This window comes from Sorghum bicolor, chromosome 5 (genome assembly GCF_000003195.3).
Source record: "Sorghum bicolor cultivar BTx623 chromosome 5, Sorghum_bicolor_NCBIv3, whole genome shotgun sequence".
NCBI classification, from domain to species: domain Eukaryota; kingdom Viridiplantae; phylum Streptophyta; class Magnoliopsida; order Poales; family Poaceae; genus Sorghum; species Sorghum bicolor.
This window is the reverse complement of record NC_012874.2, coordinates 20,164,018-20,236,106: the sequence shown is the minus strand read 5'-3', so window position 1 is coordinate 20,236,106 and position 72,089 is coordinate 20,164,018. Positions and strand designations below refer to the sequence as shown.

Genomic DNA, 72,089 nt, shown 5'->3' with positions numbered 1-72,089 from the left:
AAGAGATGAGAAGGGGGCTAGCAAGCTCTGACTTCGGTCCTACAAACACCGATCCGAACGTGGTGGAATACCTCGACCGTTAGGGTTGTCACTACCCTAGGGCTACCACAACAATCCGTAGGATTGGGTGTAATTCCAGGTAATTGCAAGACTAAACACCATGTCTAATCCATTAATTACCATCCTAGCGTTTCAAAGACTACAGCACTTGATGCAAGCGGGAATCCAATAAATAACTTGAATGTAAATAAAATAATTAAAGAACTCAGGAATTATGAATTGAAGACCTTGGAGAACGATGAAGAACGAACCAGTTGCTGCAAAAGTACAATGTTGAGGAAGATCCGACAGATCCGGCTCCTCCTCCGCTCTCCTCTTCTCTCTCCCTATTTTCTAGATTACAACTAGAACTAACTAGAACTACAACTAGATGAACTAGAACTAGAACTAGAACTAGATGAACTAGAGGGATCCTCTCTACTTGGATGAATAATTGAAACTCTAGCTTTGATTCTGTAGAAGAGGTATGTTCTCCAGGGGCCAGGGGGCCTGCTTATATAGCCCTTGCAAATGAACGTGGACCGTCGTATCAAACCGACCTTAATCGCATGGTTTTCCTTAATCCTTTAGGTCGGTGGAGCATGATCCGCTAGGCGGAGCCTGATTGGCTCCTATAGCTGGGCGGGCGCCCTACCCCCGGGCCCGCTCGACCTCCCGTTCGTTCCCGTGGCTTCTGGAGTCTTATAGATGATAGAAAATTGGCGCACACGTTAATATCTGTATGTAAACCCGATGTATGGGCCTTTCCTCCATATTTCCTGATAACCCCCTGTAGAAATAGACAAACACCAAAACTCGTGGAATTCTATCAGATAAAACCCTAAGTCTGGGTGTTGGTTGCATTTAGATCCTTTTCCATGATTAGTTGACGTTTAAATGTGAGCATTAAGGACCGTCAACAGCAGGGCATTACATTAGATGAACAATATCTATGTGGCTCTAGCCATATTGTCATTATCATAACATGCAAGCCATGAATTTATTACATACATGCATCACATACACATAAGGGCTATACCAGTCATCAATCTCTCCAAAACAGAGTTAACCGATTCCGACGTCTAAACTTGCAGGGTCAAAAACTCTATTTTCCCAGCCTTTTTCACAATTCTAATTTCACTGAACATAATTTCACGGTGGAGAATTGAATGTAAATTTTTTTTACAATTTTCATTTAGAGATCATCTCAATCTGAGTTACGGATCAAAAGTTATGGTTGTTTTACCGAATAGCACTTTCCCTCCAACTTGACCTAGGGTTCAATTAGATCAATCTAATTGATCTCTATCTCACCATGATTGGATTTACATGTGTCACTTAACTCGGATGACAAAATTCCGACCGGTACGAGTAAATCGTTACAATACCAGCATAGCAAGACCATGAACCAAGATCAGAGACTCATCTAAAACTACACATATCTCTATATGTATCCAATCAAATCTATAACAACGCAGTAACGGCTCTGATACCACTGAAGGATTATGAGGATGCTATGCTAGCTAGAAAAAAATTCAACCTCATAAAATAGGATCAACTGCCAGTTATAGATCACGGGATTACCACTAGACGCGCAGGTGCAGCAGAAGCGACTCAGTGTAGTCGTGCGTGTAGTAGCAGTGCCGTGTAGTTGCGTGGTCGTCCACCACATCAATCCTTCTCGCACGGTTTGTCCTTCTGCTCCAGAAGCAGCACCTCCAAGGTATCCCACACATACGGGGAAGAAGCATTGCGGCTCCGGGCCTCTAGGTCCACGAGGAGCAATAGGTGCGAGCGTGGATGAGCAGCGGCGGCTGCCTAATGGCATGAGATAACCCTAGCCACGCCCACTTCCTCTCTTATATAGGCGTCCTCCAATCAGCCCCAACTTAGAGGCTCAATCAGAAAACCCCAAGCCATGTCTAATTCAGGTCCAACTCGAATTAGGCTTCTAGCCCCTTAAACGTGCGACCCTATGGGTTCACGTACATATAGACATGGGCCGATTACTCCTACTCACCCAATAGTTGACAGCGGCCTCTAGCAAAGCGTGACAACTCCTATACGCACGCAAAGATCATATCAGATTAACCACTACATACACATATACATGTTATTCCCTTGCCACACGATATTTGGTCTATCTCGTGGGTTAACACTTAACCCTAGCACGGCCATGCATTTGTTGATCCAATCACTTGAGTGATCCAGTGATATCTCTCTCACAAAGAGAGGGGCAAGTTCTATCTTGATCATCTATGTCTCACAGCATGTTTTCCGACAAACCCGAAGACCACCTTTATAACTACCTTGTTACATAGTAGCGTTTAATAGTCCCTAAGTAGGTCATTTCACATCTTGAGAACGCACGACAATCTCAGGTCTAAGGACATAATGTACATGATGTATAAAGAGATAATAAGAACATCTCGTGTTGGGTCGGTCCAGCCCCATGTCATACATGTGCCCACATTATTAGTTTGACATCTCTATGTCTATATGACTTGTGAAACATAGTCATCAACTAATACATGTGTTAATCTAATTGTTGATGCAAAACTGATCTGCAAACACAAAGGGTTTATACCTGATTCAAACGTTAAGGCGTGCCAGCCGATTTGACCTTACTATCGGCAAAGGTGATAACTCGAATACTTTAGTCCTGACAACAGCGATGCGCCCGGATGTCACGGCTAAGACGTACTCACGCGGAACTCGAGAACACGCCGAACTTAAGTCGTCGAATTCCTAAGAACTCGTAATAAAAGGGAAAAAGTAAGACGAAGTCATCGAAAAGTAGATGCTGGAATATGAGTAAAAACGTGTGTTTGATTGGTTGATAGATTGATCATTACAAGGCCCTAAGGTTCATATTTATACCCTGCTCAAAGAGCTACAACTAAACACGACTAGAATTCGAATTCCAAATCACACGGAATCCGTATACTAAACGACTTAAACAAATAAGGAAATAACAAAGCTATTTCCCGTGACGAACTAAAATTCTTCCATAAACCGATCAGCAGTTTCCAGGCCCCTCCTCCGTATCATCGGCAGACTCCTTGCCATAATCATCGGCAGACTCCCCCATTATAGCCATCGGCATAAACACATCACTTCCTACAGACTTAGTCACATCCGACCTCTCCTTCATCGGCAACCAATCTCATCGGCAATTCATCTTGTATACAGCATACTGCCACTTTATCCTGTCATCCTGGACACGTGCCCAGAAAACGGTGTCAACACATGCCCCCCAATTTCGGAGTATAAACCTATTAATGCTCCGAAATTCTCTGCAGTAATGATGCCTTCTTCCTGCAATTAATGCTCCTAATCTGGTAACCGACAACCTCAATCTGAACAACTTTGATCTTATTCTCCTGCAGATTCCTCGAAATCCCCAACTTCCTAAACGGGCATTTCTCTCTCAACCGTACATCGGCAATAATACCGTTACAAAGATCTGCCGATATGCTGACCAGGACGTTCGTACAAACGGCTACCTCCCCTTTATTCGCCCATCGGCAATATGACCGTTATAGAACGCTGCCGATGGACCGACCAGGAGATCTCGCACAGTAAAATATCTTCAGATAATGACCGCTTCCCGTCAAATCACCTGCGCAATCCCTTGATTACCGTGCGAACAGTTACCATATCTACCTGAGTACCCTCGGATTTCTCGGAGGCGGCAAAGAGATAAGTCAGATTTGCCCTTGCCCACTTTATCCTATAAATAGTTCCTTCTCGGGTACTCCTTCTCCATCACTTCATTCCACCATCCCAACTTTTACTTTTCCAGCGGCGGCGCCATCCAAAACCTCCAAGACCTCCGACAAGCACTCCTCCTCATCAACTCCGGTGCCCTCAAACGCTCCCTTCGCGGCAAGATGGCCATTAGCTTCGTCGTTCCTGAGGTCAGATCTCCATCCCGTCTCCTGTATATTTTTCCTCGTATCCCTGTTCATCCGTAATTCATTTTACTGAATATCTTCCTTTCTCCCCCTTTTTTTTGTATTTCTTTTACGCCCAAAATTACTAGGAGTTGTCCAATAAAATTGTCATCCCTACCGATCAACCACACCTTCAATGCCTCGGCCCTCTAGGGGACCCAGATCCAACTGACCTTATCAACGCAGAAACCAACAGGATCCCCTTTAGAGCCGAAAATTTCTCTTTGGATCTGTGGAAAGACACCTTCCGCTCCTGGCCCAGCCCTACCGTAGGGTGGAAAGACTGGTTCTTGAGGGTCAGCAACTCTAATGAGGTCCAATGGGGTGAGAGGAAGCTAGATCAATGTATCAGGTTATCCATTGCCGATATGCACAGGAATGAGACACTGTTGATAGCTGCATCTTACTTTTGGTCAGACACCCTCAATGCTTTTGTCTTTGGCCACGGTCCTGCTTCTCCTACTCTTGCCGATGTAGCCATGCTCACCGGTTTAGATGTATCTTCTGCCGATAGCACTCACTTTTTTGATACCGCTCCTAGTGCCAAAGTGGAGACTCGCTCTATCGGCGGCTGGTCAGGGTACATTCAGAAGTATCGTGGGAAGGGGCCTGTCACCATAAAGGAACAAACCACTTTTCTGAACATGTGGCTGGACAAGTTTGTATTCTGTGGTCGATCGGCAGGACCGACTTCTGTCTATCTATCGGCAGCAGAAAGACTGGCTAACGGTGGCCGATTCCCTCTCGGCCGATACTTGCTTGGTGCTGCCTACCACCTCCTTCATCAAGTAGCCCAGAAACTCCTGCTCGGTCAATCCACTGGCAACTTGGGAGGCCCCTGGTGGTTTATCAACATGTGGCTTAATCTCCATCTGCACAAGCGCCTCAACTTTAACTTGTTCACACAGTGTTTCCCAAGAGATATATGTGAAAATCATGTGTTGGGTGAAGAGGAATCGGCAACACGCGCTCCCTTGAACTTTGGCGAAGCTGTCATAGTTCTGCCTGGTTCAGGGGGTAATCCAGATCAGACCGGCCGATTCTTCCAGACTCTGTATGAGGGCTTGGCCAGAGATGAACGACCATGGTTGGCCTACGACGACCCAGACAGTATGCTCCCCCTGACCTTTAATCCATTTGATGAAGCTCTTGACAGGGATAATGAGATAATGATGGCAATTGTGACTCCTAGAGCCATACCAGTGAACTTCTTTGGTAGCACAACCCCCAAACTTATGAATTTTACAATCACTCTGTTATGCCGATGTGATAAAACCCAGGGAGCCCATCGCCAACTTCCTTGAGTGGATCCGAGTAGCCCAACTACCACCAAATGCCGATACAGATGCAGACTTGTCAGAGTGGGTTCCAGCCGCCTTCATTACTCAGGCATACAAACTATGGTGGGCAGAATGGAAGGAGCATCTGTTCTGCAAATCAGCCTCCTCGTATCGCGGCATGATTGATCCCGAGTACCAAGTCCCCGATGACGCTGTAAGTATTCCAAACTGATGTTCCATTTTTTTTATTCTCATCGGTAACTCACCTTTGTATCCCTTTTACAGGTTGACGACATCCCCCCATCGGTCAGCAGAAGTGGTAAGCCGATTGACCTGTTTCCATCAGGTCCAATTTCCTCAATCGGCCGCAACGCTCCCACTCTGGCTGCCATTGTGCACCGGGGTGTGCGCCTCAAGAAAGTTACCACCCAGAGGACTCAAAAATCATCAACGGTAGCCGCTTCCACTTTGGCACAAGCTTTCAAGGCAATTTGTCAGCCCCTTTTTTATTCATACCAATCACCTTTATATCGACTGCATTTATACTCATAAACTTTTTCTTGTCATTGCAGCAAACCAGTGCATCGGCAAAAGCCACACGCCAAGGTGCCGATGCCCCCCAGTCCAGCCAGCCAAAGAGGAAAGGCGCCAAGAGTACCAGGGCCGAAATGAAACGTCAAAAAGTGGCAACTCCCCCTCCTCCTCCGGTATCTCCAATTCCGGTGGAGTCTTCCCCTTCTTCTCCAGAAGTCCAGACACAGCAAGCACCATCTCCCCAACCAATGCAGGAAGCACCACAGATGGAAGAACCCCAGCAGGAAGAACCTCAAACAGAAGGTACATCAGCCGATGTGAGTGAACAAACAACTGGTCCGGTGGGTCCAATTATATCATCGGCGGTTCCCCCGATTCAGACAACTGTTGTTCCTCCTCCAGGTAACATACTTTAACAATACCGTTGCCGATGAACTTATTCTCATTTATTCTCATAACCCTTCTTGTCTTCTTTCAGTCGATATCGTTCCATCGGCAACCTTAGCCGATCAACCTATAGTTCCATCGGCACCTTTGGCCGCTCAGCCTGCAGCTCCGTCAGCACCTCTCAGTCAAAGGCAAGAGATCGCCTTGAAGCAAGTAAGTCACCGTTTACCGTCAGCATTATTTGCCGATTCTCTGAATATGAGCTAACCTTGCTCTCCCTCCCAGGAACAAGATTCTCCCGATAGCCTGTTCTCCTTCGCCATCGATCTCTCTGAAGAAGAAGGTGAAGAAGCAAGCTCTTCTCAGACAGTTGGCATTACATCGGCAGAGATCAGGGCCAGGCTGGAAGAATTGTCAGCTCTCCTTCACCAGGACACAGCGCAATTGGTTGACGACTCCGACCCTACCAAGACCCTGTTCAGAACTCTCAGAGGCCAAATCCCAGTCGACGTCGAAGAAATCCTGTTCCAAGCCGCTCATTTCGAGAGTCGCCAGCTGCAGTACCAGAGAGCTTCTCGGCGTCTTGCCGATAGAGCCGCTCAGACTCAACTCTCCGATGAAATGAGGAAAGAGAAGCTCTTGACCGATGAGAGGCACAAGAACATCGGCATCCTGAGATCTTCAGGAGATGCGCTGAAGCAGAAAATATCCGACCTATCGGCAAGAAGAGAATCCCTGTTGGCGGAACTCAAGGAAGTGGAGGATGCCTTATCCCAAGCCCAACAGGAAGAGAGCCAATTGCCAGAGACCATCAAGCTTCTTGAGCACGAGCGAAATGTTCATGGTCGCAAGGCACTTCAACTGAAGAAGAAGCTGAAGCCGATAGAAGGTTCTGCCGATGATGGCATTAAGGAGATAGAAGCAGCCAACCAAATCCGGTTGCGCGCTATATCGGCAATCCAGGCACTGCTTAACACATAAAGCTTTCATCGGCATCATATCTGTGCTTTCCTGCTTCCTCAGCTTTTAGTCTAGCCGATAGGACTGTTATCGGCATCTTTTGAAACACCAAGTCCTATCCCCAAACATTTGGATCCAGCCGATAGGAGTGTTATCGGCACCTAAACTTTTATGCATCGACCCATATGCTGGGGTAGTACCTCTTTAAATATTTTCCGTTTAATGCTCTGGGAAATTCAACTCCTTCGAGGGTTTCTAGAATGTAGGCATTACCAGGAGCCGATCGACTTATCCGATAAGGACCCTCCCAATTAGGAGACCACTTTCCAAACTTCGAACTTTTAGTCCCGATTGGTAAAATTAATTTCCATACCAAATCCCCATCGGCAAACTCCTTAGCCTTCAATTTCTTATCATACCATCTAGCAACTCTCTTCTTATTTTCTTCTATACTCATTAAAGCTTTTATCCGATGCCCTGCTAGATCATCCAATTCATCGGTCATCAAAGTGGCATAATCATCGGCAGTTAATTGATCTTGAAAAGATAATCGCCTAGATCCAGCCTTAATTTCCCAAGGCAACACCGCATCATGTCCATACACCAATTGATAGGGTGACACCTTGGTTGATCCATGACAAGCCATCCGATAAGACCACAATGCTTCATTTAATAATGTATGCCACCGCTTAGGATTTTCTTCAATCTTTCGTTTAATAAGCTTGATAATTCCTTTGTTAGATGCCTCGGCCTGCCCATTGGCTTGAGCATAATAAGGAGAAGAATTCAACACCTTAATCCCCATACCGATTGCGAATTCATCAAACTCCCCCGATGTGAACATAGTGCCCTGATCGGTAGTAATCGTTTGAGGGATCCCAAATCGGTAAATAATATGCTCCTTTACAAAATCAATCATATTGGCCGACGTGACTTTCTTCAAAGGAATAGCTTCAACCCACTTAGTGAAATAATCAGTGGCAACTAGAATAAACTTATGCCCTTTGCTAGATGGTGGATAAATCTGGCCGATCAGATCGATAGCCCATCCCCGGAACGGCCAAGGCTTTATGATAGGATTCATAGCCGATGCGGGTGCTCTTTGAATGTTTCCGAACTTTTGACAACCTTGACATCCCTTGAAATACTTAAAGCAATCCTCGAGTATGGTCGGCCAAAAATATCCATTCCTTCGAATCATCCATTTCATCTTAAAAGCTGACTGATGTGCTCCACACACTCCTTCATGGATTTCTCCCATCAAACTTCTAGCTTCATCATCACCTAAGCATTGGAGAAGAATTCCATCAATAGTTCGATAATACAATTCATTTTCGAGGAGCACATATTTGGTTGCTTGAAATCGAACTCGTCTTTCAACTTTTTTGGATGGATCTTTTAGATAATCAATAATTTCTTTCCTCCAATCATCGGCACCGATCGCCGATATTGCATTAATCATAGGCTGATATCCCGAGGCATGCTGAGCTAACCGATTGGCGTCTTCATTATGCAATCGGGGAACATACTCTAATCGGAAATCCTTGAATTCCTTTAACAGTTGCATGCTTTTCTCGAAATAAGTTATGAGAACTTCACTTCGGCATTCATAGCTCCCGGCCAATTGATTTATGACCAACATAGAATCCCCGAAGATCTTAACGGCATCAGCACGAACTTCTCTTAACAACTCCAATCCCTTGATCAGAGCTTGATATTCAGCCTGATTATTTGTTGACGTGGCAACAATCGGTAAGGAAAACTCATACTTCCTCCCCTTAGGGGAAACTAATACAATGCCGATTCCTGCCCCCGGTCACAGGTAGATCCGTCAAAGAAAAGCGTCCAGGGTACAATTTCCAAGGCTTCCACTACACCGCAATGCTGAGTTACAAAATCGGCCATAATCTGCCCTTTGACTGCCTTGGCCGATTTGTAACGTAGATCGAACTCCGACAGCGCTAAAATCCATTTACCGATCCTGCCACTCATAATCGGCATGGATAGCATGTACCGGACCACGTCGTCTTTGCAAACAACAGTGCATTCGGCCGATAGCAGGTAATGCCTTAGTTTGATACACGAAAAATACAAGCATAGGCATAGTTTCTCGATGGCCGAATACCTGGTTTCAGCATCAATCAACCTCCTACTCAAGTAGTAAATTACCCTCTCTTTCCCTTCAAATTCTTGGACCAAAGCTGAACCGATAACCGTCCCATCGGTAGATAAATACAATCTGAAGGGCTTTCCTTGTTGAGGTGGAACTAGAACTGGAGGATTCACTAGATATTTCTTGATTTCATCTAAAGCCAACTGCTGCTCTTTTCCCCAAACAAATTCTTGATCGGCTTTCAATTTAAGAAGAGGGCTGAAAGCACGAATCTTACCAGACAGATTGGATATAAATCTCCTAATAAAATTTACCTTGCCGATCAAGGACTGGAGCTCAGTCTTGTTGGTAGGGGCCACTATTTTATTGATAGCATCAATAGATCTTCGACTAATTTCAATCCCTCTTTGATGTACCATGAAACCAAGAAACTGCTCTGCCCATACACCAAATGCACACTTATTGGGATTCATCTTCAACCCATGCTTCCTTGTGCACTCTAACACCTTTTGTAAGTCGGCAAGATGCTTCGAGAAATCCCCAGACTTAACCACCACATCATCAATATAGATCTCCACCAGCTTGCCGATGAACTCATGAAATATAAAATTCATGGCCCTTTGATAAGTAGCACCAGCATTCTTCAATCCAAAGGTCATGACTATCCATTCAAATAATCCAACATGACCAGGACACCTAAATGCGGTTTTTGGAATATCTTCCTCTGCCATGAATATTTGATTGTATCCTGCATTGCCGTCCATAAAGCTGATGACCCGATGACCAGCCGCAGCGTCAACCAATAGATCGGCAACAGGCATTGGGTATCCATCCATCGGCGTAGCTTTATTGAGATTCCTGAAATCAATGCACACCCGAAGCTTCCCGTTTTTCTTGTAAACCGGAACAACATTGGAAATCCATTCGGCATACCGACATTGCCGAATAAACTTAGCTTCAATGAGTTTGGTGATTTCGGCCTTAATATCAGGTAGAATGTTAGGATTACATCGGCGAGCTGGTTGCTGATGTGGCCGAAATCCAGACTTGATGGGTAACCGATGTTCAACAATTGATCGGTCTAAACCAGGCATCTCGGTGTAATCCCAAGCAAAGCAATCTTTATATTCCTTTAACAAATCAGTTAATTGTTGCTTACACTCAGGATCTAATTTAGCGCTAATAAAAGTAGGTCTAGGCTTATCACCACTACCTATATCTACTTCTACCAAATCATCGGCCGATGTGAATCCCTGGCCCAATTTTCCATCATCGGCGAATCTATCCATTAAAAACCGTCGTCAGAACCGACTGCTTGGATCGGTGGAATCTCGTAATCGGCAACTTTGAGAAAATCTTTCTCCCAAACTTCTCCTGAAATGCACCTGGTCCTTTCATAGGTATCCGCCTCTGCCGATGCAATAACATAAGAAGAATCTCCTGGGACAATCTCAATCTTGTCACCTACCCACTGAACCAAGCATTGGTGCATTGTGGATGGGATGCAACAATTGGCATGAATCCAATCTCTTCCCAACAATAAGTTGTAAGCACCTTTTCCACTGATCATGAAGAAAGTTGTCGGCAAGGTTTTGCTGCCGATGGTCAAGTCCACACATATTGCCCCCTTGACTAGAGACACGTTTCCTTCAAAATCCTTGAGCATCATATCGGTCTTGGTCAAATCCTGATCCCCTTTCCCAAGCTTCCGATATACTGCATATGGCATAATATTAATAGCAGCTCCACCATCAACTAGGATCTTGGTCACTGGCTGCCCATCAACCCTCCCTTTGACGAACAGAGCCTTAAGATGCTGTCTCTCGTCATCGGCAGGTTTCTCAAAGATAGCCGTCATCGGATCCAGAGCCAGCTGAGCTATCTGATCAGAAAATTCCAACTCATCATCACTGGATGGTGCAAGAAACTCCATCGGCAACATAAAGACCATGTTAACTCCTGCCGATGGACCTTCCTTCCTAGTGTCCGATGGCTGCTGACTTCCAGAGTTCTCGCCCTTGCTTAGCTCCTCTTGCCTTTCACGTTGCAATCTCCTTTTCTATGTCTTGGTTAATCCTTCAGGACACCATGGAGGGAGTGGCTTTTGCCTTGCTGTCGGGCGTCGGTTCTCCCTTGACTCCATCCGATACGTGTTAGCATCCCTGCAAAATATGAACTCATCGGGAACTCGTGCATTAGCCATCTCCTCGAACTCTTCCTGGTTTCTGGGAAAATATTGGACACGATCACCAAGTCTATCGTGCACACTGAGCCTGCCCCCAAGCCGATCATGAACTGATGCTCTTCCTCTGATCGGCCCATTAAATCGCCGATTGTCGTCATGATAACGCCGATCCGTCCTGTCGTACCGATCATAACCATTGCACTCAGGGTAGTCTCTGACAGTAGGAAGCTTAATATTTTCCTCCCAACAATGGATGAAGAACGGGCAGTTCCAATGATCTCTATGCCGATTCCACTCCTGTCGGCGTCTTTCTTCCTCCCGTCGATAATCCTCTTGCTGGCGCCGATATCGATCTTCCCGTTGCTGCCAGTTCTCTCGAGGTCTCCTATGAGTTATAACAAAGCCAGACCGAGGAGACCTACCCGAATTAGTCCCTTCCTGGACTAAGCCTTTACTCTTTGCATCGGCAGTAGTAATCTGATGTTGAGGATCTACCGATGCACTTTTCTCAGCTGTTTCCGACGTTAAGACCTTGGCCTTCCCCTTTGCATCCAACATGTTTATCGGGAAAGGATGTTGGTCTATCTTCATCGGCTTCTGGGTCTTGGAACTGTCAAACTTGATTCTCCCAGACTCTATAGCCGATTGCAGCTGCTGTCTGAATACTTTGCACTCATTGGTGTCATGAGAAGTTGCATTATGCCACTTGCAATATTTCATCCTTTTTAACTCTTCAACCGATGGGATCACGTGATTAGGAGACAGCTTGATCTGACCTTCCTAAAGTAGAAAGTCAAATATCCTATCGGCCTTAGCGGTGTCAAAAGCAAACTTCTCTGGTTCCTTCTGCCCAAAAGGACAAGACATCGGCTTCTTGTTTTTTACCCATTCTGCCAAGCCGATGACTGGTTCCTCATCAGAATCTGAGCTTGTTGCTTCATCGACAAATGACACTTTCTTATTCCATGCTCTTTTGGGCTCGAAAGGCTTGATGTCTTGATCAGAAATCCTCTGCACCAAATGACTTAAACTTTCGAACTCCTGAGAGGCATACTTATCCCTGATATGTGGCAACAGACCCTGGAAAGCCAAATCGGCTAGCTGCCGATCATCCAGAACCAAGCTATAGCATTTATTCTTGACCTCCCGTATCCTCTGCACGAAACCCTCAACCGACTCATCATTACGTTGCCTCAACTTGACCAAGTCGGTGATTTTCTTCTCGTGAACTCCAGAAAAGAAGTACTTGTGGAATTGTTTCTCCAGATCGGCCCAAGTAATCACTGAATTTGGAGGTAATGATATGAACCAGGTAAAGGCCGATCCAGACAATGACGATGAAAATAAACGAACCCTCAATTCGTCCCTATTACCAGCTTCTCCGCATTGGATGATGAATCTGTTGACATGCTCCATGGTTGACGTGTCATCTTGTCCGGAAAACTTAGTGAAATCCGGAACCTTGTATCGATGCGGAAGCGGGATCAAATCGTATGCGGGAGGATACGGTGTCCGATAAGAGTAAGTATTGACCTTGGGTTTTATTCCAAATTGATCCCTCATTACTTCAGCGATCTTATCGGCCCAATATGCATCGGCATCCTGCCGATAAGGCGGCTGCGGGTCCGGCACTTGGTGGCGAGCCTCCACGTGTCTGTTTGGGGCATGATCCGCATGGAACATTGGATTGATCATCTGCCCTCCAATCTGCGGACCACCAAACTGCTGTCCACCGATTTGCTGTCCCCCGAGTTGTTGTCCCCCGAGTTGCTGTCCGAAATTCATCGGCTGGTTGGGAGTCCCCTGACCTTGGAACCCGGGATAGACCTGTCCTTGCTGGAACCCTGTGGTCTGGTAACTCTGCTGGGGCGATTGTGGAAAGACTTGCTGTCCAAGCCATCCATTATTAGCGTTCATCGGCATAGGCGCTGCCGATGATTGGTAATTGGGTACCATCATTGAATTGACATACCCCGACTGGGCCATAGACCTCTGTTGCATCAGCATTGAATCTGCCGATGCATTAGGCATCTGGAACATTGAATCTTGAGGATTCCCAGTGTGAGGCCTTGCAGTAGTGGTTGTAGTATACCGGGGACTCTGGTTCAACGGCGCATTGGGAGGTGCCGATGTCATAGGAGTCTTGCCCCTCATGTCGGTTATCTGCGATGTACCTGGCGTCAATTCTGGAGGCATACCATAACCCCACCAGTTAGGAGGAAGAGTCAACCCTGACATTGCCGATGCCAACATATCTGTAGTCAGCTTATTCTGCCCACCTGAAGTCTGCGGGTTAGTTGTCATCGGCACAGATAGTGCACCAGCAGCTCCCGATGTACTTGGAGGGACAGCAGATTGTGCACTTGCAGCCGTCAAAGCAGCCGATGGAGCCGTGACCTCTGGTGCCGTTGGCTGATGATGAGAGGGGCCCACATAATCTGGTGGGATTTGTCCTTCCTTGAAAGTTCTTGCCACGGCATTGAAAACCGTATTAGACAGTACACCAGCTTGGTTGATCAAAGCTCGGTTGATAGCGCTGTCAACCATATCTTGAAGCTTGCTAGGATTGGCTTCGAAGGTAACCTGCCGTGGTGTCGGCAGTGCATCTTTCTGGATCACCTCGCCGCTCCTGTTTATGCTGAAAGACCTCAGGCATTGCAGCTTGAACTCTTCCATGGCTTGGGCAATAGCTTGCTTCTGCTCATCCTTGAGATTGGCCTCCGTCACGGGGATGACGTTCTCCAGATCGAAGTCAGAGATCGACATGTTGATCTTGATCTTGAATCTAGTCCCACTGGGCGTGCCAAAAGATGTGTTGATGCAAAACTGATCTGCAAACACAAAGGGTTTATACCCGATTCAAACGTTAAGGCGTGCCAGCCGATTTGACCTTACTATCGTCAAAGGTGATAACTCAAATACTTTAGTCCTGACAACAGCGATGCGCCCGGATGTCACGGCTAAGAGGTACTCACGCGGAACTCGAGAACACGCCGAACTTAAGTCGACGAATTCCTAAGAATTCGTAATAAAAGGGAAAAAGTATGACGAAGTCGTCGAAAAGTAGATGCTGGAATATGAGTAAAAACGTGTGTTTGATTGGTTGATAGATTGATCATTACAAGGCCCTAAGGTTCATATTTATACCCTGCTCAAAGAGCTACAACTAAACACGACTAGAATTCGAATTCCAAATCACACGGAATCCGTATACTAAACGACTTAAACAAATAAGGAAATAACAAAGCTATTTCCCGTGACGAACTAAAATTCTTCCATAAACCGATCAGCAGTTTCCGGGCCCCTCCTCCGTATCATCGGCAGACTCCTTGCCATAATCATCGGCAGACTCCCCCATTATAGCCATCGGCATAAACACATCACTTCCTACAGACTTAGTCACATCCGACCTCTCCTTCATCGGCAACCAATCTCATCGGCAATTCATCTTGTATACAGCATACTGCCACTTTATCCTGTCATCCTGGACACGTGCCCAGAAAACGGTGTCAACACTAATATTCAAGTGTGTCCTCACACAAAAGCTGATCAGGGAGAACTTTAGAATAACCATCAAGTAAAAGAGTTTCACAAACAATTCATATAATTGTCAATTAATACAAGTTTATCTATAATGGATATTCATCGAACTCATAATATATGTCATGGATACAATCATAATATCATCATCTCTATGATTACCTCTAGGGCATATTCCTAACAGAGGAGGGTGGAGTCGGGTAACTATTAGCTTGGCCCCATTGCGCAGAGAGAGAAAGAAGTAAGAGGATAGGACAAGAGAAGAGTATTTTGGACATTTACACTAACGAGACCCACATGTGAGAGGTCCCAAATGGCGGAAAACTAATAGCGTATCGACGGAATGGCTCGGAGAGTAAAGAAGTTTAGCACAGAGGCATATGTGACCGCTTAAACTTTTTAATGGCTTGAAGGCAATTGCAACCTTTTGTAATGGCACTCATACAAAAAATCTCGTTCTTGATGCCTTGCTCTTGGTTAGTGTTCTATGCATCGTTGAACTTGTGTCAGATGGGGCCACTGGCTAGTGGCCAGCGAACAGCCGAAACGCCCAGCAGTGGATGAGCCAGTCGAGCCAAGAGGATACAATTTGCACGGACTGTAGACGTTGCGACGCCATGACAGACAAATGGCATAGGTACGCAAAGATGGGACTAGGTGGCTAGGGTCGCGCCACCATCGCGAGTGTCGGGCGATACTGGAGTCTCATGAACATGCACATGCGTGGTGTGAAGTTTGGTGCAGTGTCCAGCGTGGACATGGCTTGCTCTGCAGCCAACATGTTGTGCCGTGATCTGGTTGGCAAGGAATCTTATGGGGATTACGGGATTTTGGAGAAGAGATTATTGGGATTACGATGTTTAGGAGGAATTAATCTTAGTTTAGGAGTAGTCTTACATTTTACATGTAAAATCATGAATAATAGAGGGTTCATATAGAACGACGCCTAGATCGAATGGTTATTATCGAAGAAGGACCCTTTTAAAAAAGTTCGTTCTTTTATAGTGTGGTGTTGATAATGATATGGTACATACAAACAGGACAAATGATGGCCGTTGCCTCGTTGCACGGACGGAACACGAGCAAGCTCTCTCTAACAATTGCATACGGAAGGCCTCATTAAGAAGAGTAGTCAAAGACACAGTGTAGTAGGGTTTCGACGGGCTGAATGCTTTGATGTCTTGCCATAATAATGAAAGACACAAGCTAGTTTAAGTTTTCATCTTTGTTAATCAAACAGCACAGACTAGCTTCATTTGGACCTTCATCTGAGTTGACACTAAAAACTTGCACGAACTCTGAACTCTGAATATAATGGTAGCTATGCCTATGTATCACATCATCCGCAGCTCAAACGCAATTGACAAAAACAGCTCATGGCCGATCATATAAGAATCTTTCGACGCTGCCCTTATTGACTTATTTTGAGGTCCTTAGGCTTGAAACGTCTCAAGCTCGGAGTGGGCGTCCTGAGCCAATAATCGACGGTACGGTCCGGCTCAAGATGTGCTTGTATGCTGATGTCAGAATTGCCAGAAAAGTCCAACCATGCACTCTTTACATAGCAATTCGATCCGCTTCCAATTCCGCCTGTGGTTTTCATGACATATTTGTCATCTTCTTGTCGTAACAGGAAGTTTTTACTCAGATATTTCGTCAGCATGTTCATTTTTCTCACCTGCAGTATTTCCACTGTTTAGTCCAGCCTTGTTTAGTTCCTAAAAAATTTTGCAAAATTTTTCAGATTCTCCGTCACATCGAATCTTTAGACACATGCATGAAGTATTAAATATATATAAAAATAAAAACTAATTACACAGTTTGGTCGAAATTGACGAGACGAATCTTTTGAGCCTAGTTAGTCCATGATTGGATAATATTTGTCAAATACAAACGAAAGAGCTACAGTGTCGATTTTGCAAAATATTTTGGAACTAAACAAGGCCCTAATACTATTGGTCATGATACTACCTACCACTTTCTTGAAGCAACTCAGAAGGAAATGGAATGAAGATGGTCCTGGCAAGGACACTCATCGTGTCTCAGCCCTCTCTACTTACTTGCAAAACGTCCTATTCTCCGGGATGCATGCTTCCAACTAAGGAAATCATACATTGATCTCATACAGATACAGCACGCGATCGTCAATGACGTCGCTTTCGAGCCATATGTCATCGTCCGGCCACGTATTCTACTTGTCATAGCAGTGGACCCAAGACTGCATACTTTTCGACGCCGTTTGAGCTACCTGACAATTAGGTCCAAGCTTCCACGAAAACACCAACAAGGCAGCCTGGACATAAGTAGTGCCACCTGTGGCTGCGTATATTCTATTCAACCTTGGATGGCCAATTTAGGCCCCGTTTGGTTCCATCAACTAAATTTTAGCTAGCTAAACTTTAGTCACTTTAGTAGCTAAAGTTCCAAACACATTGACTAAAATGGGATAAAATAGTTTAGTTCTATTAGTCACCCAAGAGTAGCTAAAAAAATTTTAGCTAGCTAAAATTTAGTTGGTGGAACCAAACAGGGCCTAGTCTTAACCAAATGTCATTACATTGTTGTCCTCTGCCCTCTTGAGCAGGCGACCATGACCATTGCAGCTCTCCAAGCTTCATGCACAATTCTAAATGCACATCGACGCACTATGCATGTTTGTTTGTTTGTTTGGCCGCTTGTTAGTTTGCAAGGTCTATATCTCGCATCATCAAAGGCTCTGTTTGGTTCCACCAACTGAACTACTCTCTCCTAAAATAGAAGTTATTCTCGCTTCCCGAGAAGTCACCATTTTTTTACTTTGACCAATTATATATTAAAAATAATAGTATTTATAATATATAATTACTATTGTTAGATAGATCATTGAATATATTATCATAATAAATTTATTTGAAAATATAAATGTTACACGTACTTTTGATAAATCAATTTAAAGTTGAGAAAGTTTAATCAACACGTGTCTCATAATGCAATCTGTTGGAGTAGCAGCTTGTTTAGTTCCGAAAAGATTTCGGATTTCGATACTATAGCACTTTCGTTTGTTTGTGGCAAATATTATCTAATCATAGACTAACTAGGCTCAAAAGATTCATCTCGCAATTTATAGACAAACTGTGTAATTAGTTTTTGTTTTTATTTATATCTAATGCTTTATGCATGTACCCTAAGATTCGATGTGACGGAGAATCTTGAAAAGTTTTTGGATTTCGGGGTGAATTAAACAAGGCCTAGTAATATTAAGGCCTTGTTTAGTTCCCCACCCAAAAATTTTTTATCCATCCCATCGAATCTTTGAACACATACATGAAACATTAAATATAGATAAAAAAATAAACTAATTACACAGTTTAGTTGAAAATTGCGAAATGAATCTTTTAAGCCTAGTTACTTTATGATTAGCCTTAAGTGCTACAGTAACCCACATGTGCTAATGACAAATTAATTATGTTTAATAAATTTGTCTTGCAGTTTACTGACGAGCTATGTAATTTGTTTTTTTATTAGTTTTTAAAAACCTCTCTCGACATCCTTCCGACACATTCGATGTGACATCAAAAAACTTTTATCTACAATCTAAACAGGGCCAAAGACATTTACCACTGTATCTTTAACATGAATCCAATTTTAAAGAATTGAGGCCTTGTTCAGTTCGCGAAATTTTTTGGTTTTGGCTACTGTAGCACTTTCGTTTTTATTTGACAAACATTGTCCAATTATAGAGTAACTAGGCTTAAAAGATTCATCTCGTGATTTACAAACAAACTGTGTAATTAGTTTTTATTTTCGTCTATATTTAATACTTCATGCATGTGCTGCAAGATTTGATGTGACGGGAAATCTTGAAAAATTTTGGAAACTAAACGAGGCCTGAAATAAGGTTGAAGGGTCAAATGCGCACATGGAGGAACAGTTGTCGCAGTGCGGCGGTCTATTCTTCTATTTCACATAACTTTTCTGAACAAAGCAGGACAGTCAGGCTTTCAGTACAGACGAGCTCCAGCCTCCAGCAGCCTGCTGCCTGCAGATCTCAAATCTGAGAAGTATGGCCATTCACACCTCAAAAACTAACTTTTTTTTCAAAATTTCGCATCACATAAAATCTTTAGACACATACATGAAGTATTAAATATAAACAAAAATAAAAACTAATTGTATAGTTTGGTCAGAATTTACGAGATGAATCTTTTGAGCAATAAACGGTCCAAGATTAAAAAAAGATTCTTTTCAGAAAAAGAAGGAACACTTGTGTAGTATGATTGTATGCTACAGCCAGCTGGCTCATGATTAGGACCAAAGTGATGGACATGTTGTTCAGACACCTCCCGTTGATTCGGTCCACTAACCTCTCGATGAAGGCAAGGTAGCCGGCAGATTATATCATGTCAAAGCTTGAACACAGACAAAGAAACAAGGACGGCACAGCTCAGCGTGGAGTGGAATTATGCGATTATTTCTGATCCAATCAGGATTCATGAGTATATTTTACACAGGTGTGGTGTTGTTTTACATGAGCAAAAATTAAGGCGAGAATCAAGGATTCGTGTCAGTAGAGTACAACATCAGACAATGGCTGTTGGTGACCTGGCCCCCTCTCCCTTTCTCTATCCCTCCTTTCCTGCACATATCTCAGCAAAAAATTTCGAGCAAGATCTGAATTCACAACTCTGTCTCTGTGCTTCTGTCTGATGGATGAATGAATGAATGATCATCGTGACGCTCCGATGCGATGCAGAGTCCAAGCATCTTGGTTTGGATGCAGCATGGGATGCTCTTGTTGCAGGTTGGTCCGGCGGTGCCACGATTGCTGCAAGTTGAGCAGATGCCCTGTGTTTCTTTCATCCTCGTCCTGTAGCAAGTTTCTTGGCAAAATTGATGGTGGCGCCATTGATCGATCAGCTGCAGAGCCTGACAGTGCACGCCACCGCCTGCGCCCAGTACTTGAGCCTCGCCTTCACCTCGTCCGGGCTGTCGCCTGCGGCATCACATGGGCATACAACAGCACATGAGCTCGAGTTGCCATCAAGAAGAGTCATTAAGCAATTTCCCGCTAAGATTTCTACGATCTCGAACAGATTTGCTATGTCCCATCACGACGAATCAAGAAGAACAAGCAGAGTAGGAGCTTACCAGGGCTGGAGATCTTCCAGTTGGTGGCGACGGGCTGCGCTGGCGAGGCCGGAGCCAGCGCCGGCGCCTCCTCCGCCGCCTTGCTGAGCTGCTGGTGTTCGTCCAAGAAGCGCTGGCTCATGGAGTAGCAGAGCTCGAGCGCCGGCAGCGTGCCGCAGAGCTCGGGGATCTCGTGGTAGCTGAAGCCGAAGCCCAGATCCACGCACCCCTTGAGCTCCTCCAGGTCGTCGTCGGTCAGGCTCCGCGCCCTCCCCATCCCGCCGACGCTCTCCCCTGAGGTGGCAGAAGCGGCGTCCGGGGACCCCTCCTCGCCGGCGGCAACCACCACGGGCCTCGACGCCCGCCGCGGCCACGCCTCCCGTTCCCGCTCCCGCTGCTGCTGCTGCAGCCCACGCCAGACGTCCTCCGCCTCGGCCTCCTCCTCCTCCTCTCCTGCGCCGGTGTTCTTGGCACGGAGGCGCTGGGCGCGGCGTCGCGCGCGCTGGCGCCGGCGCCGAGGCGGCGCGGGCGGCGTCGACGGCTGCTGCGCCGGCGACGAGGTGGTGGTGGTGGTCGCCGTGTCGACGGGCTGCTCGTCGCGGTCGGAGTCCGAGCTCCACATCGTCGCGGCGGCTGCCTTCGCTCTCCGCGTGTCTCTCCGGAACGCGGTGGCTCTGGCTCCGCGTCTCGCTCTTGCTCTGCTTGGTTGGAAGCTTGGTGGGAGAGAGAAGGGGGTATAAATACGAGGGCGTGTTGCAAGAGAGAGAGGGACCGGTGGGTGCAGGGTGGGGCCCACCTGTATGAACTGCGGAGGTGGTCCCGTCTGAACGGGCTGTGCCATGGGGGATGCATGTGCGCGTGACGTGGCCGCGGCGGCGGAGTCTAGTCACCCGCCACAGCTGTAAAATCTTGAGCCCTTCTCTTCGTGGCCAACTCCAATGGTGTTTCTTGTTTTTTTCTTGTCCCAAGCAAAGAAACGTTCCGGCAAAATGGAACTAGATTTTGACTGTTGACCTTGAACATAAATTTTAAGACTATAGGCCGGTGTTTAATGCGTGCTTAGCAACCGTATGGACGTAACTAATGCTTCATAAAATAAGGCCTTGTTTAGTTTTTTGGATGAGAAGTTTTCAAGATCGTTTGTATTTTACAATTATTGTCCGGCTATAGACTAATTAGGCTTAAAAGATTTATCTCACAAACTACAGACAAATTGTGTAATTAGTTATTTTCTTTATCTATATTTAATGCTCCATATATGTGCCACAAGATTTGATGTGATGGAGAATCTTGAAAAGTTTTTGGATTTTGGGTGCAACTAAGGCCTTGTTTAGTTCACCTCAAAATCAAAAAACTTTTCAAGATTTCTCGTCACATCGAATCTTTCGGCACATGCATAAAGCACTAAATATAGACGAAAATAAAAACTAATTGCACAGTTTACCTGTAAATCGCAAGATGAATCTTTTAAACCTAGTTACTCCATAGTTGAATAATGTTTGTCAAATAAAAACGAAAGTGCTACAGTTCTGAAAACCAAAAAGTTTTCGGAAATAAACAAGGCCTAAATAAGACCTAAGTATAGCAAATGTAACAGTTGGTACTTTCTCTAATCACTGTCAGGAAAAAAATACTATTTCTACATATAAATTTTCATAAGCCATATTTTCTCTTAACTTTGATATACAGAAATATCCAGGCAAAAATATATTCTCTTAAATGAAATATAATTAGAGGTTACGATGGTATTTTTTACTTTGAAATCTAGTAAAGTCAACATTGTTTTATCAGGCAATATAAAGTTGTAGACACATGGAAATATTTTTCTGAACTAATTGCTCAAAACAAAGTTTTTGAAATAATTCCCAAATTTTGGTATATGATATTTAGAAAAAAATCATAATTATTTATCCCAAATTCCATAAGTATTTAGAAATATGCTTGCGTGTTGCTGCGGGAATTGTGATAATTATTTACATGAAGAAATAAACTATTGTAAAATTAGTACTAGTGGATTGTATGCCTTATATAACAATTGTGTGTCACGGACTTCAAAATGCATGCATATGCCAATGAATTTTAATTGCGTGTAATATTGCATTGATGAGAAGGACAGTTTTCATGTCTAGATTAAAATGCAGACTCTATCATAGAGTTTAAAGTTATTTATTACCTCGAATAATGTGGACTTAGAGTCAAAATAAGACTTGGAGTCTTATTTTTTCTACTTTTTTCTTCAATAAATATGTTGTCATATCAGCAAAATACCATAAAAAATACTATATAATTAATTATATTTGATTATGTGATAGAGTCTTATATTGTGAGTGCCCTTAGTGGAGCTTAGGGTTAGAATTTATAAGATATATAGAGATAGAGACTAACATTTCCAACTCATGCATGATTGGAGAAAATTCTTTTGCGTTCTAGTGGGGGCCTTAGCAATTAATTCTAGGCATACAAGACCCTTTCTCGAGCATTTCCTACCATATTCCCTTAGGCCCTGTTTAGATTGGAGATAAAATTTTTTTTGATGTCACATCGGATGTGTCGGAAGGATGTCGGGAGGAGTTTTAAAAAAACAAATTACATAGCTCATCAGGAAACTACAAGACAAATCTATTAAGCATAATTAATCTATCATTAGCACATGTGAGTTACTGTAGCACTTAAGGCTAATCATGGATTAACTAGACTTAAAAGATTCGTCTCACGTTTTTCAATCAAACTGTGTAATTAGTTTATTTTTTTATGTACATTTAATGTTCTATGCATGTGTCCAAAGATTCGATGAGATGGATGAAATAATTTTAGGTGGGGAACTAAACAGGGCCTTAGAATATATCCTTCTCTACGTGGAGAAGTTAGCCATGTCTGAAACCTTCGAAATTTGTGTGGAGGAAGAATATGTCTTCCACGGCTTCTCTAGGCCAACCGAAACGAATCCACGCGCACCGCTGGCCAAACCAGTGACTTCTCCGTTCCGTTTCCGTCCGGTCACTGTCCATGCCTTAATTATGAAGTTAACAATGTCGCTTAGCATTAGAATACTCCAGATAGTCATGATCTCGTGCCTTGCATGGGACACTGTTGAGCTGGCTGGCAGGTGGCAGCTAGCCTAGATTTGCCTATTCCCTTTCAGAACGGTTCAGCAACTGACAGACTTCACGCTGCATTAAAAAAATAATACTCTAGATGATACAGCAGTGAAAACAGCATAATTAGTTCATGTTATTGTGGTCTGCCAGCATCGTTGAAAGAATAAACTACTCTTCAACTGCATGGAGCTCTGTTCAAGAGCTTGTTGCCCCACTTTCAGTCGGCAGATTTGGCGCATTCTTCTCTGTAAAGTTGCCGGCAGGGGAGAATGGAGTAGAAGAAGGCTGGCTTTGTTTTTTGAATCTACTCTACCTTTGATGCAAGTTGCTGATCAGTAGAGGGCATGCAGCAAATGGCACAGCTAGAATCCAACTCAGGTGCCTGGTGAAGACACTCCTTTCTAGTAGTGTCCTTAGAGCATCTCCAAGAACTTAGCTAAAATGAGTAGCCAAATTCTAATATTTAGCCATTTTGTAAAATAGATAACTTCTTAAAAAAGAAGAGGTTTACAACAGCCTTGCTATCAGATAGCTAGTGCCAGTGGTTGGCTATATATGGCCAACGAAAATCAAGGGATAGCAAACTTTCTATTTTACAAAACCAAATAGCACATCTGTTGGAGTCTATTTTTCTACTATAAAAATTCTAAAAAGCCTCTATTATAAGAATAGCAAAGCTGTTGGAGTTGCTCTTAATTAGCATACTCCTGCTTTCTGGGGCACGCACGGCATAATGCCACTACCTTTGATGGTGATGATGATGCTTAACTCTAACGGGCTCAGGTTTGTTCACATAAAGAGCAGCAGAACAGGTGCAAACCCAGTACAGAAATGTCACTAAGATAAGGTGGCAATAACTCTAATGCTAACTCTAGATCCATCATTTTGAAACTTTATTTGAACTTGTATTTAATGGACTATTTATTTGTTTTTCTAAACGTTACTGTTTTTTAGATGGTGGATCAATTCTTTCTAGAAAAATGTTTGATTTTTTTATATCCAAGTAGCCAGTACCAGTACACTAATTACTCCTAGCAGTTTAACATTGTTCTTGTTGATTAATTAGGCGATTACAACAATACTCACTGCAGAATGGGATATGCAAATTACTAAATCTTGATCTTTTTTATGTTATTATTAAGTATATATTGGTAGATCCAAGATATTTCTTGATTGATAAAAAGGACAAATTTAACATGGCCACCACATGGGCTTGATTTGATCCAAAGGGAATATCGGCTTCAACCTTTGGTGTTAAGTTTAAATCAGCTACACGAACATCTTTTCTGCTGCAACTTGCACACAAGTTGTAATATACTATACGGAGTAATCTATTCTAGTTTGGGAGCATGGGCGTTGAGTCTTGTGTTTATTAAATTGGTGACAGTTGGCCCTACTACAAGGAATTTCATAATTGATACGACACTAGTGTTCCATATAATAGCAGCAGGCCCACTTGTGGAAGAACATGAACGCGAGGTGCGCAAGTTAGGTGATCACTAGTATTATTTTGATTCTGCTAAAAAACTAGTATTATTTTGATAATTGAGATTACACAAATGTTCCATAACTGTTGGTCTACTCCTTACAGGAAATCCTAACTTTGCCGAGTGTCATATATTTTGACGAGTGCCAAAACTTGGACACCCGGTAAAGAGCCTCTTTTGCCGAGAGCCGTACTCGGCAAAGAGGTTCTTTGCCGAGTGCCCAACACTCGGCATAGACCGACACTCGGCAAAGGGGCTCTTTGCCGAGCGCCAGGCACTCGGAGCCTTTGTCGAGTGTCATTAGAAGATACTCGGCAAAGGGACTCTTTGCCGAGTGTCAAATTTGGCACTCAACAAAGATTTTTTTTATTTTTTTGTCTCCAAACTTTTTTATACTTATTTTGCACTTTTATCTTGAAGTATATGTTAAAATTTGGCACAAATCTTTATAAATTTCCTATATATATTTAATTTATTTTACTTAAACGTATTTCTCCCGAAAATACAATATTGAACTAGAGGTGCATCCAATCATAGAATTAGTTGATTGGAAAAATAATATTCATAATATTTATTATAGTTTAAGACAATTTCCACGAACATGCCCGAAATTTCGAACGTCTCATACATAAAATATGGCCACAAAGTTGCGGAGAAATGCATTTTAATTATATAAATTACAAATGAAGTCCGAAAATCTTAAAACCTGGCGATATGTTTTTACATCACATATAGATGCTACGATAAAAATTAGGGAATATTTCACAAAAGTTATCACATACGTTAGTTATAAACCTACACCTCTGATATGTGATCACATATGAAATGAAGTGAAAGGTGAAGGTTTATAACTGTCGTACGTGACAACTTTCGTGAAATGATCTCAAAATTTTATCGTAGCGTCCCCATGTGATGTCAAGACGTGTCGCCAGGTTTTAAGTTTTTTGGAATTCATTTGTAATTTATATAACTAAAATATATTTCTCCCGCAACTTTGTCGCCATGTTTCGTGTATAAGATGTTCAAAATTTTGGTGAAGGGTCGAGATGGCGGACTAGAGAGGGGTTGAATAGTCCTTTCTAAAACTTATCGCACCGGCTAACCGAAATAAGTGCGGAATTAAAACTATCGGTCTAGCCAAGACTACACCCCTCTATCTAAGTTCTCTAGCACCTTGTAAAAGATCCTAAACAAGCAAACAAAGTGCTACCTTAGCAAGAGCTCACTTAACCAATTCTAGAAGCAAGGTCACACAAACCTATGCCACTAACCTATGCCACTAGTACTTTGCAAACCGCGGAGCTCCTACACAACTAGTAAGCAAAAGCACAAAGCTCCTAAGCTCACTAGCAATGCTCAATAACAAGGCAACCAATGCCAAATTAGAGAGTGCAAAATACTTAGCTACACAAACTAAGCAATGTGACTAACAAGGTTACACAAACCAAATTAGTCACGCAAGGGGAACTACTTCTAGCTACACAAGCAAGAAGGTAACTAGCTAGCTACACAAGCTAACTAATTACAAGAGCAACTACACAAGCACAAGTATATGAAAGAAAGAACAAGCTTGTGTTAGGGACTTGCAAACCAACGAGAAGAACAATGTTGACACGATGATTTTCTCCCGAGGTTCACTTGGTTGCCACCAAGCTACGTCCCCGTTGAGACAAGCTCCAAGGTTGCCACCGGTCCTCTTGCTAGTGGTGACCCGCAAGTCACACTCTCCCACGTGGAGTGCTTACCACAAGCTCTAGCACTTGACCCGGTCGGACCACTTGTCGCTCTTCATGTCTCGCTCAACTAGAGTTGCTCTTCGCGATCCCCGCGGGGTGAGCACCGTGTTGACGGTCCTTAAGTATCAAATTTAATTATCAAATAAATAAAGAAAAGGATCCAAATGAAATCAAGATCTAGACTTAGGGTTTTATCTGACAGAATTCCACGAGTTTTGGTGTTTGTCTATTTCTGCAGGGGGTTATCAGGAAATATGGAAGAAAGGCCCACATGTCGGGATTACGTAAAGATATTAACGTGCTGCGCAATTATCTTACATCTAGAAGACTCCAGAAGCCACGAGACCGAAGCGGAGGCGAAACGGGGCCAGAGGCAGGGCGCCCGCCCTGTCCTACTGGGCGCCCGCCCCCTCCAGGAGTCCAATCAGGACTCTGCTTTGCGGGAGATCTCCACCGACCTAAAGGATGAATCTAAACCATACATTCTATGTCGGTTTGATCCAAGGGCCCATATTCACTTGAAGGGACTATAAACCAGACCCCCTGGCCCCTGGAGGAGAGAGCCTCTCAACCCTAATTCATTGTTCCATCAAGGGAGAAGAAGCCTCTGATCAAGATTAGAGCCACCACATCAATTAGACATCTAGATTAGCATAGCTACATAGGATTAGAACTAGAAGGAGTCAATCTTCGATTGGTTTCCGGATCTGTCAAGAGGATTCTTGATAATTCTCTAATTGTGCTTCTAATTGCTTTCTAATTATCTTTGTTCTTCAATATTATGAATATGACTTTGTTCTACTTCAATATATTGCTTATGACTTTGCTCTACTTGCTTATATTCAAGATTATATTGTTCTTAGTTTATCATAGTTATGTACTTGGCTTAGTTAGATTCGATCTATATACATGCTTAGGATCGTATAGCGTTTATCCATCGGATCCATGGGTAAATGATAGATATTGTGTAGGCGTGGTGCTTATACCGTATTTATCTGCGATTGTACCCAATATGCCAGATCGTGGGGTGGTTCGTGATAGTGACAGCTTCATTGATTCTTATATAGTCCCCCTCTCGTGTATTGGGCTGGCAAAGCAACATTATTACAGGGGAGTGATTGCTATGTTTCTCATATTCCTTGCTAATATCACTATGCATGGGCGTAGTCTTGTCTCGCAATGATTGCTAAGTATGCTTGCACTAACTATGATGATGCTAGACTATATAGTTAAGAATAACTTAGGGAATATTCTTGTAGTTCGTTCTAATACCATACTAATGACTTTCTAGAGTATCTAATTGAGGTGCTTATCATATTTATTATGTGGCTAGATCAGATTAGTTATCCTTGTCACTATTATTATTTCATATATCTTTTATGTGACACTTATCCCTGTATGATGAGTTAGATATAATGTTCTCAATTATACATGCAATGATAGATGCTCAGTCTCATATTCTATTCTGTAATCATTAGTGATGATTTCTAATCCCTTCCCAGTGGTAAAAATATAAATAACGATACCTGGAATACTTCCCGGTTAAAATGTTGCATCGGTATTAATCTGTGCGCTTGCAGATCCCATTCATTATTTATTTAGAAGAGCAATTGCATATTTCAATACCGCGTCTCTCATGTCATGCTGGGGATGACAACTTGGCTTAAGTGGTGTGAGGGATAGGATTGGCATTTTTGGCGCCGTTACTAGATTTAGAGAACTTAGTCTACTTTTGGTAATGATGTTAAGAATACCCAACAAGCATTTTTGGCGCCGTTGCCGGGGAAGGTTGATTACTAATCAGGAATGGAATAAAAGATTTTGAGTTATCATTCGCATCACTAATATGATTGAGCTTATCTATTCTCTCATACAGTTTTACCACGATATTTTTCTATTTTATCTTATGCAGGGGAATGTATGAATAGAAGACATCTTCTAGGGAATTTTGTTGACGATCATGAAGCATTATTCAAGAAGACGAGAGCCAAGATAAAGAAATCATCAACACTTCAGCAAGAAGCTTCATCCAATCAAGAAGATCACCGAAACTTGTCTTCAGAGTTCGAAGCCATGGCGAACAAATCGATCCGCGAGTTCTCAGCTCCCACTACGGACAACATCCGCACTGGACCTGCTGCAGAGATCGATGGCAACTTTGAGCTCAAGCCTGGACTTATCAACATGGTGCAATCCAACCAGTTCTGTGGGAAGGCACACGAAGATGCTAGTGCTCATTTACAACACTTCCTGGAGATTTGCAACACATTCACCATAGCAGGAGTTTCCAAAGACGCTATACTACGTCGCTTCTTCCCATTCTCACTGTTAGGAAGAGCGAAGCAGTGGTTCTACGCTACAAAGGAGAAGAATACTACGTGGGCACTCTGCTCAACAAACTTCTTGGCTAAGTTCTTTCCCATGGGCAAGACCAATGCTCTCCGTGGGAAGATTACAAGTTTTCAGAAACAACATGATGAATCTGTTCCAGAAGCATGGGAGCGCTTTCAAGACTACATCCTAGAATGTCCCCATCATGGAATGGAGAGTTGGCTATTGATGCAGACATTCTATCATGGGCTCAGCAACAGTGCCCGAGAGACCATGGATGCTGCAGCTGGAGGAGCATTCTTATCACTTACTATACCACAAGCCACAGCTCTTGTGGAGAAGATGGCGTCCAACCAAAGCTGGAATGAAGAGAGGACCCAGACACGCAAGAGAGGTGGAGGTATGCATCAGCTGAAGGAGGTAGACATGCTGTCTGCAAAGCTAGACCTGCTCATGAAGAAGCTCGATGATAGAGCTGGAGATAAGAAAGAAGTTATGCACATCTACGACTCTCACATGACTTGTGAGGAGTGTGGAGACACTGGACACTCAGGCAACCACTGCCCTGAGATACTTGAGGATGTGAACTACATCAACAACAACAACAACTACTACTACAACCGTCCTCAACAAAATCAAGGTTGGAATCAACAGAGGCCTAACTACTCAGGTAATTATCAAGGTAACAATTCTTACAACAATAATAATAATTTTCCACCTTTGAGAGAGTTAGTGTCTAATCAAGGAAAGCTAATGGATAATCTATCTAAGAAATTGGCATTTAATGATAAAATACTAGAAAATATAAATAATAGAATGGATAATTTTTCTACTGCCATCAAGAATCAAATTAGCTTTAATAAAATGATTGAATCTCAGTTAAATCAAATAGCTGCTGCCGTTCCTACTACTAACCCCGGTATACCATCACAACCGGAAGGATTAGAATCTGCAAATCTTGTAGACATGTTTGATGCAGGTAATTGGAGTAACCCCGTCACTGAATTTTCTACTGACCTTCTGCCGGTCAAGAGAGGCGATCCAGGACGCCCCGTCATCCCGATCTCCATCGGCATGGTGGACGTTCCAGAAGCACTCTGCGACTTTGGCTCTAGTGTCAACATTATACCCAGGGTACTCTATGAAAAATTCTTTACATATCCTTTATTAGAAACAACCATGTGTTTGCAGTTCGCAGATCAGACGATAACTTTTCCAAAAGGAATAGTGAAGAACCTTTGTGTCTGAGTTGGTACCTTATATGCCCCAGCAGACTTCGTAGTGGTAGAGACCGGAAATGATGAGAGAGCACCTATCATCCTAGGGAGGCCATTCTTGAACACCACGGGAGCTATCATCTACGCCAGTGCTGCCAAGATCAGTTTCTACGTCAAAGGGAAGAAGGAAACATTTTTCTTCAAGAACAAGACTACACAAATTCCAGATCAACCCAGACGTCAATCAAGGAAGAGGACCAACAGGAGAAACAGGAACAAGCAAGTGTGGACCGAGTCAGCTAAGATGGTCACTGTAGTCCATGGAGGCCAAGATCATCAACTTAAGTCACCGTTTTTGACCAAGAAGGACGACCCAGGAATGCCAAGCATCTACTGCTCCATAAATGGATACAACTTCTACAAGACGATTTGCGACACCGGATCAGGCGTCAACATAATGGCCGCAGTCACCTATCGGCTCTTGTTCGGGACCATGCCACTAAGACCAACATACATTCAGCTCCAGATGGCAGATCAGACATTTCGAGAAGTTCAAGGAATAGTATCTGATGTCCCAGTCAAAATAGACGATCACTTTGTCTACACAGACTTTCAAGTTGTTGACATGGGAGAAGATGAGTATGATCCACCCATCATCCTTGGAAGACCGTTCCTCAGCACCGTTAAAGCAATTATCTACATTGGAACCGGAGAAGTCCATATGCACTTCCCCTCAGAGAAGGTATGCCGTTATTTTACTGACCCTAACTATATCGTTGAAGAATCTAAGCAGGTCAGAAAGAGACGCAACCGCAACCAGAGGAGGCAGATCATCAAGGACGGATGGGCAGACTATGAAGGAGAAGTTGTAAGGTCAGAAGACGTAGAGTTTAAACAGAATTATCCAGAGGAGATTGAAGCACCGAGTCAGGTATGGAAAATGAAGATAACTATACATGAAGAGGAGGCGCTGCCGGAAGTACCGACTACGCCACCCAACGAACCTCATGACGATTAAGAAAATGGAGAGTCCCGTTCGGAGGACTTAAAAAACCGAACGCCTTGCTAAGAGGTAAACTTGGTAGTTATCCTTTCCCTTTCAATTATTTCAAATAGTTTACTTAGTTAATCATGTTCGTATTATCCTAAAAAAGAAAATAAAAATGTGAAAAACAGTAAGCCCCATGTGAGTAGTCGAGTGGCATAAAACCCATAAGTACATTCACTGTGGTGGCATAAAAATAAAATAAATATTTTTTCTGCTCTATAAAAACAAAAATATAAAAACAGGGAGTAATATTTATTAAGGAGTCTCAACATGATAAAGGCTAGATATTTATGCTAACACTTAATCAGTTCCACAAGCTTTGTTGTCTATTTGAGCTCCACAGAATTTAAGAATCAAGAAGACTAGCAGACGGAGGACATTCTAATCGCTGTCAGAATGCTGCTGACTTTTAAATACACCTTTGCCACCTGCTAGCTACATCAAGAGAAATTACGTCAAAATTCAGCTTGGGGGAGAGCACCCCCATTTATCTCGATAAGTATTTTTATCTATCTTTATACTTATATTATTTTAGAATATAAATATACATAACTATGGAAAACCAAATAAAGATTTTATGCTTATTTATATATCTTTTGCTTAGTGTGTTTAATAAATAAATAAAGTGGCTATGCTAATCTGTATCTAAATAAAACTTAAGCATGGATATGATAAATAGTTGCTCTGCCTAATTTGCAAATTTTAAGTTCTCTCTCAAGTTTAGATATAACTGTTATAATTTAAAGCTTACCCTAGACCTAAACTTGTGGGATGAAAACTTGATCTGAAGTCTAAGTTGTTAACGGATACGATATGGGAAGGTTGAGCTGCTGTTTATCTGTTTCTAGAGATGCTAGAATTCTGGAGAATTTTATCTTTGAAAATCTTTAAAATTTTGCATGATGAGTTCCTGTATGATGAGAGTTTAAATTCCTACCACAGCCATATATACATGCTTGCTAGACTTTGAGCCACACATTTATTATTTACTGCTTATGAGCATTGAGTGTGGTCAAGCTGTGTAGACCCTTAGGATCTTGTCATGTGGTTAAATCAAGATTTCACTTGCACGTTCACTCATATATGCTACTTCTACTCCGGAAGTACCATCCACATATATCCACCCATTCCATCTCCAGAATCACCCAAAAATATTCTGCTCCTAATCCGGGAGAGAATAACCAAAAATATTTCTATTTTCCCCTTGTGAATAAATGCTCAAGTTATCTTGTTACTACCACTTGCTATATTATCTCAAGAGATGAATGCTCTGGAAAAAAAAGAAGAGAGATACAAGGAAATAAAAAGGAGCAAGTGCTCGGAACCTCGAAAGAAAAGAAAAAGTGAGATGAGAGGTAAAAATGGACAAGTGTCCGACAGTAGAATTAGGGGTACAAGATACCCACCTGAGAGAAAAGAAAAAGAAGAGCATCTCATTCTCCTCATAAAGTTTCAAAAGCAAGGAAGGTATGTATCCCCTCAAAAGAGCAAAGTAGAATTAGACTTCCACCACCATTGTTTCCACCATTGTTATCGCCATCATCACCATACACCATTCATTCGCCACACATGCACATCTTGATTTGGATTATTGATTTGTTTCTTTGGATCCATGGTTTGACTATGCAATAAATGTCTTATAAGTATGTATACTTTATCTCCCACCTATGAGCTCCAGATATTAAAGCCTTATTAGAGAAGGGTGAGAGAGAAGACAATGTCACTATGCTTCATACCACAAATACCACATATCTTGAGAGAAGGCATATACCATCACTGCCTTGGTAAGGATCCAAAAATACCACAAAAGAGAGACCTGAGAGAATCATACAAGGAATCTCTGAGTTTTATTTGAAAATCTGCAAAAAAACCCCAGAGTTATATAGCTGATCAAGAATAAGAGACATGGCACTTGGCTAGACTGTTCTATCTTTTAACCACTCAAGACAGAAGTGACAGTTACAAGTCCCATGGTGAAGGTAAAGTAAGTAAGTTTTAAGTCTTGACAGTTTACTCTAACTCAGAGATGAGATCTTATTTAAAAGCATGTGTACCGTCAAATTTTTAAAGATATTGCAACAACTTATGATCCATAGCTGAATCTATCCTTGCTCAGGGACGAGCAAGAGGTAAGCTTGGGGGAGTTTGTTGACGGTCCTTAAGTATCAAATTTAATTATCAAATAAATAAAGAAAAGGATCCAAATGAAATCAAGATCTAGACTTAGAGTTTTATCTAACAGAATTCCATGAGTTTTGGTGTTTGTCTATTTCTGCAGGGGGTTATCAGGAAATATGGAAGAAAGGCCCACATGTCGGGATTACGTAAAGATATTAACGTGCTGCGCAATTATCTTACATCTAGAAGACTCCAGAAGCCACGAGACCGAAGCGGAGGCGAAACGGGGCCAGAGGCAGGGCGCCCGCCCTGTCCTACTGGGCGCCCGCCCCCTCCAGGAGTCCAATCAGGACTCTGCTTTGCGGGAGATCTCCACCGACCTAAAAGATGAATCTAAACCATACAATCTATGTCGGTTTGATCCAAGGGCCCATATTCACTTGAAGGGACTATAAAACCAGACCCCCTGGCCCCTGGAGGAGAGAGCCTCTCAACCCTAATTCATTGTTCCATCAAGGGAGAAGAAGCCTCTGATCAAGATTAGAGCCACCACATCAATTAGACATCTAGATTAGCATAGCTACATAGGATTAGAACTAGAAGGAGTCAATCTTCGATTGGTTTCCGGATCTATCAAGAGGATTCTTGGTAATTCTCTAATTGTGCTTCTAATTGCTTTCTAATTATCTTTGTTCTTCAATATTATGAATATGACTTTGTTCTACTTCAATATATTGCTTATGACTTTGCTCTACTTGCTTATATTCAAGATTATATTGTTCTTAGTTTATCATAGTTATGTACTTGGCTTAGTTAGATTCGATCTATATACATGCTTAGGATCGTATAGCGTTTATCCATCGGATCCATGGGTAAATGATAGATATTGTGTAGGCGTGGTGCTTATACCGTATTTATCTGCGATTGTACCCAATATGCCAGATCGTGGGGTGGTTCGTGATAGTGACAGCTTCATTGATTCTTATATAGTCCCCCTCTCGTGTATTGGGCTGGCAGAGCAACATTATTACAGGGGAGTGATTGCTATGTTTCTCATATTCCTTGCTAATATCACTATGCATGGGCGTAGTCTTGTCTCGCAATGATTGCTAAGTATGCTTGCACTAACTATGATGATGCTAGACTATATAGTTAAGAATAACTTAGGGAATATTCTTGTAGTTCGTTCTAATACCATACTAATGACTTTCTAGAGTATCTAATTGAGGTGCTTATCATATTTATTATGTGGCTAGATCAGATTAGTTATCCTTGTCACTATTATTATTTCATATATCTTTTATGTGACACTTATCCCTGTATGATGAGTTAGATATAATGTTCTCAATTATACATGCAATGATAGATGCTCAGTCTCATATTCTATTCTGTAATCATTAGTGATGATTTCTAATCCCTTCCCAGTGGTAAAAATATAAATAACGATACCTGGAATACTTCCCGGTTAAAATGTTGCATCGGTATTAATCTGTGCGCTTGCAGATCCCATTCATTATTTATTTAGAAGAGCAATTGCATATTTCAATACCGCGTCTCTCATGTCATGCTGGGGATGACAACTTGGCTTAAGTGGTGTGAGGGATAGGTTTGACATTTTTGGCACCGTTACTAGATTTAGAGAACTTAGTCTACTTTTGGTAATGATGTTAAGAATACCCAACACACCGTACCCCTCACAATCTCTTCTCCAGAGCACCGCACAATCTCCTTGCGTGCTTCGACGGAGTCACAAGCCACCAAATCGTCTAGGAGGTGGTAACCTCCAAGAGTTACAAGCACCACCGGCTTGCAACACAAACACCTAGTGCCACTCGATGCAATCTCTCAATGCAACGCACTAGAATCGCTCACTCACACAATCGAATGATCACTATCAAGCATATGTGAGTTAGAGGCTTCACTAGCACTCCCCAAGCATGGACACTAAGTCCCAAGGGTACTAGACAAGCCAAGGCCGGCCACCAATTCTATTTATAGCCCCAAGGGCTAAACTAGCCGTTACCCTTCACTGCGCAAAAGTCGACCACACCGGACGCGTCCTAGTTCACACCGAACGCGCCCGGTATTGACCAGACCAGCGTTCGGTGCTCTTGACCGTTAGAAAACTAGCCGTTGCCTCTGACTCTGACAGGGCACCGGACTCTCGCTTTTAAAATACCGGACGCGTCCGGTGTGCACCGGACCCAAACTCAGGGAGCGTCGCAAACTTGAGCTAACACTGGTCGCCACACCGGACGCACACACCGGACGCGTCCGGTGTGCACCGGACTCACACCCGGAGAGCTCTGCAGGAGGAGTTTGCACCGGACGCTAACTCGGACGCGTCCTAGTTCACACCGGACGCGTCCTGTGTGCACCGGACGCAAACTCAGAGAGTTTCACCGAGAAAGCGATCTCACCGGACGGAGCACACCGGACTCTACGTGAAAACTGTTTCCGCGTCCGGTGTCTCAACTCGGACGCGTCCGACCTCATACCGGACACGTCCGGCCTGAAAGCACTGCGCGAAAAGTTTCTCAACTTCTACCCTTGCTTCCATGTGCCAACACCAAAGTGTCTCCACACTTGTGCACGTGTGTTAGCATTTCCACAAACATTTTTTAAGGGAGTTAGCCTCTCAACTTGCCACGCCACTCGATCCTAACACGTATGCAAAGTTAGATCGCTCAAGTGGCACTAGATGACCGATATGCAAACAAGTTTGCCCCTCTTGATAGTACGGCCATCTATCCTAAATCCGGTCATAAACTTCTCTACACACCTATGACCGGTGAAATGGAAATGCCCTAGGTTATACCTTTGCCTTGCGCTTTCCATTCTATCTCCTCCAATGTTGATGCAACACATGCACCAACCAATCACCAAATGATATGATCCACTTCATATCATCACGTGACCGTATTGGTTCATCGATCTTGACCTCACTTGCTCTTCACCGTTGCCTCGGTCCATCGGCGCCAAGTCTTGCTCAAGCTTCACCGTCACACGTGGTCCCTCGCTTCAAAGCCTCCAACTTGCCCTTCACTCTTGCAACCGGTCCATCGAGCCAAGCCTCATCTTGATCTTCTCCACCTTGGTCACATGACTCCATGTCATGTCTCATATGCAATGAGCTCCTCCATCATCACATAATCACCTGTGGACTAATCTCTTGTGTATCTCACATAAACACTATTAGTCCACCTAAGTTGTCACTCAATTACCAAAACCAAACAAGGACCTTTCAACGTTCTCGTGGAAATGGCCTCAAACTATAACAAGTATCCTGAATATTTTTTTTTCCAATTATTGAATTCTATGATTCGATGTACCTGTAGTTCAATATTGTATTTTTAGGAAAAATATGATTAGGTGAAATAAATTAAATATATATAGGAAATCTATTGAGAATCGTGCAAAATTTTAACATACACTTTAAGATAAAGTATAAAGTCAGTACAAAAAGTGTAGAGGCAAAAAAATCTTTACCAAATGCCATAGGAGGACTCTCGGCAAACAGTACCTTTGCCGAGTGCCGCTGCGTACAACACTCGGCAAAGAGTAAATGCGTCCTTTTTTTAAGAAACAATAAAAACTCATACGGTTGTCTTTGCTGAGTGACGGGAAAATTACACTCGGCAAAGTGACATTTGCCCTACCAAGTTTTCTAGCTTTGCCAAGTACTTGCAGGTGGGGAACTCGGCAAAGAGTTTTAAAAAAATTAAATTTTTTGCCGAGTGCCTCCAGGCAGGGCACTTGACAAAGGTTTTTTTTAAAATAATAATTTCTTTGCCGAGTGCCTCTAGGCACGGCACTCGACAAAGAGGTTTTTTTTAAAAAAATAATTTATTTGCCGAGTGCCTCCAGCCAGAGCACTCGGCAAAGAGTTTTTTTTTTTTAAAAAAAAATCTTTGCTGAGTGCCTCTAGGCAGGACACTCGGCAAAGAGTTTTTTTAAAAAAATTAATTTCTTTGCTGAGTGTTTTCGGGTATGGCACTCGGCAAAGAAATTTGGAAAAAAAATATTTAATTTTTTGCCGAGTGTCAACCATTAGTTAGAAACCCGCCGTCACGGTAACTTTTCTTTGCCGAGGGCTTTCGGAGACACTCGGCAAAGTCTTTGCTGAGTGCCTGATAAAAGGCATTCGACAACCCTTTACCGACGAAAAATTTGCCGAGGGCCCTTTGCCGAGTACGGCACTCGGCAAAGTAGCTGTTTCCTGTAGTGACTTGTAGAAGAATATATATGATTATGGATTGCTCGAGTTAGACGACCGGTAGTTGTTATCTGTTTCTAAATTTATTTTAGGATTTAATGGTGCTATAATTTCAGTGGAAGGTGACATCTTCGTCGGCAACGAGATGTTTGTGGTGACTTTATGAATCTCGAGATGTGCCGGTTCAGTTTTTCGGAGATGCTCATAAAAAGATAAAATTTTCAAACGTATATTCATAGAGATGAGCATGCATGCATGTTGTAAACATCTACATTGTACTTTGTAACTTTTTCTTAAAAAAAACTAGAGAGTAGTATAAGAAGAGTTAAACTAGATGGAGGTGGGACTGCGTACTACTTACTTCCTCCATAAAAAAATATTATTTTAGAATTTAAGACATCTTATTTGACTATTTATCTTATTTAAATTTTTTATATAAATATTATATATTTTGTTAAGACTTATTTTACCATTAAAGATACTTTATTTATGATTTATTTATTTTATAATTTATATAAATTTTTTAAATAAGACGATCAATCAAATACGATTTCGGAAAGTTAAAAACATCACTTTTGTTTTGAACGAAGGGAGTACACCCGAAAGCAAATTAAGACCGTGCCGAGGGGGAATTAAAACCGGCGACTACCAGCAGATCCCCGGGAAGGAAAGCAGCTGCAGCAGGAGCAAAGATGAGCACGGAACAGAGCATCGATCGATGGAATCGGCATCAGCATCTCCTCGCGATGCGAATCCACGGTAAGAAATTCGAATCGGCTAGCTGCGAATTGCTGACTCGGATCGACCGGCTCCACGGAATCTGATTCCGGGCTGGGGATGCCCCGCGGGGCACCATCATATCACTAGCTAGTAGCCAAGCTATTATTATTGCTTGACGGCGACATATATACAGCTACTACTACTACCACGGCATGCGTGTCTTCGTCACTCTATTCTACGCACGTTGTTGTCGTTGTCGACACGGCGGTGCTTACGTGGCCAGACCCGCGGCCGCCCTGGATTTACACGCATGAAAGCTAGCTAAGGCATGCATCGGATAACATTGGCGATTCTATATATGCAGGTTACTACATATACGTAGGGCGTATTCTACGGCTTCCAACTTGCATGCGTAGTTGCGTGCGTACGTCTGTCTACGGGGACGAGAGGAAATAGTAATCACGTACACGCATCACATGATTCACAAAGGGTGCAGGCAATGCAAGCTGGACAAGGACTCTCCACCAACTCCACATGCATGGCCGCCGGCCGTTGGAAACCTCTTACTACTAGCTCTATTCATGAGCTCCTCCGCTTTCTATTCTAGAAACAAAAGTCCACTCGGGTATTTGGCAGCTCTTAGCATCGGTTGCAGAATACTTCATTGGAACTTTTAAGTTATTTTGATTTTTCTAACATAACTTTTATTTAATATCTAGACAAACTATACATCTAGAAAAATAGAGACGATTTATAATTTGAAACATACAAATATAGAGGCTTCGAAGGCAAACTACTGAAAATTACTGCTTCTTCGTTCCAAATTATATACTATTTTGATTTTTTAGATATATAACTTTTACTACGTATCTAAACATATATCTAGGTAGGCAGTAAATAAAGCAAATGTACCTAAAAAACCAGAAAAGACTCATAATTTAGAACAAAAAGAATACCAATATTGGACATTGTTTTGGAAACACTACTACAGAAAATGTTTTTGCAAAAGCATTTCCATCAAGTGTTTATTAAAAATCACTTGTGATCATATATCACATAGTTTATCTGGTGGTGAGAAATTTGATTTACGTTGGTAGTGCAAGACATAAGCCAACAACTAAAAGGTGTTACAGGACCCACGGTGGGTATCTCCCTCCTTATCACTCGTCACTCTCTCAGAGCCTGAAGAACAGGGCACTAGTCACCATGAGCCTGGAAAGAACAGTCAACATGGACAGGCTGAGAGAGGTCTAAATTATACAGAATAGCCTGTCTAGCTAAAAAATCCGCTTCATCGTTGTTGTTCCTGTCAATCTTGTAGATAGAAAACGAAGAGCTTTGAAAAGCAGCATCAAAATGTTGTATGTAAGTCTTCATTCTCCAATCAGGGGGTGGATACGTTCCTGTTCACAGAGGTATTGAAGGAGTACAATATTATCTGATAGGATCTGGTCTTCATGTACCTGCAGAGCAATAAAAATTTTAGCAGCCAGGGCTATCGCCGCTGCTTCGGCCATAATGACCGAGGACGTGTCATCTAACGCATCGCCTCCCACGTGTGAGGGACACCACCTCCTTATCTCTCCCTCACCTGCACACCTCTCTCTCGACATTGTCGTATCAAGGCTGCGTCCACTGGGTGCTGGTGGATCAACGCCACACACGCCCTCTTTCTTCGATGGGTGAGGGTGCGGTGGCACACACCCCTCTCCTGGCAACCCACTGTGCCGAGCATGGACATGGCCTGTGTTTTTTCTTAAAAAAAATTATTTGATTCTTGAAGCCGGTTTGAAACAGATAATGGTCAAGTTCCTCATCACCGCTGAAGCGCAAGATCAATGCTAAAGATAGGTTATGAACCAATGGTGATGAGAGTTTTGTAGAGTGAAAATTGCCAATATATAAGACAAAAATTGATGTCCCTTTTTATATATAAGTAGAGTAACCTTATTTGAGTCTATACAAACCTGAACACTAGTACACAAACTATTTTCTACTAGCAGTAAAGATTGATTTAAATCAGTAATTACGCTTAGTTGAGATAACATGGAAATTTATGGTAAGAGGTTGAAAGTTAGTGGAATGACATGGCTATTAGTAGGAGATGATGTGAATGGTTAGTAGGAGAGATAGTATAGATAACTTGTACTATGTTGAAGTAGAATTTGTAATGAGAATTAGAGCATCTCCAATTGTTTCGAAAAATTGACTTGGGAAAATTTGTCATTTGGCAACTTGCTAAACCTTTTGGAAGTGAATTTTCTTTGTATCTCCAATAGTTTGCTAAATTGGGCTTGGTAAACACAGAAAAATAGGCCCACATATACCTGTCCAACAGAAATTTTTTCGATACCTGTCCTGCCGCGAGTCGCGGCGTCCCCAATCGAGTTGCGCAGTCGCGCTGCCCTGCCGCCCGTCGCCCGTCGCTGTGCACGCCGAACCCTTGATCGATCCGACGACGGCGCCCAGCTTCCTCCGACGATCACCTCCGACGAAGGCCGCCAGCTTCTACTGTCTCAGGTGCTTGTTCTTCTCCACAAAGATCCCCTGCTTCGTTCCGGCATCACGTGTGTGCAACTTGATTTATGTACTGCTGTTCATAGGATTTATGGCTAGCAAGAGAACCCTTCTTCAAAGACAGTTGGATGATTCATCATCCGATGATGATGACGAGTTGGAGATAGTAGCGGCTGTTGCAATTGTGAACAACTTTGTCAATGCTAAAAAGAAACACGGTGGCTCTGTCAAAGGCCGTAGATTTCTTCGTCGTGATAGAGAAGGCGGGCATAAGAGGATGTTTCAAGATTATTTGGCGGTGAATCCAACATATAGCCCTGAAATATTTCGTCGAAGGTGGATGCTAATTCACTTTGGATGAATTTGTTTTATGTGCTTAAAAATTAATGATTGTGTTAAACTGAGTTTTTGTTTATTTTTTCAGGTATAGGATGTCTAGGGAGCTTTTCGTACGCATAATGAATGTCGTAGAAGCACACGATGATTACTTTGTGTAGAAAAGAAACACGGCCAATGTACTTGGTTTGTCTTGCTTCCAAAAAATCACGGCCGCAATGCGTATGATGACTTATGGGTTCCTGCTGATGCGACAGATGAGTACGTTCGCATCGGTGAAAGTACAACACTAGAGAGTTTGCGAAGGTTTGTTGAAGTAGTTGATGAAATATTTGGAGAAGAATATCTCAGATATCCCGCACGATTACTTGCAATTGGTGAGCAAAAAGGTTTTCCAAGAATGCTAGGGTCAATAGATTGTATGCATTGGGCATGGAAGAACTGTCCGTATGAGAAACATTGGGCATAGAGTTTTCTTTGCTGCGGTTTCTTCATCAACAACATCTTCAAGTTCATTATTTTGAGTCTCTTCTTCCCCACTAGGCCTCTTGTCCTTGGTGGAATTCTTCTTTTTTTTGGCAGCTTGTTTGTCTTTCTCAAGCTCAGCAAGCTCTTTCATCTTGGCTTTCCACTTGTCTTCCCCCTTCAATATATTCCAACAATGCTCCAGACCAAAACTTTTCTTGTCTTTGTCCAATTCGATATAGTATTTTTTTGCTACAACAACCTGAACATATAATCACACGTCAAATAAATAATCAAAATTAAAATACCTAGACACTTACAAATAAGCACAACATAATCACATAATTATAATGAATATACCTTGTCCTCAATGGTTGTCCCACTTTGATTTCTACATAGAATGGCCTCATAGCATGAGCAAAATTTGTTAACTTGCAACTGAATTGCCAACCACCTATGCATAATCGAGCTCTCTGTCCTCACAGTGCCCATCTCATTATTCTCTTCAAAGTATGCATGAACTCTTCCCCAAAAGGTTGATTTCGATTGATTGGCACCGTTAATAGGATCTTTGCTAACATTCAACCATCCCGAGCATACAAGTTCATCTTCCCTGTAATGAAAATTCTTCTTCCTATGCCCCTTTGTGACAGGGGTTGGAGATACTTCATCATGAGTATCAGTTTCTTGCGTCACTCCAAAATCGAAGACCTCCAAAGTAGCAATACCATTAACAACTCCACTCATCAAAATGCCTGACAAAAAGTTTTCCTGTCCTTGCATCTCCATATCTATACAGAAAAAATTATGAAAAATAATGCAAGGATGATTCATCTATGGCATATTCATGATTGGCTGAAATAAAAAATCATGATTGACAAGAACTCGAGAACGGGATGGATGGATCTTAACTGCTTCTGCAAGACGACACCGCCGCCGTCCAGCACCCACCTCAAAGGACACAGGCGCGGCCTGAACACAGGCGATGGAGGGCACCAGAACACAGCAAGGCGCGACCGCAACGGAGGGATAGAGGGCACCGGCCGTAACACAGGCGATGACGACGAAGGAGCCGATGACCAAGGACGCAAGAACGGAGGGATGTAGGCCACCGGAACACAGGCGTGGCCGGACGATGAAGACCGAGGATGGCGCGCGGAGGCGATGACGAAGGTTGGCGACGAAGGATCGGGCGAGGGCACTTTCACGTTCGACGCGGGAGAAGTGGCGGCGCGGGTAAAACTCCCTCGCGGCCCGGGATTCCAAGCGACGCCGAGCGCAGATACATCCGCGCGCGACCCCGACGTTTTCCAAGTTGCAAAAATATAGCAAGTCCTATTCCAATCTGTTGGAGAAGGATTTTTCTTCTTTTTCCAAATAAACAAGGATAGCAAGTCATTTTTCCAAACAATTGGAGATGCTCTTAGCTTTATAAAAGATATAGATTAGAGCATCTCCAACAAGTTGGTAAAATTCACTTGTCAAATCTTGAGTTATAGCAAGTTGCTAATTTGTTTAGCAAAAGAAAAAAGGATGTGTCTCCAATAAGTTACTCACTTGGTAAAAATAGAGGATGACAGATAGGACCCGCTCACTTGGTAAAAGAATATGTGTCTCCAACAAGTTGCGCTCGGGATAGCAACTTGACAAATCTCGGCAGTAGAAACCTCTGGATAGCAACTTGGGAAATTTAGCAAGTTGAGATAAGGAGTTATTGGAGGAGGATTTTTATGCTTTTAGCAAATTTGGTAGGATAGCATATTGAAATACCAAGTTGTTGGAGATGGTCAAGAATCCCTACTACTAGTAGTAGGTTTTGACGTTCGTGCGTGAGTCCATCCACTAGCACCAACTATTATGTACCACCAAAGAAAAAAATAGGCAATGTTAGTGCAAAGTGCACTCGAGGAAAAAAAACTACTTTATCGTTCTAAGTTATAAGATGTTTTGCCAGATATATTATTTTTACTAGTTTAGATATAGCATATGTCTAAGTGCATATATAATAAAAACTATATATTTAGAGAAACCTAAACATCTTATAAATTGGAATATAGAGGTAGTAATAGATATTCTTTAAATGTATATTGTTCTTTTCGTATTGTGCATGTTGCAACGGATATGTATTATTGACATAATATATTCCAAATTCTGCTTTCCATATAATTTAAGCTTTTTTTTAAAAAAAAGAGGTCTCCTTAAATTAGTGAAAAATTTGAATAATGAAACCCCATTTAGTAGAGCTTCTGCTAGCGTCAGCATTGCTTCCTGCCTGTAGCACGCAGTTTTTTTTATCTTTGCTATTAATATAAATTAGGAGCAGGTGAAGTCATTTTTACTTTTAATTCATGGACTTTAGTTCCTATATATGTTCCGTTCTGTAGTAAGGGCCACAGCCACAGTCCCACACACAACCGTAGCAAATAGGCCGAAAGCTTTACAAATTAGTACTCCTATATATATACTATATATACTAGTATATTGCCCGTGCTAACGCTACGGTGACATTTTGAAAAAAAAATTACAAAACTAAAATAAATCATAAAACTAAAAAACAAACCTACCCCACTAAAAAAAAAGTCTATATAAAAATTACGGTACTTCATTTGGGAACATATATTTGGTTTTAACAAATGCTATGTAGAAAAGTTGAGAAAGACAACTGATCTACAAAGTTCCAAGAAATTTTCAGTCTTGAATACTGAACCAGGAGCAAAACCACAAATTAAAGCCTGAATATTGAAGACTAAATTAGCACCAACTTTTGTAATTTAGGAACACATTTACCAAATTTAGCAATCAACAGATAGAATATTTTACTATAAGCAATTTGTATAATTGTATTGCATAAATACTCAAACTGAGACCATTCCAAGTCTTGATAAATTGATCTGACGATCTGGTGAATTAGACTGAAAAAAGCTAATGAGCTTCATCTATTCTCACAACAAACTCATGCAAATACTAAAGCCATTAACAGGATATTACTTCTTTACTAATTTGAAGCAGGAACTATGGAAGACAAAATAGATAGAACAATCAAATGCAGCATGGAAAAAATCAGAAATCTTCTCAAGTTGGTATGGGATCCGCTTGCTATGCCACCATGGTCAAGAAAGCAGAGACACCCCCTTTAGTACTATGATATGAAGATTTATTTGGCAATCATTAGTTTTAGCAAGTAGCAAGTCAAAAAAAGATCTCTCTCCAACAATTTAGTATTCTAACTTGGTAAAATCACTATAAGCGTGGTTTTTTTCCTAGAGCTATTTGCAAAGTGAACACAAAACTTTCTCGTAATTAATCAAACCCAAATCAGAAATTCTTCTCTCTAGCAGTTTTACAAAGTGAACACGGTAAAAAGTTTCTATTTGCATAGATGCCCATCTCTCCGTCTACGGCGACAGTCTCACGGCTCTGGCACCGGCGTTGGGCATCGCGCTCATGGCTGGCGGTGAGGTGAGTTGCGGCCGCGCTCGCGGCGGGAGGCGCGCCGGGCGGCGGACGGCGGGCGGTGGCCGAGCAGCGGCGACCGGGTGAGCTGCGACCGCGCTCGCGGCGGGAGGCGCGTCGGGCGATGGGTGGCGGGCGATGGTTGGGCAGCGCGCTGCAAGGACGGGTGGGCGAGCGGACTTGCGTAGCTCCGGCGGGCGCGACAGGCGGCGTAGCACTGGGGTGGGCAGCGGCGGCCGAGCAGCGACGCCCGGGTGAGCTGCGGCCGTGGGCGACGGAGCCGCACGCGCGTCGGGCGCCGCGCTCGTGGCCGGCGGCGCGCCGGGTGGCGGGCGGGGGCCGAGCAGCGGCGGCCGGATGAGCTGCGGCCGCGCTCGCGGCGAGCGCCGCGCTCGCGATAGGAGGCGCACCAGGCGGCGGGTGGGGGGGGCGATGGTCGGGCAGCGCGCTGCGAGGACGGGTGGGCGAACTGACTGGCGCAGCTCTGGCGGGCGCGTCGGGCGGCACAGCACCGGAGCATGCAGCGGCGGCCGAGCAACGGCGGCCGGGTGAGCTGCGGCCGCGCTCGCGGCGGGTGACGGAGCCACACGCGTGGTGAATTTGTGTGATGTATGATTGAAACGAGGCTGAGGGTGTGTAAGGTCGTGATCATACTTCTAATCTAGGCCGTTAAATCTGTAGCATATGTGCTGTAAGTCGTTGATCTTGTTGGTGGAATTTGCCTGGAGAAGATTTCAATTATAGTAGAGATTTCAAATTATAAGTCGATGTGTCTTCCCTAGGTACAAAGGTTTACTATAAAGTAAAACATACATTATATCTAAATAAATAATAAAAACTATTTACTAAAAAACTCAGAACAATTTATAATTTAAAATAAAGAGAGCAGATGTTAGAGAGTACCTATGCAAGGGCGCACTCAACGAGGAGAAATCGTCAGCTTAATGTGGTGTGGCATGAAAATAAAAAAAAATAGAAAATACGTGCCTTGTTTATTTTTCAAAAAAATTTTGGTTTTTATTATTATAGCATTTTCGTTTTTATTTGACAAGCATTGTCCAATCATAGAGTAACTAGGCTTAAAAGATTTGTCTCGCGATTTACAGACAAACAGTCTAATTAGTTTTTGTTTTTATCTATATTTAATGCTTCATAGAATCTTGAAAAGTTTTTAGTTTTTAGTGAAAACTAAACAAGGCCTATGTCCAGCAGCCAGAGACAGCAAAGTTTATCGAGAGGCATGCGAGTCAAGCAATTATCATCCTCTTTAGGCCTTGTTTAGTTACACTAAAAATTTAAAAAACTATTAAGATTTTTCATCACATTGAACCTTAATGTATATTTATGAAGCATTAAATATAGATAAAAAATAATTAATTGTATAATTTATCTATAATTTATGAGATGAATTTTTTGAGTTTAGTTAGTCTATGGTTGGACAATAATTACGAAATACAAACGAAAATGCTTTCACCTAGAGAAATAAGGGGGTGTTTAGTTCCAGAAAAATGCAAAATATACAATGTCAACTATTTTGGAATGATGAATTGCAAAATGCTAAAATTTTCAGAATTATATTTAGTTTTATCCAAAATACAAAATTTATTGCCCTTATGGAGGTCACTCGAGACTCTTTTGAGCTTTTGTTTGTTTCTTGAGGTCAAAATTCAAAATACACTAGTACAGAGACAGACTACACAGGCGGTAGGTAACCTATTTCTACTGGCGTTTTCCAGCACCGCTGTAACACCCAAAAATCTATTTTAAATAAATTGGATTTAATTTGATTTATTTAAGTATTTTTGTGAGCATTTAAATTAGTAAATAAATAAATTTTGTTGAAAATTAAATCCAACATAGGGATAGAAACATGTTGGTGCATTTCATGCTGGAGCATATTTAATTCTGTGTGGTTGCCTTTTTTCTTTTAAATTTATTTGATTCAAATTTTATTTGGCAAATGCTTTAGAAAAAGGAATAAAAGAAAAACAAAAACAAAAAAAACCAGCCATCTCAGCTCCCTGGCCTCTCTCGGCCTGATGGCCTGCTGGCCTGGCCCCTTTCTCCCCCACGCGAGGCCCAACCCCCAGCTCCCCAGCGCGGCCCAGTTTCCCCACCCCGGCCCAGCAGACCCGCGCAGCGCGCCCCCTTCTTCCCTTCCTCCCTGAGACCGACAGCCGGGTCCCGCCCTTCTTCCTATGACGCGTGGGGCCCGCTGGACAGCGCCGCCTTCCCCTTCCGCCAGCCGGTTTCGAACCGGACTCGTCTGGGACGCGCCCGATCCCGCGATGCTTGGGATTTTCTTGCCAAACGCGTTAGCCGAGCCCCTATAAGGTCCCTAGATCGACTCCGCGTGGCTCCTTTCCCTTCTGCGCCGCAAAAACGGAGCCCTAGAAGCTTTACTCGCCGAAGTGTGGAATCCGCCGAGGCCGCATCCATCCCCCATCGCGGCGTGAGTCCCCTGCTACCTTCCGGCCCGAGGAAAGTGCCCTGGTGAGCTCGCCTAATGCTCCTCTGCGCGCCCATGGTCTCGATTTATGTTTTGGTGCTCGGAAACGAGAAGTTGGCGAGGCCGGAGAGCTCCGTGGCGGCGCCCATGGCACGCCACCGCGCCGGAAGGTTCCCTGGCGGCCGGCCGCCGCCGTTAACCACGTGGACGAAATCTTGGCCGTCGGATAGGAGATCTACGGCTGGGAACACTGGATACCGTTTCGGCCGCTACTTTTGCTAAAGAGTCCTCGGAGTTATTTAGTAATAGACCCGCGGTCCCTGGCGCCTTTGCGAGGTTACGCTTTGATGTTTCAAAGGCGTATTCTGGGCTAGTTTAAAAGAAAATACGTTTTCAGATAATTACAAGTTTGCCACTGGATTTAAATTGCTCATAAAATGCTCGTTTTAACTCCGATTTAATCCATTCAAATTTTGTTAGATTCATATTTACGAGCTCTACGTGATAGAAGTATTTATTCTCTGTGTTGAAACTTTTTAATTTTGCAGTAGCATTTAATTAACTATTTCTCTATAGGAAATCTTAGAAAATTCATATCTTCTACGTTTTAATTCCGATTTTCGTGAACTTTACGTTTCTGTGATCGTTGTGCTGCGTAGAATATTTTAGTAAACTTTTATATTTGTTTTACTACTGTTTGGTGTAATGTTCTAATTATAGTTTGTTTGCTTCGTGTATGATTGTCTACATTGGATTGCGTGTTGTTGATTGATATTTGGAAATAGACGGTGAGCCGTACGTTGGTGATCAAGACCAAGCCTTTGAAGACCAGCAGGCTCAGGAGAGCTTTGATTAAGGCAAGTATAACTTGGGATTATCCTTGTTACCTACACACTTTTAATACATATATCATATGCATGTGTCCACCTTGATGATCTTAGCAAAATCATAGATGATTGTTATCCTGAATTCCTTGTTACCTATTTGGATATGCATTTGGGTAGTTCTTGCTAGTGCTTGATTATTAATCCATGATCTTGTGACATGAATATTTGAATATACAATAAACAATAAATAAGCTTTCTAGCAACTTGAATATAAAGGGTGGAAAGAACTCTGACTTTTGCTGGATTGATCTTGACCCTCCATAAGGACTTATCCCTTGGCAAAAGCTGGGACAACTCGTACAACCATGAGGGCTATATGGCTCTAGCTTTAGCTCAGTATGAAGAACTTTTCTAGCTTGTTAGAGGTTACCCGAAAGGGCGCTAGAGGGGCTGAACCGATATGGGTATAGTGCGAGCCCCTGTCCCTATGTGTATAGGCTGCGCGTCATTGTGCCATTGGGAAGGGGGATATCTATATCTGCTCGCGAAGGAAACCTTGCGGCCCTAACATGTTAGACGAACTTTTGAAAGGCTTCATAGTGATCCCTACCGACCTCCCTAGGAAGGGGGTTAATTGATTAGCTACCTCGGCCGAAATGGTAAATCATGACTCATGGGTAACGATGTACAACCTCTGCATAGTGTTAAATCTGGTATACTAGCCGTGCCCATGGATACGGGCGGCCGGAAAACTGACAGAATATATGGACACTGATGAACGTGAATAATGACAATAAATGATGGTTTATTATGTTGTTTATATGTGTTATTCTTAATTCTTGTATACGTTGATCATGTGGTTATGGGATTATTTATGCTACCTTGATATTTACTATCCAATGATTAAACATGCTATCTACTGTTAAAAGCTAAATGCAGTCAAACCTGTGTCAGCTATTTGAGCCTCATGAACCCCTGGTTATACTTGTTGAGTACTATATGTGCTCACTCTTGCAATTTCCCATCACCCCAGGTTATGCTTATGATGATGATTGGAATGAGGACTACCGTTATGAGTACTAGGTTTGGAGTCAACCAGTCAACAGTGTCCCTGTGTAGAGCTTCCGTCGAGAGCGTTGTTCACTTCATGCTATCATTTTTGTATGAGACTATGTGATATATTATATTCCGCTATGTAATAAACACTGCAATGGTACATTTGAGATTTGTCTACTTATGTGTGCGACTGTTTCTGGGGCACATATGAATCTTTTATGCATCCTATTTTGTTCTTAAAATATGGGTGTGACAAATTGGTATCAAAGCTTTGTTGACTGTCGGACGCAAGCCTAGTTAAAAATTGGCCGTCTTAAGGATTTGAAATTGCTATAAAATCCTTGCTCTATAAACCTTGATATTTTCTTCTATACTATATCCTATTCATCTTCACCTTGTTGCTTATTTTAAAGACTTGTTCTCATCCCCACTCTTTGCTTTGAATATACTTTTAGAACTTTTCTTACCACCTTCTAACATCATTGAAATAGGAGTTATATGATCTTTACCCTTAATAGAAGGAGAACGTAGGTACTGCAAGTTGAGTCAATGCTTGAAGTGTGAACTTTTGATGCTTGGTTTGGTTTGTTATTATGCTTATGCTTGATTTGGATTTTTGTAATGAGTGCTGGAACCTTGTGGTCATATCCCCAAGTTCTCTAGTTAAGAACCTTAAGTAAGAACATGAATAAATAGTGGTTTGGGGTCATATCCTGTTTCTGTCTTTTGCTGTTTTTCTGGAGCAGTATGCAATGATGCTGGTATAAATCAAATTCTGTTCGTGCAATGTTCATTAAATTTTTCTAGGAACAAGTAGACTTTCGTATCTTTCCAATGCCGCAAGAATGACCACGTTATCGATTATGAGCTGTGAGTTATGGCTGTTTAAAGTTGAGGTTTCTGTGCAGTCTGGAATTCTAGAACAGTTTCGGTTGTACTCAGTTTTTGATTAACCTAACGCTGGAATCTGGTAATATAATCTAAATGAAAGTTGTAGATGATTTCTTTATCTTTCCAACGGTGTACTTCATGTATCCTTTTGAATTCTGCAACTCGAGATATGACTTATTCTCTGATCTACTGATGTTGGATGTTCCCCAGAAAATTTCAGATTCTGTTAACTCTTGTATTTATCATGTTGGACATTACTAAGATGTGTTTATATACCTTGGAATGCAGATGGCAGCAAGGGGAAGAGGCAGAGGCAAAGGCCGTGGCAATGGCAATGGTGGCAATGCCCCAATTACTGTGGAGGAACTCATGCAAACCCAAAATGAGATGATGCACGTCTTCATGCAGCACTTACAACAGCAACCTCCACCGACACCACCACCTGTTCATGTGAGAGATAAGCGTGGAGAGTTTATGAAGGGAAGACCCCCAGTATTTACACACTCAGCTGATCCCATGGAGGCAGATGATTGGTTATGTGCTGTGGAGAGGCAACTGAACATAGCACAGTGCAATGACTTGGAGAAGGTGTTGTATGCTTCTGGACAACTTCGGGGGCAGCTCAGACATGGTGGGAGTCATATCAAGCTGCTCGTCCCAACAATGCTCCTCCTGTCACATGGCTGGAATTCTGTAGAGACTTCAGAGCTCGACATATAAATGAAGGAATGATGGAGCTCAAACAAGAAGAGTTCAGATCTCTCAGGATGGGCTCTATGACCGTGGCAGAATATCATGACACGTTTGAACAGTTGGCTCGCTATGCTCCGAACGATGTCAGGGAAGATGCTGATAAGCAGCGTCTATTCATGAAATGTCTTTACTACGAGCTCAGGTTGCAGTTGGCTAGAAACACCTATCCTACCTTCCAGGCTCTTGTGAATCGTGCCATTATGCTTGATAACATGCGTAAGGGTCAGGATAAGAAGAGAAGGATGCTGACACAAGGTTCTGGGAGCAACAACCGTCAGCGTTTCAGTTCTCATCAAGGCTATCAGCAGAGGTTCTAGAGACCAGTTAGTCAGTGGAACCGCAACCAGCAACCCCAGCGTTTCCAGAATCAATCACAGAGTGGGAACCAACGTCCTCCATTCCAACAACGTAACCATAATCAACAGCAGCATAGTCAGCAGACACCTCGTTCAGGGAACTCAAATGCCACCTCCACGAAAAGAAGCGCTTCTAACACTCCTACCAGGTGTTTTCGTTGTGGGAAGGAAGGACATATGTCCTATGATTGCCCAGAGAAGTTTAATCCGCAGAACAATGACCGGAGATCCACTCCTAATTCAGCAAAGGTGAACAACGTGGCAGCGAAAACAGTTTAGGAGGGACCAGAAATCATGATGGGTACGTTCAGCATCAACTCTATCCCTGCTACAGTTTTATTTGATTCTGGAGCTTCGCATACATTCATATCACAAGCATTTGTTAGAGTTCATAGCATTCCACTAGTTGCAATGAAAACCCCTATGCTAGTAAATTCACCGGGTGGGACTATACCAGTTTCTTTATGTTGCCCCTCAGCAAGTCTTTCTTTAAGGGGGGTAGATTTTCCTATCAGTCCCATGGTTATGAGAACTTCAGGCATAGATGTGATCTTGGGTTTGGATTGGATGAAGCAATATGACACAGATATTAAGTGCAAGGAGAGAGTAGTGGCTCTGACAACCCCAAAGGGAAAACGAATCAGTGTTGATGTAATAGTGCAAGCACCACTCACAGCTAAAGTGAACCAACTGAATGATGATGTTGATCCTCAGAATCTGGTAGTGGATGAGTTTCCGGATGTCTTTCCAGATGAATTGCCAGGTATGCCACCTGACCGAGACATTGAATTTATTATTGAATTACTACCTGGTACTGCACCCATAGCTAAAAGACCATATATAATGGGGGTTAATGAACTAGAAGAACTTAAGAAACAAATTAAAGAGTTGCAAGATAAAGGGTTCATTCGTCCTAGTTCATCACCATGGGGTGCACCAGTTATCTTTGTTGATAAGAAGGATGGTAGTCAGAGGATGTGTGTTGATTATCGGTCACTTAATGAGGTCACTATCAAGAATAAATATCCCTTGCCTAGGATTGATGACTTGTTTGATCAACTAAGAGGTGCTTGTGTGTTCTCTAAGATTGATTTGCGTTCTGGTTATCATCAATTGAAGATTCGGAATTCTGATATACCAAAGACAGCTTTCACAACAAGGTACGGGTTGTATGAGTATACAGTTATGTCTTTTGGTTTGACCAATGCACTAGCTTACTTTATGTACATGATGAATAAAGTATTTATGGAGTATCTTGATAAGTTTGTGGTGGTCTTTATTGATGATATTCTGGTATTCTCTAAAACCAAGGAAGAACATGCTGAACATCTGAGATTGGTCTTACAGAAACTTAGAGAACATAAGTTGTATTCCAAGCATAGTAAATGTGAGTTTTGGTTGGAAGAAGTTTCTTTTCTTGGTCATGTTGTCTCTAGTGGAGGTATTGCAGTGGATCCTAGTAAGGTGAAAGATGTGCTGAATTGAAAACCACCTATAGATGTAAGTGAAATTCGCAGTTTTCTTGGTTTAGCTGGTTACTATCATAGATTCATTGAAGGGTTCTCAAAACTTGCAAAGCCTATGACTGCTCTGTTGGAGAAGAATGCTAAGTTTGTATGGTCTGATAAGTGTCAAGCTAGTTTTGAGGAATTTAAGAAGAGATTGACTACTGCACCTGTGTTGGTATTGCCAGATCTGAGTAAGAGTTTCTCTATCTATTGTGATGCTTCTCGTCTGGGTCTGGGTTGTGTTCTTATGCAAGAAGGTAGAGTTGTGGCATATGCATCTAGACAGTTGAGAAAGCATGAATTGAATTATCCTACTCATGATCTAGAATTAGCAGCTGTGGTTCATGCACTGAAGAGTTGGAGACACTATTTGATTGGGCATAAGAGTGACATATACACTGATCATAAGAGTCTAAAGTATATCTTCACCCAGACAGACCTGAACTTGAGGCAACGAAGATGGTTGGAACTGATAAAAGATTATGATTTGGAAGTGCATTATCATCCTGGGAAGGCGAACGTCGTAGCTGATGCACTTAGCAGAAAGAAATATGCTAATGAGCTTCGGGCGACACCTGAATCTGAGGAGTTGTGTGCTGAATTTGCATATTTGAACTTGGGAATTGTAGTGAATGCTATGGAAATTGAGGTCACTCCTACTCTGGAGGAAGAGATATTGAAACGACAGTTGGAAGATGAGAAACTAAAGGAGATAGCACAAAATGTGGTACTAGGCAAAGCACCAAGATTCAGAATAGATGACAATGGTGTATTGTGGTTTGGAAAAAGGATATGTGTTCCTGAAGTGAAGGTTATTCGCGATATGATTCTGAGAGAGGCTCATGAGTCAGCATATTCCATTCATCCTGGTAGCACAAAGATGTATCTAGATCTGAAACAGAAGTACTGGTGGTATGGTTTAAAGAGAGATGTAGCCGAGTATGTTGCTTTGTGTGATACTTGTCAGCGAGTGAAAGCTGAACACCAGAGGCCAGCTAGACTATTGCAACCAATGAAGATTCCTGAATGGAAGTGGGAAGAAGTAGGCATGGATTTCATAGTGGGTTTACCTCGTACACAGAGAGGATATGATTCAATATGGGTAATAGTGGATCGATTGACTAAAGTTGCTCACTTCTTGCCAGTCAAAACCACTGATTCAGGAGCTCGACTAGCAGAGTTATATATGGAGCGGATAGTTTGTTTGCATGGAGTGCCTAAGAAGATTGTATCTGATAGAGGCACTCAGTTTACCTCTACTTTCTGGAAGGCAGTACATGATTCCTTGGGAACAAAGTTGAATTTTAGTACATCGTATCATCCACAGATAGATGGACAGACTGAGAGGATCAATCAGATACTAGAAGATATGTTGAGAGCTTGTGCATTGCAGTATGGAACCAGTTGGGATAAGAGTTTGCCATATGCAGAGTTTTCCTACAACAACAGTTATCAGCAAAGTCTTAAAGTGGCACCGTTTGAAGCATTATATGGTCGTAGGTGTAGAGCACCTTTGTTTTTGAATCAAACTAGGGAGACATAGGTGTTTGGTACGGATGTGCTTAGACATGCAGAACAACAAGTGCGAACCATCCGGGATAATCTGAGAGTTGCTCAGTCTCGTCAGAAAAGTTATGCAGATACACGTAGGAGAGAACTAGCTTTCGAGGAAGGTGATTATGTCTATCTGAAAGTATCGCCTATGCGGAGTGTGAAGAGGTTTAATATGAAAGGAAAGCTAGCTCCAAGGTATGTTGGTCCGTTTAAAGTTTTGCAAAGGTGTGGAGAAGTAGCGTATCAGTTAGAGATGCCTGAAAGTTTGTCTGGTGTGCATGATGTGTTCTATGTGTCACAACTTAAGAAGTGTTTGCGTGTACCTGAGGAGCAAATACCATTGGAAGAGCTTTCTGTTAAAGGTGATCTCACTTATGAGGAGTATCCGGTCAGAATTTTGGAGACAGCTGAGAGAGTCACCAGAAGTCGGGTTATTAGAATGTGCAAGGTGCAGTGGAATCGATATTCAGAAGCAGAGGCAACTTGGGAAAGAGAGGACGATCTGAGGAAATCATATTCATATTTGTTTGAGTAAGCACTTTTCAATCTCGAGGACGAGATTCTTTTAAGGGGGTAGAATTGTAACACCCAAAAATCTGTTTTAAATAAATTGGATTTAATTTGATTTATTTAAGTATTTTTGTGAGCATTTAAATTAGTAAATAAATAAATTTTGTTGAAAATTAAATCCAACATAGGGATAGAAACATGTTGGTGCATTTCATGCTGGAGCATATTTAATTCTGTGCGGTTGCTTTTTTTGGTTTGAATTTATTTGATTCAAATTTCATTTGGTAAATGCTTTAGAAAAAAGAATAAAAGAAAAACAAAAAAAAAAAACCAGCCAGCTCAGCCCCCTGGCCTTTCCCGGCATGATGGCCTGCTGGCCTGGCCCCTTTCTCCCCCACGTGAGGCCCAACCCCCAGCTCCACAGCGCGGCCCAGTTTCCCCACCCCGGCCCAGCAGACCCGCGCAGCGCGCCCCCATCTCCCCTTTCTCTCTGAGACCGACAGCCGAGTCCCGCCCTTCTTCCTATGACGCGTGGGGCCCGCTGAACAGCGCCGCCTTCCCCTTCCGCCAGCCGGTTTCGAACCAGACTCGTCTAGGACACGCCCGATCCCGCGATGCTCGGGATTTTCTTGCCAAACGCGTTAGCCGAGCCCCTATAAGGTCCCTATATCGACTCCGCGTGGCTCCTTTCCCTTCTGCGCCGCAAAAACGGAGCCCTAGAAGCTTTACTCGCCGAAGTGTGGAATTCGCCGAGGCCGCATCCATCCCCCATCGCGGCGTGAGTCCCCTGCTACCTTCCGGCCCGAGGAAAGTGCCCTGGTGAGCTCGCCTAATGCTCCTCTGCGCGCCCATGGTCTCGATTTATGTTTTGGTGCTCGGAAACGAGAAGTTGGCGAGGCCGGAGAGCTCCGCGGCGGCGCCCATGGCACGCCACCGCGCCGGAACGTTCCCTGGCGGCCGGCCGCCGCCGTTAAACCCGTGGACGAAATCTTGGCCGTCGGATAGGAGATCTACGGCTGGGAACACTGGATACCGTTTCGGCCGCTACTTTTGCTAAAAAGTCCCCGGAGTTATTTAGTAATAGACCCATGGTCCCTGGCGCCTTTGCGAGGTTACGCTTTGATGTTTCAAAGGCGTATTCTGGGCTGGTTTAAAAGAAAATACGTTTTCAGATAATTACAAGTTTGCCACTGGATTTAAATTGCTCATAAAATGCTCATTTTAATTCCGATTTAATCCATTCAAATTTTGTTAGATTAATATTTACGAGCTCTACGTGCTAGAAGTATTTATTCTCTGTTTTGAAACTTTTTAATTTTACAGTAGCATTTAATTAATTATTTCTCTATAGGAAATCTTGGAAAATTCATATCTTCTACGTTTTAATTCCGATTTTCGTGAACTTTACGTTTCTGTGATCATAGTGCTGCGTAGAATATTTTAGTAAACTTTTATATTTATTTTACTACTGTTTGGTGTAATGTTTTAATTATAGTTTGTTTGCTTCGTGTATGATTGTCTACATTGGATTGCGTGTTGTTGATTGATATTTGGGAATAGACGGTGAGCCGTACGTTGGTGATCAAGACCAAGCCTTTGAAGACCAGCAGGCTCAGGAGAGCTTTGATCAAGGCAAGTATAACTTGGGATTATCCTTGTTATCTACACACTTTTAATACATATATCATATGCATGTGTCCACCTTGATGATCTTAGCAAAATCATAGATTATTGTTATCCTGAATTCCTTGTTACCTATTTGGATATGCATTTGGGTAGTTCTTGCTAGTGCTTGATTATTAATCCATGATCTTGTGACATGAATATTTGAATATACAATAAACAATAAAATAAGCTTTCTAGCAACTTGAATATAAAGGGTGAAAAGAACTCTGGCTTTTGCTGGATTGATCTTGACCCTCCATAAGGACTTATCCCTTGGCAAAAGCTGGGACAACTCGTACAACCATGAGGGCTATATGGCTCTGGCTTTAGCTCAGTATGAAGAACTTTTTGTTAGAGGTTACCCGAAAGGGCGCTAGAGGGGCTGAACCGACACGGGTATAGTGCGAGCCCCTGTCCCTATGTGTATAGGCTGCGCGTCATTGTGCCATTCGGAAGGGGAGTATCTATATCTGCTCGCGAAGGAAACCTTGCGGCCCTAACATGTTAGACGAACTTTTGAAAGGCTTCATAGTGATCCCTGCCGACCTCCCTAGGAAGGGGGTTAAGAGATTAGCTACCTCGGGCGAAAGGGTAAATCATGACTCATGGGTAACGATGTACAACCTCTGCAAAGTGTTAAATATGGTATACTAGCCGTGCCCACTGATACGGGCGGCCGGAAAACTGACGGAATAGATGGACACTGATGAACGTGAATAATGATAATAAATGATGGTTTATTATGTTATTTATATTTGTTATTCTTAATTCTTGTATGCATTGATCATGTGGTTATGGGATTATTTATGCTACCTTCATATTTGCTATCCAATGATTAAACATGCTATCCACTGTTAAAAGCTAAATGCAGTCAAACCTGTGTCAGCTATTTGAGCCTCATGAACCCCTGGTTATACTTGTTGAGTACGATATGTGCTCACTCTTGCAATTTCCCAACACCCCAGGTTATGCTTATGATGATGATTGGAATGAGAACTACCGTTATGAGTACTAGGTTTGGAGTCAACCAGTCAACAGTGTCCCTGTGTGGAGCTTCCGTCGAGAGCGTTGTTCACTTCATGCTATCATTTTTGTATGAGATTATGTGATATATTATATTCTGCTATGTAATAAACACTGCAATGGTACATTTGAGATTTGTCTACTTATGTGTGCGACTGTTTCTGGGGCACATATGAGTCTTTTATGCATCCTATTCTGTTCTTAAAATATGGGTGTGACAACCGCCTGTGCTAGAGGCCAGTAGAAATAGGCCAATTCCACAGGCTGTTCCTTATGAGCCGTCTGTAGAAAACATTTTCACAGACGTCTCTCTTAGGTAACCGCATGTGGAATTGTTTTTATAGAAAATATGAAATCTTGTTTTAAAAATAGGGAAAAAAATTAATTCTAGGGAAGGCCCACAGGCTAATCGCAAGTCGCGCATTTTTTCGCGTAAAATCGCGCGCTACGCGGCTGCTAGTGGGATTCGAACCTAAGACCTCGTCCTCATGTGTAACCTCCTCTACCACTCCACCTATTACTCAAATGTGTCTATACTAGAGTTTAGTTCCCCACATATTATCCTAAACTGAGCATACATTGATTATTTGAGGCCCTAAACAGATTCAAATGAAAAAGTTGTCAACTACAAAGTTTCATAACTTTTCAAGATCTACAACTTTTATATTGGTAGTTTCTCCATCCGAGGTTATTTACAAAATTTGAATTTTAAATTTGAGAAATTCAAACATTGTTTTCGACGACAAGATGATCTCAAATGAAAAAATTATCAACTATAAAATTTCATAACTTTTCAAGATCTACAACTTTCATTTTGACAGTTTTTTTAAACAAGGTCATTTGAAAAGCTCAAAAAATTCAATTTTAAATTATTTTTACATGCAGTTTTCTTAAGCAACCGTCCGTAGAAATATGATTTTTATTGGCGGTTCCTTAGGACAACCGCCTGTAGAAATGTCTACAGACGGTTTTCTTAAGCAACCGCCTGTAAAAATATGATTTTTAGTGGCGGTTCCTTAGGAAAACCGTCTGTAAAAATGCATGATTTCTACAGGCTTTGTTAAGAAAACCGCCTGTAAAAATGCATCTTCACACACGGTTGTTAGTTCTGACACCGCCTTTTTTTTACTACAGGCGCGTGATAACTAAAACCGCATGTGGTATAAAAAGAGGACGTCGACGTTGTACTATTTTCTACTAACCACCTTTTTGCTAAAAATTTTGCACAATTTTTAGTTCTATTATACAGAATGATAAACTAAAACCCAAATTTTTTTGAAATAGAAGGAAACTAAACACCCCAAGGCCTTAGCAAAGAGTTTTGCTACTCTCTCTCTCCCCACGCGTAGGCTTTGTAACTGATTGCGAGTCCCGTGTTGAGGACTTCCTTCACATTATTTTGTCGACGTCTAGAAGGTTCCAAATTATTTATCCTATAATTATTTGTGAACTACTGTTAGAACATAGGCCCAGTTTGGTTTCTCTGTTAAAATTTATCGCCCGTCACATCGAATGTTTAGATATATGCATGGAGTACTAAATATAGATTATTTACAAAACTAAAAACGCAACTGGAGAGTAATTTAAGAGACAAATTTTTTAAGCCTAATTAGTCCATGATTGAATACTAATTATCAAATAAGACAGCTGCTACAGTACCTGTTAAACTTTACCACCCAAACCAAACATCCCCTTACTCCTTCCGTCCTACAAATAAATGTATTTCTTTGACTTGTACGATTCATATTTGACCATTCATCTTATTTAATTTTTTTACACAAATAATAAAATAAATACATCATTATAAAAATATTTTAACAATAAAATAAATCATAAAAAATAATAAATATTTATTAATTTTTTTAATAAAATAAATGATCAAACATAAATCATAGAAGTCAAAGAAATATATTTATTTGTAGGACGGAGCGAGTACAACACTTATCCATCTACAGATGATACCGTGCCTTGCGCGGGACACCGGTGAGTTGCAAGGCTACCCTACTCCATTTCTGATGGTGTTGCCAGCTGATATTACAGGCATGCATTCCACTAAAATAGTACTAGTTTTGTGCAAACTGCATCATTAGTTCGTCCTTCACTGAGGGAGTTCTGACAGCCATCACCTAGAAACTCATCGTCACATGGGCTGCCGGATTTAGCTTTAGGCCTTGTTTAGATCTAAAGTTTTTTTATTTTATTATTGTAACACTTTTTTTTATATTTGATAATTATTGTCTAACTATAGACTAACTAGACTTAAAAGATTCGTCTCATAAATTATAAACAAACTGTATAATTATTTATTTTTTATCTATATTTAATACTTTATGCATGTGTGATTCTACATTGGTTCGAATCCTGCCTCTCCCACTTATTGTAGACTTAAGAGAAGAGAAAGTAGGCATTTGAGAATCGGTCATGTCACGGTTTATGTGTGAGAAAAGTCTTTGGGTAAGCTAGTAGGTAGAGTAGAAATAAGGGCTTGTTTAGTTCCGAAAACATTTCGAATTTCGGTACTGTAGCACTTTCGTTTGTTTGTGACAAATATTATCCAATTATGGACTAACTAGGATCAAAAGATTCGTCTCGCGATTTCCAGCTAAACTATATAATTAGTTTTTGATTTCGTCTATATTTAATGCTCCATGCATGTGCCGCAAGATTCGATGTGACGGGAAATCTTGAAAACTTTTTGCTTTTTGGGTGAACTAAACAAGGCCTAAGTCAAGGGTTTTTAGTCAACTAAGGTTGGCCCTCGGGCGTGCGAATCCGTAAATCAGAGAGCATGCCGCAAAAAAGATGGTCCCCTACGCATTGAATTTTTTCCGGAACAAAAAGAATTCAAGTACGTGGCTCCCTATCATAGTGAATTGGGATGAGGTAGATGCCTCCCAACATTCGATATGACAGAGAATCTTAAAAATTTTTGAATTTTACGTGTAACTAAACAAGGCCTTAGTATTATACTCCAATCCATCGCAGATCGCTTGTAGGTAGTACAACTCAAGATTTAAACTAAACTAATTTTAAATTTAACTAAGTTTATACTTACTTTCCAAATTATAAGTCACATTAACTTTTTTGTATATCCATTTTATTATATATCTAAATATAGAATATGTTTAAATATATAGTAAAATTGATATACCAAAAAACGTCAAAAGCATTTATAACTTGAAACGGAGTAGAAGATAATATTAATATTAGTACCTTATTTCATATGTTCCATTATTTCATATGCAATCCAATAACACTTATTTCATATGCAATCCAATAACACTTATTCAGTTCTATAGTTTTTTTATATATTTTGATCAAACTTTAAATTATTTGATTTTTTAAAAAGACAAGAATTGCACCTTATTTCTGAAAGCATACCAGAAGATACCCCACACATTGCTGTGAGGTGAAGAATTTGAGCTGAAATTGAGTGAAGATGATGTGAATAGCTTACATTGAAAGGCTGGAAGTTAGTGGGATGACATGATTATTATTACTGAAAGATGATATGGATAGTTAACTGGAATAATGTGGATGGCTTACATATTGAGATAAACTTCTACTAATAGGGATTATCTTTATAAGGCCCTGTTTGGAACAAAGGAATCGAAAAAAGAGAAATAGGAAAAACACAGGAACATGATAGGTGTGTAGTGTTAAAACACAGGAAAGGAAAAACACAGGAATAAACAAAACATGTAAAGGATAAAAGCTCATTATCAGTGGTTAATAACCAGGTCGGCCATAGACGGACAACCATGAGCTCAACGAAGAAGATGACTAGTTGAACACTTTGGAAAGGTAAGAAGAGGCGTGAAACAGTTTGCTTCTACCAGCTTCTTTAAGCTCCACGCACGCGTCCGTCTCGGGCATCCGCGAAAACTTTGGATCAGAGTAGATTTTTTGCATTTTTTTCCAGAGGAACGGTAAGATTGTTTCCTTCGTTCCAAACGACACATGATGTCAGCAAAATAGAGGAAGTACATTCGGTTGAAATTCCTGCAATCCACAGACCCTAAGAGATATAAATTTCTATGGCTTCTCCAATAACGTAGTCATTCAATAGGCAGGTTTTGGGTCATTCTACCCTGTAAAGTTGCAAGTTCAGGCTAGAGCTGAATGGAGCAGGACAGTTGCCTTCCATATCTCAGGCAAGATTGCCAGTTGCTAAAAGGACCAGCACTATTTAGCTCACCAAGAATCCAACTCACATGCTTAGAGAATTATATATTTTTTTTGAGAGGGTTTAGTTCTATAGGTGGTAATTAATCATTAGCTATAACAATTGTTTTGATTAACCTACTAGTGCTGAATAGCATTCAATATAATTTATAAACTTCGTAAGAACTTGAAGATCACTTTTAGAATAAGTTTTGAAAAGGCATATAACAATACTACTAGTATAAACAGTTTGAGGAGACAGATGGATTTCATTTACAAAAGTGTGCCTTTATTAAAGAGTAAAGCCTATCACCGGTTCCTAAACTTGTTTGGGTACGTTATTCCGGTCCCTAAACTCGTAAAACAATCATTTAGGTACCTATACTTATTCGGTTGTATCATCCTGGTCCTTAAACTTAAAAATCTCCCATATAGGTTCTCAAGCTTGTTTAGTTGTGTCATCCTGGTCCCTAAATTTATTTTTAAGTCTCATTTGGATCAAAACAGGGTAAATCTAAAAACTCTATATGGAAAATAACTCATAACTTTTTCATATGAACTCAAATAAAGATAAACTTTATAACAAAATTGTAGCCAACAACATGATTTACAACTTTGCAGTTGAAAAATTTTTAAATTAAAATCATTTATGGTCTCGAAACATTTTTTATAAGTTTATAGATTTTAAAATTTAAAATTAAATTTTGTGACACTAACCAATTTCAAATAAAAAACTTTTCAACTACAAAGTTGTAAATCGCATTGAGGACTGCAACTTTGATATAAAATTTATCTTTATTTGAGTTTATATGAAAAGGTTATAAATTATTTTTTGATATAGAGTTTTTAGATCGCTTTGTTTTGACCCATACGAGACCTAAAACCAAGTTTAGGGACCGTGATGAGACAACTGAACAAGTTTAGGGACCAAGATAACATAGATGAACAAGTTTGTGGACCTAAATGGTCGATTTGTGAGTTTAGGGACCGAGATGACACGACAATACAAGTTTAGGGACCGGTGGTGGACTTTTGCCTTTATTAAATCTATGGTTGTTTGTATTTATTATGCTCATGTAGAATATTCTGCAAGCGCATAGAACTACCGTTGTAGCATTTGACCCAGGAGTATTTTAAGGTATCGTATTTATTCTCAAGGAAGCAATGGCTAAATAATATTATAGCTAACCATCGTGTATCTACTAAGTAATATACCAACTAGACTTCAGTGGGGCTAAATGATATATATGATAAGAGTGATGACACACATAGGAGAAGTCTAAACATAAAGATAAGCAACCTAGCTAATGGGGAGGAGAATGAGTGAGTGTAAGGTTTCCAAAGGTTCAAACTGTACTTCTATGGTTCTATCTTAATCACACAATTGCAACATATAGATTGAGACCTTACAACATGTATGATAGGTGATAAGCGAGACAACAGGAGACAAATCCCTTACTCGAAGAGGCTACCTTTTTAAGGGACCTTACCATTTTAACAACTTTCCTACAACATGTGGTGTGACACAAAGATTAGATACGGCTGTCACCACCTGCTAGCTACCACAAACAATTCATGTGATAGGTGATAACTAAAGTCAAGATATTGTATAAGCACCACGCTTACACCATCTCTGGCTACTCTAATTGTAATTACACATGCCAACTAGAGCACTCTATAACAAGCGATGATTGTGATATGCGCGTGGTTACAGGACACAGTAGTATGAAACAACAATATGATAAGATAGACCAATATAGCAAGTATAATGTTGCATAAAGCATAAGCTAAGTGAAGCAGAGCAAGAATGTAAATAAAAAGTAAAAGTCTACAAAGAGAGAGATACAAGAGGTATACCAGACCTCCTAGAAGACCAAATTGAGAATAGAGACTAGCTCACTACATCATTCTAACTCCTAACTATACTAGCACTACTACATGTCGAGAGAGTGGAGAAGCTTCTTCCTTGTGGTGTGTCTTTAAGGCTCGATAACGAGCCAGCTCGGCTCGGCTCGGCTCGACTCGTTTTAGCTCGTTAGGATAATGACCTAGCTCGGCTCGGCTCATTATTTTAACGAGCTTGAAAGCCAGCTCGGCTCGTTAAAAGCTCGAGCTAGCTCGTTAAGCTCGCGAGCCTAGTATAAAAAATATATGAAATATAATATTTATATTTATCTAAAGCTTAAAATAGTAATAATACAATAATAATATATCCAATTGTCTTAAGTCCAACAATAATTCATATGAGCTAACATATCAACCATTTATAAAGTGTAAGATATGAAGTAATACAAAACTAGTATAAGTTCTGATGATTTTTTCACTAATACTGTAGCTCGTTAGGCTCGCGAGCTGGCTCGAGTTGGCTCGTTATAGCTAACGAGCTAAAATCTTGGCTCAGCTCGGCTCGTTATCCAAACGAGCCAAGCCGAACTGAGATGAGCTAGCCAAGAGCCGAGCGAGCTAACGAGCTTCGAGTTCTTCGTCCAGCCTTATGTATCTTGAATGAGTGGGAGTGAAGGGGTATTTATAGTCCTAGGAGGAGTAGTGCTACTCCACTGCAATGTCATTGATCCAGGTGACAAATCTGACTTGCCCTTGGATCAAACCAACCTTAGATCAATGGTAGAGATCAAGGTGGATGTATGGGAGCATGCACCAAGTCAATGGGTGAAAATGTAGGTTGGTTGGCCTCATTGGCAGATCGACTGACCCCTCCCCTATGATAAGTGGGCCAACCTCCCTTGCTTGTGGACCTTCTCCACAACGTCCTTGAGGGGTTTGTGTCATCATGAGTCACTTGTCACGTTAGTGGAGTGAGATGTGGGCCCAAGGATTCATGTGCTCTCATCTGTAGCCATTGAGAGAAAGCACAATTGTGATACAAGGGTGGAGATTGCCTTTGGAGTGTGTGGGAGGATCATGAGAAGCCGGAGAGAGAGAGGGTGTGGGCCCATATAGGGGTCGGATGACCTCTATGTTGGGCCTCCAACCATACAAATCTCATCTGTTGTGTACCTATAATGCAAGTAAATAATGACATGTACATGTGGAACCAAGTTATTTGTACCAAAATGATTATTCCCTTGCTTGCTAGGTCCTTGAAAGGTGTTTTGTTGACAATTTTGAGCATGAAAAAAGAGTGAAATTACCGTCAACAATGGTCAAGGCCTACCTATAACACCCTAAAATTCCTATTTTGGGTTCCAGGGTGTTACACTACCTTTGTAAATTTATTTGAAGATGAGAGCCCTTAAGGATCAACCTGTGTAAACGGGTCTTTACAGAATGTGGGGCTCATAAGGTGTTTGCCAATATAAATGGTTGTTACACAAATCTATAACATTTTCTTACGAAGTGGAATGAAAATAAATGACTACCTCATCCATGACGAACCTAACTATTTTGTCTTGTATTTTTATAATGTCGAACTCTAGCAGCTCATGGGCGCCAAGCTCGTTGTGCTGTCATTGAAGCAAAAAAAGGCATACAATGTGCGTGTTAGTAGTGTGTTTTGTTGAATTAACAAATGTACATAAATGGAAAGCATACACACCAGTAAGTTTCTGGCTGATAAATACATGTTTGTGACAATAATATAATTATATTAGACCTAAAAACACCCTAAGTTTCACCTAGTTCAAATAAGAAACCATGTCTTTGTCCAAGTAATTAAAAATAAATTAGGATTCCTTCTAATATGATTACAAGACAAAAGATGACAATTTAATCAAACTTGATGAAAGTAACAGATGGAAATATATCAAAGGAAACTACTCTCAAATGTCCTCATCATTCAAAGTATATAATGGGAGATGATGCAAATGTGAGAATATACTAGCTTGTGGGTTATACCTCGGCCAGAGCAAAAAAATGGTTTTGGGGAGCACCAAGGCTAGCTGGAGGAAAGCAATTAGTTGCACATGTGAATCAGAATAATTAGAGAGTGAAAACAACCTTGTGTAGTTCTGTTTCCTCAGCAAAAGAAATCATACGAAAGGGTATGTGTCATCGCCTTATGGATTTGTATACTTTAGATTGACACCAGCCGGATAAGAAGCGTGGCGTTACAAGTTATGTACTCCGTAGAGAAGATATTTCATGGTACAGTGAAAAAGAAATGTCTATTCTTGCATCTAATAATGTCACTGTAACGAGAAAATATCTGATGGAAAATTAATACCATAATGATGTAGCATTGATAGTTGAGATGACACATAGTGTAAATTAGCATCTCCGACACAGAATTTTGTCTGTCAATCTTCTTCAAAAAAATAATGCCATGAATTTTATTCAACTGTTTCCTGACATAATAAAAAAAAACCCTCAATTACTCCTGTACCCACTCTATCCCCTCTACATATAAACACTATATCTTTTGTTACCCTAATTCAGAATATGCTATTTACAAATGCTTCCAAAATGTCATACCGCTTCATAATTTTCTACCTTAAGTACGATATTGAAAATTATCACTATTCCCTCCAGAACATGCTAATATGAAAATTTTTGCTGCATACAGTTATGGAAAGCAAATACAGCGGCGGTAACTGATACGGATGTCTGTAGGCTTCAAATTGTTAAACACAGCAATAGGTCTTGTTTGGATGTAGTCAATCCACGTGTGTTGGTTAGGATAGATTGGAGCAAAACTCAAACTAAATTCCACCCTCAAAGATGTGAGTCTGACAATATCCAAACAAGACTGAAATCACCTCCAACTAGTAAATGATAGGGTTGTAGAAAGAGTTAAAGGATAGACTTAAAGGAGCAGAGAGAGTGCTCTAGCTAGCAACGGAGTTCCTCAAGTGATAATGATGCCCGTCCTTATCAAAAAATAAAAAAAGATAATGATGCCCGTGAATGAAGAATGACAAGGCAATATATACAGTCAGCTCCACGTAGGCGCAGCGCGATACGATACGCATACGCATCAACCGATGGATGAGAAAATAATAAAGCAGCGATTGACGATGGCCCGACCAGAAGCCGGAAGGTTGGTTCATTCGGAATAACATATCGTGGCCGGGAATCGGCATCAGCATCTCCCATCTCCTTCGTTTTTCTGCGTGTGGTGTGCGAATCTACTGAGTAGGAATCGAAGGTGTGGCTGCTGAGTCGGCCAAGCTTCCCATCCACCGTCCGGTATCTGATTCTGGGACTGCATGGTTGCGCACTGATCAGCTTACTTATATTACATGCGTCTAGCTAGGGGGCTGATAACGATCGAGATAAATCCTATTTTGTTCGTTCCGTCCTTATTTATTTATTTAAAACGCTCGAATTTCTATTGATGATCACCCTAACTGTTTTTGTTTAATTTCCGTTTTCTTGAAATAAAATAAAAATAGGACGAAAATGATATCTTTTAACCGTACGTTTTCACCTTTTTTGTCAGGCTATCTGTTTTTATCCGTATAGGATATCTGGTTTTAGCCCTATATATGATAGACCAGTAGTTGGCCTGCTGTATTACGGACTTATGGTCTTGACTCTTACTCTAGTCATTAGAATTATTTATGTGTTAGCAGATCAGTTATCGACATGTTTTTACCATGCCAGATCGGTTAGGTCAGTACGTGAAGTTAGGTTTCATTCCCATTTTGTCTTTGTATATCCTGACAGTTATCGACATGTTTCCATTCAAATTGACTCGTTTTCTATTTCCACTTGATCCTGTTTTTTTCCATTTCTGGCTTTCTTGATTTGGTTTCCATAATAAATGTAAAGGTGTAATAAGAGAGGGTTTATTTTGACAGATCCTATTCATTTTTGGTATTGTCTTATAAACCAATGGCTGTTTTTACTCATACCGCCTCCATGGCGGAGCCAGAAATTATGCATAAAGGGGTGCCGGTCAAAGAGTTCTAACATACGAGAACTTAGCGTAGCTTAATTGATTAGATTTTTGCTCTAAGATTAAGCGGTATTTTTCTGAAATTATTCCAGTACTTGATGATTTTAACATGTTCGCTATTAATTTTCCCATGAATTATGCATAATGTGACCATTATGTTAATAACATGGTGCTATAATGACTCGTGAATCCTAAAATATGTTGTCTTATTATTTTGAAAGTGCTCATAATAGAGTAGGATGTATGTTTATTCATAGAAGTGAGTGTGTATGCATATATGTGAGCATCTACATATATAATGCGATTCACAATAAAAAGAGATGATCATCACTGAATTGTTATCGCTAGTCAAGTATGTGTCAGTACAAATATAAAGTATAATGTAACATAAGTATTCTAGTAGAACCAACAATTTCAATAGATATATCATCTAATATGGTAGACGAACAGATTTAGATAAATCAAAATATTTATTGTAATTGTACTATATTCAATTTTGTTGTCTAGAGAATATCAATAGACATATATAACAAGATTTTATTTATTTTACCTTTTTAATATAAATATTGATTATTAATATCAATATATTTTTAAAAAAGTTTGTACTGTTAGGGGGGCCATGGCCCCTGCTAGCCCCCTTGGTTTCGTCAGTCTCGCACGTGCGACCGGTGAGCTTCTCCCCGTCGACCTCCTCTCTACGCCCATGCCCGCGCCCCACCGCTTCTCCACACCCACACCTTCACCCGTGCCAAGCTCCTCCCCCCAGCCACGCTAGCCATGGCAGATCTAGTGAGGTATATACACCTCCTATTCCTCCTTTTTCTAGATCTCCGAGTTAGGGTTCTGGCTTTTTCTCTCAACTTCTCTAACTTTGGCAAGATTAGAAGGAAAGGTTTGGGGGAGAAAGGTTGGCTAGGCAATGGGAATGGCTGGATGGCTGTTAGGGGCCCTGGCAGCTGGCCCAAGTTGGGGCAGGGGGCTGGGGAAGCTCTACCGAGAAGAGAGGCGTGACTGTGATGAGGCGGCGGCGGAGGAGACGACGAGGTACCTGCTGGCCACCGACAAGGAGGAACAATGGCAAGGACGAGGACCTGGCGAGTTATAGAAGACGACCGTGCGTTAGATGTGCACTACTACAGAATAGGTTTCTAGGGGCGGCTAGAAACCCTCTATAAGGGCGACTGGCCCAGCCGCCCCTCCGGCCTCGTACTTACAAATAAAACATTTGTAAGGGCGGCTAGAATTATCAGCCGCCCTTAGAAATACCATTTGTAAGGGCGGCTGGTGACCCAACCCCCCTTACAAATAGTATTTCTAAGGACGGCTGGTGACCCAGCCCCCCTTACAAATAGTATTTCTAAGGACGGCTGAGACACCATCCGCCCCTAAAGTGATAATTTGTAGGGGCGGTTCAATCTACAGCCGCCCCTACAACCCGTTTTTCAGGAAAAAAATTCAAATCTGCTTTCAAATATGACTAGAGCACGTAATATATAATTCAAATCTGACCATATATATATATATATATTCATCCACAACCACACAAGAACAATATAAACCACAAATTACATGTCTAATTCATCGCAAAGTCTATTACATAACCATAATTCACAAGTTCAAATATTCCTACAAGTCCACATGCATCTTAGTCTAGATTGTTATCAACGTCCAAGACAGAGCCTGTGTGTCTCACGGAGGTGTTGGTGAAGTGGATTGGAGCCTAAGTCGGACCTTACATCATGATAAGCGCCTCTAGAATCAACAATCTCGTCAATGATGAAGTTGCAAAGGTCGCCGACGAGCCCTAGGAGTTCATCCTCCTTGATTAGGTTTCTTCACTTGTCTTTATATTCTTTCCACTATAGGAGAACAAGTTTAAGATTTCATAACATGAGGGAACTAAATTTCATAACATAAGCTAAGTTTTCATACTATGAGGGAACAAAGTGTGAAACTAACCAGATTGGGGTGTCTCACATAGGCACTAGTGTTACTCATCATGCAACATATGTAATATCCACAATGGTTACTTCTAGGCCTCTGCTTGAGACTCTGTGTGTTTTGCATATGGAAATAGTAAGTAATGCTATTTCCTAACGTAATCGAGTATAACGATGTAAGTTACACATACCGCACAGAGCGTCTTGATCGCCAATTCGCTCTTCAATTTTGGGCAATGCCTTCCTTTATGATATTCGACATAGTGCTTGAATGCCCTATTCAAATGGTTTTATCAATGACAACTTGTTAGTATCAAAAAGCAAAGTTTACATGTATGTATAGCAACATATAAAAGCAAATGAGGATTTGTATTACGTCTTGAGAATCGATATGAAGTCCTTGTATGTCGCTGGAGCATAATCTGCCGAATCATAGACATGTGCCATGCTCAACCCAACATCAACCCCTACAACAATCCAGTGATTCCTGCATGAATTTAATCATTAAAGAAACAAATAAGGTCTTTTGCAACAAACTAAATATATCGAACAATGCTTTATTCAAGTATAGAGTCGAACTTACCCAAAGTGGTATGGTATCCATATCATATTATTATGCTAGAGATTTAGAAGAGCTTTAGAAATCCGTGCCGCAACCATATAGGCCTTTTGGCGAATAGCTTCTTTCCGGATCGCCTCTTTCTCCTCAACGGTTTTTCCAGCAGCTAGTTCTTCACCATCAAGTTTCCAGCGCTTGGGTTCGTTAAAAATTGATGAAGAGATCCAAAAAGGATCTATATACCCAGCTCTGAGACTTGGTGCCTGCTTCACAATATGTGCTTGCATTCTACAAATCACGACATAGGTCAGGTACAAGAAAATCCAAAGATTTCATTCATATCGGATCGAGACGGCAAGGACTTACAGGCACCATACGCGGACTAGATTCATTTCCATCATTCCGAGGTGAAAGCATTCGTGCATGTCATCGAAGTCAAATATAATATGCCCACTTGAGCCTCCAAATGTGTCTTTAGGGAAGGTTGCATATATCTCATTTAGTCACGTCGACATAGCACGCAAGTACCAATCATGAAATCTTTTCATTCCAGTTGGCATGCACTGCATGATTTGGTTTGGTAGGAAAATCTTGCCTCTTTCATATTTTTTTGGGCCCCCTCTGTCTAATTGATGGCCTCAATATTTGGATACTTCTTTGGTGGTTGGTGGAGTGTGCTAGTGTCGATCGACTCAGAATCACGAGCGTATTGGCTTTTGATTTGGTGCTTAGGCAGGAACTTGTCACGAGCAAACCATGTGTCAACCATCGAGACGTCTCTCATCGGGACATAAACTGGCCTCGTATGGTAGGGAATCTTCTTTCGAGCCTCTGATTCAGGCACACGCTCACCTTATTTTTCAGAAGGCACACGCTCACCTTGTTTTTCAGAAGGCGGTCCTTGTTGTTCCTGTCGTGCCTGTTGAGAAGGATCTCGCTCGCCATCATGCCCGTGCTCGAGTGGACAAGCCTGTGACATGTCATCATGCCCTTGCTTGATATGATGAGCTGGATAACATTGTGGCATCCCTTCACTCACTTGCTCGGTATGACGAGCTGGAGAAGTCTGTTTCTCCTCAGGCACATGGTCCCTAGGAGTTTGGGAAGAATGTGGCACCTCATCAGTCATGTGGTCGCCACGAGTCGGTGAATACACATCCCCACGTTGATCATCTAGCTGCATATGTACTTCACTAAGAGTGGGCGAAGAAACATTCAACACAATGTCCTTTTTGTGCCAAAGGATAAACTGATTTATGACATCTCCAAGCTTAACAAGCCCCTCGGGAGTTGGGTATTCTATCTTCCAAGAAATGTAGTTGGGATTCACGGTATGCACTTCAACCCTTGTGTAGTCGTCCGGGATGGGGTTACCATGCCAGACGCCTCCAGGAGGATGTGCCCTACCGGTTGCCACCTCACGCAACTTGCTTGACCGGCCCGGAACTAATAGGGTGCAACTAGCTGGCTCCCGTAAGCGATCGACGGTGATTGAGGTTGTGGAGCCTTGGCTGCTACGAACATCCGAAGGGCTGCAAACTAAAGCGAGTTCTCCCACCGGCTGAATTTGCGTCCTTGGCTCCGTAGACAGACCTTGCTCCGAAAGCACCTTCGCAACTAGAGCCTTCACATGGAGCTCAAGACTGGCCTCTTGATTTCTGTTATGTTTCTTATAGATATTGCTATCCTCTCTGAATCCTTGCTTCTAGGTCATCCGTTTTCCTAGACCTCTGGTGCGGTCGGTGTGCTCGGCGTTTCCCAAGCCAAGGCTCAGCTCATCCTTCTCTCTAGAAGGGGTGAATGTGCCCTTCTCTGAGTCTTCAGCATATTTTAGTATCCTCGATACTGCCTCTTCGGTGTCTGGCTCAGCAAACTTAAGGCCCGATGAATCCACACTCCTCGCATATATCCATTGCTTCACACGTGTCTTCAACTTCACTAATTACTGCATCTTTGGATCCTCCGAAGCCTCAGACGCTGCATCCAACTTTTGAAACTTATCCTGCTTGCCCTTGTAGCCACCGGGGCCTAGGCGAGGGTGGTATTTGTTCCTCTTTGCCTGCTCGCTATTACGTTTGCTAATGGCCAATGCTTCAGGTGAAGTCTTCTCAGCCAAGAATTGTGCCCATTGATTG

The 72,089-nt window shown here is 41.9% G+C and overlaps 2 protein-coding genes across 2 annotated transcripts; both read right to left on the bottom strand.

The window, feature by feature from the left end:
• LOC8071816 lies at nucleotides 19,418–20,819 on the bottom strand. The gene is made up of 2 exons (XM_002449373.2): nucleotides 20,122–20,819; nucleotides 19,418–19,966 (listed from the first exon to the last, which is right to left on the bottom strand). Exons 1-2 carry the CDS (start codon nucleotides 20,720–20,722, stop codon nucleotides 19,887–19,889), a joined length of 681 nt encoding a protein of 226 aa, XP_002449418.1. The 5' UTR covers nucleotides 20,723–20,819; the 3' UTR covers nucleotides 19,418–19,886.
• LOC110435900 (transcriptional regulatory protein AlgP-like) lies at nucleotides 44,785–70,899 on the bottom strand. Its single transcript, XM_021462001.1, has 3 exons — nucleotides 70,807–70,899; nucleotides 70,198–70,242; nucleotides 44,785–45,468 (listed from the first exon to the last, which is right to left on the bottom strand). Exons 1-3 carry the CDS (start codon nucleotides 70,897–70,899, stop codon nucleotides 44,785–44,787), a joined length of 822 nt encoding a protein of 273 aa, XP_021317676.1.

Coding starts and splice junctions, on each gene's coding strand:
- LOC8071816 (XM_002449373.2), bottom strand. CDS start 20,722: ATGTGGAGCTCGGACTCCGACCGCGACGAGCAGCCCGTCGACACGGCG. Junction 19,967..20,121: donor CTGGAAGATCTCCAGCCCTG/GTAAGCTCCTAC, acceptor GTGATGCCGCAG/GCGACAGCCCGGACGAGGTG.
- LOC110435900 (XM_021462001.1), bottom strand. CDS start 70,899: ATGGCGAGCGAGATCCTTCTCAACAGGCACGACAGGAACAACAAGGAC. Junction 70,243..70,806: donor TGTGCCTTCTGAAAAATAAG/GTGAGCGTGTGC, acceptor CGTGATTTGTAG/AATGCAAGCACATATTGTGA. Junction 45,469..70,197: donor GCACCAAGTCTCAGAGCTGG/GTATATAGATCC, acceptor ACACACCCTCAG/CCTCGTTTCAATCATACATC.